The sequence below is a fragment of the Lactuca virosa genome, chromosome 1, assembly GCF_052849685.1.
Source record: "Lactuca virosa cultivar CGN04683 chromosome 1, Lactuca_virosa_CGN04683_v6, whole genome shotgun sequence".
NCBI classification, from domain to species: Eukaryota; Viridiplantae; Streptophyta; class Magnoliopsida; order Asterales; family Asteraceae; genus Lactuca; species Lactuca virosa.
Genome location: NC_136426.1, coordinates 109,351,455 through 109,423,543, shown reverse-complemented (window position 1 = coordinate 109,423,543; position 72,089 = coordinate 109,351,455). Strand labels below are relative to the sequence as shown.

Sequence of the window (72,089 nt, the reverse complement as noted above, 5' to 3'; positions counted from 1 at the left end):
AAGCCTCCATATCATTAGAATAGACTTTTGTGCACTCATTACCATGAGTGTGCGGCCGCACACTCCCTGGCCGCACACCCATGGCCGCACACTCACTCAAGTGGCCGTACACTCCCTTAAATTGAATCACATGTGATTCCAACACTTGGTCAAAGTGTTTCCTATTCCCGTAAGGTGTTTCCTTGCATTTGGTTGCTTCTAAACACTATATTTATGTCAATATATGCCATTATATGTCATTTAGGACTCGTTAAGTCTCAGGATTTCATTCGTGGAACTTCTCATCCTTACGCGCATATTCGTTTGAATCACCCACATAAGGTGAGTTCATACCCCTGAAATCAATATTTTAAGCTGTTTTAAATGCTTTTAAGGGGGGGGGGAATACAAGTTGAACACAATGATAATTGTGTAATTGTTTGTTATAAACATTTTCAAAAGACTGCTTATGTCATTTATAAGTGGTCAAAACATTTCAAAAACTCTTTTTAAGTTATGTTACTTTATAGTTTAACAAAACTCCATTTTTAAAGTACAAGCATAACTTAGTAGAAAAATGAGTCTTTTCAACAACAGTTCAAGTAAATTACTAGTAAACTATAGGGGTTATAGTTTAGAGGTTCAGTTCATACTAGATACTAGAGGATACTAAGATACTATAACAAGAGAATACTATGATACTATAACACGAGAAGATACTAAGATACTATAACGAGAAGATACTAAGATACTATAACGAGAAGATACTAAGATACTATAACAGAACGAACTTACTAAGATACTATAACTATAATTTGAGATACTACTTCATGGCGCGGCATACATTGTTGTTGCATGTTTTGTACCAGAGTCTCCTGGAGGGAGAGTGTGAATTTGTGTATAGATCTATACGGGATTGACCATCCCACACCTTGTTGCTAGCTACAGTGGGACCTGCAGGTCTACGGGTGACGAATGTCATATCATTTCGACGTCTCGAACGTCGTGTCATACTAAGTCAAATCAAGCATGGATACAATAATATCACATTTTACCTTAATTAAACTAATAAGTTAAGGGTAAACAGTACTGCAGGATGTCAGTTCATAAGACAACTGAGTACTTATTTTCCAAATACTTTCATATTGTGACAGTTCCACTTGAAAGTTAATACAAACTATTTTCGAGTCAAGATAGTTATAAACTAGGGAAAACATACATTTTATAACCGACACACAGAACAGTCGAGTCTAGTACATTCAGTAGAAGGGGGCCTATAATGCTAACTTCATGATTCCTTAGTGTATGCATTCAGGGATATATATTAATCGGATCCGACAGGTAGTAGGATGTGTGCTTTCCGCTTCATTTCATGTTCCTTGTTTGGTTGTGGGCTTAGAGCAGATACACCTAGCCTACTATCTATTCCGATCTTAGATATATATGTATATATATATATATATATATATATATATATATATATATATATATATATATATATATATATGTGTGTGTGTATATATATATATATATATATATATATATATATATATATATGTTTCCGTATACACTAAGTAATCATAAGGGGTACCAGGTATGGGCCAGGTCATAGGACACTAATTCAATGCACCGTTTTCTAGTATACAAACATACTTTTCAAACAAGAACTTTTGGTATACAAATCTAGAAACTTACCAGTAAAGGGTTTAATCCATTTTATTAAACCAGTATAACTTAAAGGACCTTGGGTGGTTAATCCTATAATACCTTAGTTTATACACCAGGGTTATATATAATTAATATCCAATAGGTAGTTGGATGTGTGTTTTCCGCCTCATTCCCTGTTCCTTGTTTGGTTGTGGGATTAGGGCAGATTCACACAATTAACTATTTGTTCGATATTAGATTATATATAGCTAGTATAAACTAAGTGATTATAGAAGGGACTACTGTAGTTACCATTTTTACTATAAGAAATAAGGGTTTTCTTAAAGGATCTTTTCATCAAACATAAAGGAACTATTACAGTTAACTCCGTGAGTACCGAGTGGATACGCCAGGGTTATATACAACGATGATCTAACAAACAATGGGATGTGTGTCTTCCGCCTCATTTCCTGTTCCTTGTTTGGTTGTGGGCTTAGGGCAGATACACACAACTGATTGTTTGTTTACTCCGAGTTTTATATATCTTGTATTCATTTAATACTCATAGAAAGGACTGTTGAGTCATTTTTACTTATCTTTCATCAAAGCAGGAAATATAGGATTTTCTGGAGGAACAGGCAAACTTTTCGAAACAGAACTTACTACAACTTACTACAACTTTCTACAACTTTCTTACTACTTACAACATCACTTAAATCTTATGAACTCACCAGCTTAAAAGCTGATCTACGCTTTCAAAATAACTTGTATTCTCAGGAGACCAGTAGATAGGTTCGCGCACTGGGATTCAGAAGATGGAGCAGTATAGCTTCATGTCTTTTTGTTATTTGCTATGTATTCTATATTGTGTGAATCATACTTTGTAAACACTTTCTTTCAAATGAAATGGTTGTTTATTACTTTGCTTACTATGATGCATGTCTTGTGATACTAAACATGACGTCCTCCACCCCAGAACGTTTCCGCCGTTCCGGTTTTGGGGTGTGACAGATATCATTATGGACTTCATTACGAAGCTTCCCAAGACCGCACGTGGAGTAGATTCGATATGGGTCATCATGGATCAGCTGACCAAGAGTGCTCATTTTATCCCGATCCAGGAGAGCATATCGGCCGAGAAGCTGGCCGAGATATACGTGCGTGATATAGTGGCATGACATGGAGTGCCTGTTTCGGTGATGTCAGACCGAGATGTCCGTTTCACTTCCAGATTTTGGAAGCAGTTTCACGACGAGATGGGTACTCGTCTCCATTTCAGAATTGCTTCCACCCTCAGACGTACGGATAGAGCGAGAGGACGATACATACTCTCAAGGGATGCTACGCACATGTGTTTTGGATTTCGGTCGCAGTTGGGATACGTATCTTCCGTTGGTGGAATATTCGTATAACAACAGATACCACCCAGCATAGACCGACCTCCCTTCGAGATGATCTACGGGAGGAAGTGTAGGACCCCAATTTATTGGGGAAAGGTTGGTCAGAGAGTCATGGGGAGTACTGAGGTAGTACTCAAGACTACAGAGCGAATCCAGCTGGTTCGGAGCAGGCTCCAGACTGCTCAGAGTTGGCAGAAGAGCTACGGTGACAAGCGGCGTTCAGACTTGGAGTTCCAGGTGGGCGATATGGTCGTCTTGAAGGTGTCATCTTGGAAAGGTGCCATTCGGTTCCGGAAGCAGGGAAAGTTGGGCCCCAGGTACATTGGTCCTTTCAGTGTTATAGCCCGGGTGGGCAAGGTGGCGTATCGATTGGATCTTCCAGCAGAGCTCAGTCAGATCCACAACACTTTCCATGTTTCCTAGTTGCGGAAGTGCTTAGTGGATGATTCAGCGATTGTGCCCTTAGAGGATATTCAGGTTGACGACAGCCTGAACTATATCGAGAGACCCATTACGATTTTAGACCGGAAGACGAAAACCTTGAGGAACAACGTGGTACAGTTAGTGAAGATGCAGTGGCAGCACTGCAAGGGTTCAGAGTGGACGTGGGAGCCCGAGGAGGAAATGAGGGAGCACTACCTGGAGTTGTTTTCAGATGCAGTAGACTTCGAGGGCTCAAGAGGGAAAGAGTAGATCTAGCAACTACACACCATTTGCTACATTTTCTAGTAATCAAGTTTCTATCTTGGCTATTAGTTCATTAGATCTCTTTATGTCTATTTTATAAGGGTTTTTGGTCCAAGAATGATAGCTTTTGGATAATGATTGACCCAAGTGGGTATTCTTTCAGATCTAGGACCTTGAAGGGCTGATATGACATAAAGGTGCAAACTTTATGCCATTGGAGCCCCCATACAAGCCATAGAGTGTCATATTGGCCTTTTTAGCCCCAAAAGGCCATACATGTGGGAAAAGGTAGGAACTTTATGTGTCCAAGTAGTGTTATGGGTTTAGATCTAAAGTTGTAAGCTTTAGTTTGGTGTATGTATGGCTTAAGGACCAAGTTCTAGGTCCCAAGGAATTAGGGTTGGAGCTAAACCCTTTAAGAAGAGGTATTAACGGGTAAAGTTGGAAACATTACCCTTAAAAGGACATTCTCAGGGTTTATGTGAAGTAGGAAGCTTTGATCTGAAGTGTTGGGGCTTAATCCGTTAAGATAGCCCAAACAGACGAGGGGAATCGGCGAGTCCAGAAGGGGACTAGACGAGTTGCGTAGGGTTTATCCTGATTGTATACAAGGTGGAACTCGACGAGTCCATGAAGGGACTCGACGAGTTAGTTTGTGTTTTCACGACTAAGATTGGCAAAGGAACTCGGCGAGTCAAGGGATTGACTCGACAAGTTGAGTCAACCCAAATGTTGACTTTGACTTGTACTGAGCGTTGACTTTGACTGGGACTATGACTTGACCAAGGTTGACCCGTGAAGGGGTCTTGACATAAGAGATGGTCATTTTACCCTTATAAGGGTTATCAGTTTTTGACTAAGTGATTATTGTGATAATGATAGTCGGGGAGTCGTTAGAGCAGCCACTAGAGATTCCTCACACGAGATTTCAGCCGCCAGTTTGAGAGGTGAGTCCTCTTCCAGTAGGAACGGGTCTAAGGCACCAAGGCCGTCCCGTTTAGTTAGTAGTAGTTCTGGATTACAGTCCGATGTCGGGCTGGGCCCGAAGTAAGTTTATATGTTTTTCCGGATTTCGATCTGATGTCGGGGCGGTCCTGAGGAATGCTTGTATGCTTGATGTCTTTGTGATTCTTGCATGTGTTTGTGCTTGTATGTTTCCGGACTCCGGTCCAATGTCGGTGCGGTCCCGAGGAATGTTAGTATGTTTCCGAATTACGGTCTGATTCCGGGCGGGGCCCGAGGAATGTTTAAATGTTAATGATATATGCTTAGGTTTATGTGTATTACTTGATTATGCTCACATGTATTCTGAGATGTGCTCGATACCGGGCAAGGCTCGATGCCGGGCGGGGCCCGATGCCGAATAGGGTTCGATGCCGGGAAAGCCAATGTCGGGCGATGACCCGATGTAGCAGGGGCGGGACCCAAGATATGTTTATGCGATATGTGTATGGTATGTGGTAGTTGGGGAGACTCACTAAGCTTCATGCTTACGGTTTTCTTCTTTGGTTTCAGGTACTTCCACTAGCAAGGGGAAGAGTTCAGGGTGACTGCATGACACACACCACAGTTTATAGTCTGGGATGTTTTAGACTCTGATGTTTTGACACATGGTTTTGAAACAGTATCTTGATGTGATGTTTTGGGAATACATGACTTATGATTTTATATTGATATTGATGAATTATGGTTTTCAAAATGATTTTAAAACGAAATTTTTGGACTATATTTTTAGGACGTTTCATTTTTTAATTTATTTTTATTTTTGAATCTATATAAATCTTAACCATCCTTATTACATAAATACTAAATTTTGGCACTATTTTTAGCAGAGAAAACTTGAAGATGTATTATATATATATATATATATATATATATATATATATATATATATATATATATATATTGCATAATATGATTATACAACACAAAATAAGAGCGATATGTGAGTATGACGAAAATGAAACCATTCTCGTAACATAATCAATAGAGTTTGGTAGCGAAGGTATACATGGAAAGAAGAGTCAAGATATTTAATAGTGAAACGCATAAAAATCATCGATTTGGTGGGACATGATTACGGAGTTCAAAACATTGATTTCAACATGGATCCTGTAAATTATTTGGAAAAAGAATTTTCGGAAAGACTTTAACATGTTTTAATTATTTATTTTTTGTATTTTTAAGTTTTTATGTTTTAATTCTTGCTATGTATATTTTATTTCAATTAATGAAATTTTAAGTTTTTATTTAAATTAATTTGCTTAAATAGTTTAAAAAATAAATATAGCATGCATTGTGATCATTCCATGTGTGGTAAGAAACCAATGAAGTTATGGTAAAATTGATATGGGGTTAATGTGACAGGGCAAAAAGGAAGGACAATCATGACACGACTCTCTTTTAACCTAAATATGGCATGAATTATATTGTCTTGGTAAATATTTGTTAGTATTAATATCATTGTTGCTCTACCCGTATAGGTTTCAATCTAATTTGATAATCAATCAATTTTGTATGCATTCTAACTCCCTAAACTTCCAATGTTGCGGTGTTAGCAGCAATGGTGTACATGTACAACAACTTCAAATTTGAAACCTTAATAATATAAGAAAATGACAAAGATATTAATGTTCATAAGCATTTTTACCAAAATTAGCTAAATTTTACATGATTTTTTACCGATAACTACCCATTTCATAGAAGGCCATGTGAAATAGGCATGTGCACTACAATATGAGCATCAACATGAGCATGGTGGGGACTCTAAAACAATAAACATCACCGTTTTTTCTCATTTTCGTAGTTGGCCCTTGTGAAATAAATATCACACTATAAAATAGAGTAGTATGGTACCCATTTCATAGAGGTCTACAAAACTGGGATGCACGATGTGAAATGAGCACAATGGCTCAAAAACATCAACTTTCTTCGTTTCACAACGGGCTCCATAAAATGTATTAGAGGGTGTTTGGGATTTCATTTTGAAATTCAAAAGGACTTTTAAATAAAATGACTTATTGACTTATGGTAATAAGAAAATGAGTTTTTTAAAAAGTGTTTAAATTAATTGTTATGGTTGGAAAAATCAATAAGTTAATAGGTTGGTTTTTTTTAATGTTTATTTTATCTTATATATATTTTAAGAGGTATTTGTCTTTTACAACCAAAGAAAAGTTATAAAGACTTTTGAAAAGTTAAAAATTTTAACTTATTGAAATCTCTTTTTTGAAGAGTTAATGAGAAGTTATTTTAAGAGTCATTCTTATATTGATGAACATTTTTTTATTTATTGACTTTTCAAAAAATCAATAAATCAATAAATTGTTTTAGATGAAATCTCAAACACTCCGTTAGTATGGTACCCATTTTGAAGTGTCCGCTGTAAAATGAAAAAATCGATAAAAACAATGACACTTTTGAGCCACACAACTCATTTGAGAGTGTGCGTCCCAATTTCGCAACCCCCACCCCCCTCCAAACTATGGAATGGATGGCTATTGTGGAAATCAGGTAATTTTTTGTAAAAGATTTACAAAAATAGCTACTTTTGTCATTTCTATAAAAAAAAATAATCATAAAACATGAGATACATCTACCATTTCACTGATTAATTCAAACTTTTGACACCGTTTAATTTATCAGACTTACCATTTTAAATAAAATAAATTAATAAACCTGTTGTCGTAAATTATTGAGTGATCACATCACACTAGATTAATAGCATGATATGTCTCTTGCAGATAACGTTGCAAACGACTTTATAATAACCAACGAAAAAATCAAATACTTCTAGAAACTAGTCGACGTTTACATCCGCCCGTTTCCAATCCTCACAAACAAACAGTAAAGAAATACGAATAAAAGATAAAGTGGGCAGTGGGCACAACGAGTTGACATCTCAATTATTCATAAATAAATTATTTTCAAAAAAAAGGTACAACATAAATTAAATAGACATAAATCCCCGCGAATCTTATCCGTATGTCTTATCCTCTATTATGTTTGAAATTTAACACCTCAAAGAGTATGTTTAACATATTAAATTATAATACAAGACAAGATTGTGTAGCTTTCTAAGTACGTATTATGAGGAATTTTATATTGCAGCATATTATTTTATTGCAATTTTTTTCGTGCCAAATATGGCCGTATGAGTGAAGAAAGCAATGCGTGAGCTAAGCTAAGACACTTTAGGCGAGCTAACGAACATAGAAGGTTTCGGAAGGTTTGGCAAAGAACCCACCAAATTTAAAAATAAATAAATAAAAGAAAACCAGTTAGCTATTTGTGAAATTAGTTTTTCGATAAAAATATATAAAAAAAACATTGTGTTTTGATTATTTTTATGTTTAAACTGTTATGTTTGTAAAAGAAAACCAGTTAGCTATTTGTGAAATTAGTTTTTCGATAAAATATATAAAAAAAACATCGTATTTTGATTATTTTTATGTTTAAACTGTTATGTTTGTAGTTTAACTTTAACTATTTGACAATTTTTCTATATCGACCGTTTACTATAATATGTCATAGCATGTTAAAATTGTTATAATAGTAACTTTTGTCAAAATTTAGTTTTAGTAGAATGTTTAATATTAAAATTTTCAATAAAACCAACAAATTTTTTTGTTATTAGGCTACTTAGCAAACTAATTGATAAAAAAAAGAAATATATATATATATATTAGTTGATAGAAATGACATTTGTTAAAACTAACGGATAAACTAGCTAAAATATATAAAATAATATAAAAAGAGAGTTTTTTTATATAATAAAAAATATATTTTGAAGAATGTTTTTTTTAAAATAAATAAGTCCGTTAAAACGCTAGTTTAGTGTGAGTAGTTCTCTAAGTTATTTTTTAGTTTGCAAAATAAAATTTTAAAAATAAGCTTTACATGTCATAACATGTAAAAATAACAATATTGTCAAACTTAATAGGCTTCTCCGGATAAAACTGAAATATAATGGTTAAATCATAAAATTATCAAAATATATATTATTGCTTTTACCAGCCTTTTTTGTGTCCTTTGAAATTAAATCTGCACTACTGAAATTAAATTAAAGCGAAGAAAAAAAAAAACTGATGTGGATATTATAGTTGTGGCACATCTTAAATGTCTTCTACAATTCCGAAGAGACAGAAATAAGTTTGAAACAAGTAAATATCTAGATGCATATCTATATTATATCAAGTTGTTCACGTAAAATCAACATCCATATTCCATAACGGAATTTGTTAATCCAGACATTAAGACTCTGTTAATTGTCAACTAATAACCTTCGGGACTCCTGGAACCATATGGAGACCTTGAATAAGACCTGTATCTGTCCCTGTAGCTTCGGTCTCGTGAGATTGACCTATCAAGTGATTAAACAGTTAACGTCAAATTGTCAATAATCACAACCATCTATTATTATACATGTTGCGTTTCAATTGGGTAGACATGTATGTATTCTGTCCTACGTGGCAGAGATTATCATTTATCACATTGTGTTCACATGCCACTACGTGACAAAAATAAAATAACATTCAAAATTAAATCTGTCCTACGTGTCAAGATCATAATACATTAAACTGCTTACCTTGAGTAATGATGACGGCGTCTAGGAGGAGAATGGTGATATGATCTGCCACGTGGCGGGGAACGAGAATAACGGTTGAAAGAAGAAGAAGAAGACACTCTACGATCATAAGATCGTCCCCTGTATTCATATTCAGACATCAATTTTCATTGCCTAAATAAATAATATTAATATTAATAATTTTATTACCTAAAACGTTCTCTTGCTCTCATGTCTGAAGGCTTCTTCCTATTTTCTTCAGCAAACACAACTGTGAGCTCCCTACCAAGAAGAATCTGACCATCCATTTGATATTTGGCTTCTGCAGCATCTTCTGGATCAAGAAATTGAACAAAACCAAATCCACGTGGCTCTCTGTAAATAAATATCATAGAATTAAAAAACATATGTAGCATCAAAAGTATAAATGGTAAAACCCCAAAATATAATGTTTTTGTTTTGTAATTCGCTCAATATCCGGCAAAAGCTTGAGCCAAATATTTTCATCAAAAACGAATGCTAACCTTACATATAGTGAAGGTTTTAATGTGAAATTGAACTTCTTCACAATGTTTTATAACCAACTTTCTTCAGTCTTCATAGTAATCTTTTTTAACTTCATTTGTCTTCAACACTTGTAATAAACAAACCAGTTTTCAGTTAAGACTATGCTCACCCTGTATAGTAGTCACGTGGCAAGTAAACGTCTTTCAGAGGGCCAAACTCTCCAAATGGCACACGAAGATCTTCTGGTCTGCAAACAATGAGTTTGTGAAATGATTGATGATCAATAGACAATATATTGAATCATCATTTGTTTATATTTCAAATGTTTATCACAAAAAAGAAAGAATGTTGGAACGAACCTACAATCAAGGCGAAGGTTGCGAACCAATAGGCTAGTAGGAAGATCTCTAGCATGACGCTTTGGGCTAGGGCTTCGATTCCTTCTGCTATGGTACCTTGGTGGTGAAGGGCTGTAGCTGTAACTTCTACCCCTCATTCTTCACCCTGTATGAAATTAAGCCAATATATGTTAAAGAATTTTGATTGTAATGAACAAAAACTACCTGATAATCCTCAATTTAGTGTTTTTCAAACACAAAAATCTAATCTGCAATGTAATGCACCTCAAACAGCAATCAAAAAGAATGAAAAGAGATCGATGCAGTTGATCTAACAAAAAGCGATGTGAACCAAACAAGAACGAATACAAGCGTAAAAATTCAGCAAACGCGAAGGCGAATAGCAAGGATGAAAAGATTGATATATATTCGAGGTAATAACTATAAGATTCAGTACGTGAAGAGAAAATAAAAATGAAAGAGGGAATAGATGCATAAATTCACGAAACGCTAAAATCAATCAATTACAAGTATGAATATATTGATGTATTTCGAGTATAAACTAGGAACAAAAATAGCGATTGATCTAACAAAAATTTTGATGAGGAACTGCAAACAAGATCCAAATCATATAAGACTAATGTACGAAGAAATCAGAGAAATACCTACAGATTATAATCACACGGCGATCACGATAACGGTTAATTAATAGAAACATTTCATCAGATTATCAGAGTATATCAACATACACAAAATTGCAATTAAATTCCAAATGTGAGAAAATACATACGCTTAAAAATAAATCACCAACTACGTACAACTATGACGAAGAAGATCAGAACAATACCTGCAGCAAAATCGATCGAGCTATATCCGTGCCTTAATCCGCAGCGATTCAACTTGATTAAATTTCACGCAACAGAGTTTTTTAGGGTCAGCTTTGTCTCCAGAAACTTCTAAGGTTCTACGTGGCTTAAACTTAGACGATATGCCTATTTTTACCCCTTTGGATATCAACTCCTGGCAGTTATAGTCCAACAAATTCTGATATCATCAATTTAGACACTCAAAAATACGCTAATGATAAATCACCCCGACTTAATCTCCGTCATTAGGCAATCTAACCACATGATCATAAATTCATAATAATAACCTAAATACCTAATAATAATACCATTGGAACAAAATGAACTTCAACATCATCCAATTAATAATATATTTTTACATTATAAATATCCACCAAAATAATATGATTTTTTGCATAGCTCAAATACTCAAACAATCTTCAAATTACATTTGTCATGTATTGGACTTTAGCTGAGACTGATGTTAATGAAACAAAAACTATAACTTTTCATCACACCCATAAAGATGGAACGACTTCTTATGTGCAAAAGACGTAAATGTTCTCATCCTCATCATCAAACATACAACCACTAGAACTCCACCTGACTTACCATGTCACAACATCTTTTGAAAGTGACAATTAAAGATCTAACCGATAAATTGTAATTAAACGGATAATGAGAAACAAAATTAGGGTTTAATAAAAATACAAACTCATGTGAAACATTTACAACCATAGAATTCTTAGGTGCTAGTTCACAAAAAAATACTCCACTTGTTGATTTGGTAGTTAAACATTCATATTTTTATTGTCCCTCCAATGTCCCAAGTGCCTCCTTGAGAAGTCTTTGTGCTTCTTCTCTCCTCCTACAAAAGTCAAACATAAAAATAAGACTATGAGAAAAAGTATCGCGACACAATATAATGGAATACTTCATATGAAAAATCATTTTATTCATACAAACACTTCTTAAACTAAGGGTCTATTTGGTTGGATGGAATGGAATGGAAGGAAAGGAATAAGCCATTCCATTCCATTCCTTCCCCGATTCCATCATACCAAACACTAAGTGTTGACATAAAATGTACAAAACATGCCTTTTGATGTCCTCCACAGCTTGCTTTCGTCTTTGTATCTGAAGTTCAAGTATGTGAATAAGTGTCGCTCTCGCCTGAAAAAGGGGTATTTTGGGTATTTAAGTAAATTGGTCTTGAAATAATAACAAATTAAGTAAATTAAAATTTTAATCAGACATAATTCTACCTGATGTGGCCTTAATGAATTGAGAAGGTGATGCAAATTCTTGAATATAAGAGAAATATCTTCCACTCTCCTTGCATATTGTGATGGCCTCTCTATCAAAACATCAGCTAACTCCAATATATGCAGCTGCAGTTCCCTATTTAGTGACCTCAATTCCTTCTTGAAATCTATAAAATTAATTAAATTAATAGAAAATGCAAATACAAATTATGGAAAAAACAGAAAGAAAATGGAATTATAACATACCAACATTTGGGCCTTTTGGGTACAGCTGGCGAACACCCTGATCCTCCAAACTTGGCAATACATCATCAGTCTACAAACAAAATTAGTATATAAAAGAATCAAATTTGACAATGTGTATGATGAAAAATATACTATTTGAGTAAGTATGTTGTTATTAAGAAGATGAGCTTACAGTGTAATTGGCACCATATAAGAGGTAAGTTCCTTGAATAGGAGGGGGAGGTTCTGGAGCAGAGGTGGGATCTTGTTCATAATCTTTGTAGAGTCTGTAATATGGTGGAGGAGGTGGATAAGTTGCTGTTGCCATTTACAATAGGTTTTCCTGAAATAAAAATGTCAATTAAAGCTTAAGAGAACCCTATAAACATCACAACAATCAATAACTCAAACATAAGCACAAGTGTACATGTCCTAAAAACAATAATTCAATCTTCTGTCAAATGATTATAGATAGACTTAAATACATTAAATGTATCCTGAATGTCAATTAAGTTGACAAGAAGATATCAGTTTCTAAAGCCTACATAAGCATCCATGATCCATCATACATACTGCATCGAATTAGCCATAAGTACATGATTCTGCAGGCATTGATGTGTCTGCTGTTCTAAATCAGATATGGGATCAAATTCTGATTAGTTGATATAGATGTTCGCCAAAGTGCAACTAATAAATATTACACAGAAACTCATGAAAAGTATCGAATTTCCTAATTACAAGCATCATATTTGAAGATCAGTTATTCAGAAATTCAACCAACTGGCTTCCATTATTGGATTATTTTTTTCTCTAACAGTTGGTGTATAGAACTGGAACAAAGCAAGACAATGTACAGATTAGGTTAAACTCGAAATCGAGGTAGTGTTGCAGATTAATCAACAAATCAGTATTAAGTTGGTGCCAAAAGACAGGAAAAGGGAAGAAATTCCGTTCGAGGTACTGTTGTAAATTAGGTCAAAATCGAAATAGAAATAGACGTACCGTCGGGACGAGGGGAAGAGATCGGCGCAGAGGAGTTGACGGCGGAGAGGCGCTGCTGGTCGACGGCGATGGTAGGTCTGATGGCCGGCTAATGGTGGAGGAAGAAGGTGTCCGTCGATGTTGAAGGAGGAGCTGGAGGCAGTTTTTATGTTCAGAGCATTTCCGATGGTTGAGTTATAAAAGAAAAATCAAAATTTCATTAATTTTAGAGTAAATTACAAGATTGGTCCCTATTGTTTAAGGTAATTTGTGTAATTGGATCCTAACATTTTTTTTAAACTGGGACAGAACCATAGTATGTTTTTGTTGTGTGGCTGATCCATGCCCTATATAAAAAGACTATTTTGTCATTGGTAATTTCTTTTTTATTTAATTTATTTCTTATAACTATTAATATTGTTATAACAATACAATGGGTCCCACCTCTGTAACAGTCCAAAACCAGAAGAAAATTTTTCATTTTTAAATAAGGTTTACAATCATAAGTTTGATTCCAAAACTTATTACATAATCATCATCATATAAAATCATTAGAGTGACAATAACAATAAATGCGGAAAACGGTGGGGAGTAAATGTTGCGCCATCAAGTCGGGTCATTCCCTTTAGAACCGGAAGCATCTGAAACCACAATACAAACTGTAACCAACAGCTTAGTGAGTTTTCCCAAAAATATCACATAGCAAACATATAACTGGGCCACGCCCTGGGGTATAATCCAACCCAAATAGCAAGTATGGGCCCCACCCTGGGGGCTCGCCTTGGGGTATATTCCAACCCGATCATGTCATAATGGGCCCCGCCCTAGGGTATATTTCAACATGTATATATCACACTAGGCCCCGTCCTGGGGTATATTTCAACCCGTCATACCATATTGGTCCTTGCCCTGGGGTATATTTCAACCCGATCATTCAGACACGATGTATATCACACAACAACTAGCATACTACATAACCGGATAGTGGGTCGGCCTTGGTGCCTTAGACCCATAGATACAGGGAGGAAACTCACCTCGGTCTGCTGATAAATACTAGATGCTCGGCTACTGATCAGGGAAATCCCGCACTGAACATAGACAAATTACCCTAATTAGGAAAGCGTTAACAATCATGATTATGGGCCTAAATTATAATCCAATTCCTAAGGTCAAGGTTCCCCTCCTTCACCTTACCCTTAATGGGCTTAATCATTCTTGGCCCAAACACAATAATCCCAAAGGCCCAACTTATAACACTTAAGGCCCACAAAAATCCGTCCAAAAACTCCCTTGGCCCAAAACAATATTCTGGTGGCCCAAAATACAACCTTAAACTCCTATGGTCCAAGATGGATCCCAATACCGCAAGGCCCAATCAACTGCAGCCTACTGCTGAGTACACAGGGCATACTAAGCGTACACGCTTAAGGGCTTGTACGCCCAACGTACTCACCCTGTTTGGCCAACTTCATTTTTCTGCTCTTAATCGGTCAAGACACTAGCCCAAAACTCATATCTGACCTGTTTGAGGTGGGTTATCACGTAAATTTGCCAACTTTACGTGTATGCATGGCTTAATGAGGTCCTAGAGCTCAAAAGAGCTTAATGAATGACTTAATACTTGCATGGGGGTCACAAAGACCAAAAAGTTTGCACCTTTAAGCTTAAGAAACCCACCAATCGACCAGATCTACAAGATTTAGCATCTCAAACGGTCTTAACTCTTCAAGACCAACCAAAAGGGACCAAAAGGACCATAACAAGCTAAAGACGTAGATCTAAGCAAAACATAGGCAAGGTATGAACTTTATACCTCCAAAAGCTTCCTAATATGAAGTAGATTCAGGATCTTGAAGCCCAACCACGTCCAAGGCTTGCACACCAAGTTCTTCTTCTTGCAAACACACCAAAAAGGCAACCAAAGTCACTTTAAAGCTCAAAAATCACACTCACTAGCAATATAGGGTTTGAGGGACGATATCAAGCAGTGGAGGCTGATAAGGGTGAGGGTCCAAGAGTCATAAGTGAGCTTAAATAGGGCTCATTGATGTGTGTGAAATGCACTAGTTTTAATCCTACTAATTTAAACACAAAATAAACACACGAAAGGCAGTGTACCTATCGATTAGCAATATAGTTCAAGCAAGTAGGGTATCGAACACAGGGAACGGTAACAATTAAGATTAACTACTAGAATTACCTAAATAAAAACAAATAATAAAAGATGGGTTTCTCTAGTTTTGCAAGACTAGAAACTTAAATAAGCAAATAACACTTAAACAAAATAATTAACAACTAAAGAAAATAGAATGTAACTAGATTCAATAATAAAAGAGACTTCTGTTCAAATTCGACTCATTTATTCATATGGTTGATTTAATGGCAAGTGCAATGGATTAATATATCATTGGCTACCGATTTCAAATGTGATTAGGTTCATGTTCACTATTACTAATCCTTAGCAAACAGGTTAATTCAAACAGTGACCAATTAATTAAACTAACAAGTTTCCTAGTGTTCAGTTCGGATCAAGTAAGACTTGTAATATTAGCTAACTAAATTTGTCAATTCAATTAACTCATGTATGGTTGTCCATCACACATGCTTACACATCAATTTACTTATTTTCTAATTAACCCTAGGTTCATATTCACTAATACTAGGCATACAATATTGTTTTCACAAAACTATATGATTCAAGCAATTAAGAAGATGTTCATGCAACTCAATAACTTGATTATTAACAAAAAAAATCATTATCACTAACACGCAAGGGTCTTTAACAAGCTTAACAAGACAATTCACCAAATCAAATTAATCCAAGCCATAAAATCACACCATATTCATAAATCCATCTACTATAAACAGAAGTTAAAAAGCTTTTAGCTTATATCTACAACAAATAACAAACTAAAATCGAAATCTAATGATTCAAACATGGTTTATGCAAAAGATTAAGAAAACAAATAGTATTTACTGCCTTTGATCTCTTCTAACTTGACTTCTAAGTTGAATTCTCGAAAACCAGAGCTTCAAGAACCCTTATGATCGTCAATGAGTCGCCAAAAGTCTCCAACCTTCTTTCTGGGTTTCGGGAATAACCGATATATATATATATATATATATATATATATATATATATATATATATATATATACTAGTAGCATACCCGCGCGATGCGGCGGTGACCATTTGTTTCATTCTGGCGATTAATTTCCAAACAAAAGTTTGTGTCATTTCAAGTTGTTTCTTTTCGATTTGTTTCATTCTGACGATTTGTTCCTTTTGGCGATCAGTTGTCTCTAAACGGGCGGCGAATAGTAATTTGCCTTTGTTACTCTTTGTCTGGCAGCGGACGGCGATTAGTTTTATTTAACGAATAATGTTAAGATGATAAATTTTCATTTTATTTGTTCAATTTCGAATTAAAAATGTAAAATATGTTATATTATATATACTAATATTGAACTATGTTTAGTTTCTTCAACATATTGCTTACTTTGGACAAATAATTTCATTGTGTTGATTAGTTCATTTTTTTGACTTATTTTTCGTTAAAGGATATAGTAAATTTCTTACTATGTTATTTTTTAAATATATAAATACTTTGCTTTTCTTGTGAAAAATAAAGATATTTTTATTTTTTATTTTGAAAAATAAATACTTTGTTGTTATTTGTTAAAAATAAATTAATATTGTTGTTTTATTGGAAATAAGATTAGGTTGGTAGATGCTCCCTCAAAAGGTTGGGGTTATATTGATTAATAATAAATACAAAATAAGAGAAAACTAATATTTTTGACTTTTGGTATTAAATTAATGGAGCTAAAGTGACAATATTAAAAGTTACAAAATTTATGATGATGCCTATGAATAAAAACTTTTTTCTAAAAAATTAAGAAAATATCAATATGAAAATTCATGTACGTCAAATCTGTTTGTTCTGGAATAATGTGTTTTTCAAGGAAATTAATACTATTATATCGGTATATAATGAATTAAAACCGGAATCATTATCTAGGAATAGATTATATTAGCTTAATTTTATATTTAAATTGTTGAGAAAAGTAAATCGTCACATTTTATAGTGTTTGAATATTATAAAATTTTAGTTTTTATCAAACATTGCTTATTAATATCTATTATAAAAATATAAAATATATAACTGGCTTATTTTTCTTTTTTTGCTATTTTTTGTTTGGTTTTTATTTTTCGTTTTCGGGTAGGAAAAGTTTACCAGTATATCATACTATCGTAGTAGGTAAGGAATAGTTGTGTTTCAAAGAAAGAAAACATTATTTAAACCATAAAATAAACTACTTATTTTTAAACCATAAAATAAACTATTTATTTTTGTAGCTCGTAGTAATTTGATTATTTATATACTTCATCAAGATGAGATTTTTATTCATAGATGTGAATTTCAACCACACAAACTCCCCGTAATTCTTATTTTTTATTCTTTTAAATCCGATTGCCCTTTTAATCCTGTTATCAAACAACCATTCTTTTTGAACAAAATATTTTCTATAGGCAAGTTATTGCTTCTTACCTTAGGACCAATCTTATGACATTCTTGCATCATGTTGTTTGAAACATAAAGGTTTCGAACAAAAGACTATTTTGAGATATTAAATAACATATTACTAATATAATAGTACTATTTTAAAAAACTAAAATATGCAAGAGTGGAAAATATATGCTAGAGAAATAGAGTAATAGATTCCTCCCTAACATCTTTTCTAATATATCTCATAGTTTTTTCCTAAAGTCCTCCTATAGTCTCGTTATTCAATGGCTCTAAGACTCTCTCATTATTCATCATCATTTCAATGGCTCTAAGACTCTCTCATTATTCATCATCATTTCAATGTCTCTAAGACTCTCTCTCTCAGGTCTATCTTATCATCTAAAAACAAACAAATCTTTTTATTAATAATAATTTTAATAAAAAATAAGATTGAGTGTAAATGTATACTTTCTAATTTTTATTATTTGATTACCCAATTTCAATTTTAACACGTATAGTATTTCATGTGTATAATTGTATGTAATTATTTTGAGCTATAAAAATTTCGTTCATAAGAAAACATGGTTTAATCCAAAAACATATATTTTATTCATATAGTAATTAAGAATATTAATAAATAAAAAACTAAGTTAAACACTTGAAATATTTACTTGAAATATTTTTATAAGATACTTACATGGATATGGTTAAAAACATCCGAATAATGTGAATACTTTATAATATGAATAATTTAAACTGACCATATCATACATATGTAAAACAATATTTGAATAATTTAGAACACATAAGAAATATATATATAGAAATTGAAAAAACATCTCAAACAGTATGCTTACATAAAGCAAAAAAAATGCAAAGCCAATAAAAAAACATTTTTCTCATTCCAGATACAAAAAAAAACAACTCAATAAATATTACAAATTATTCATCAATTTCCACAGATATATTTCATATGATACTTTCTGGAAAATATTTACAACCATTAATCAAATATATAATTAAAACTATTCATCAATTTCCAAACGTAAAGATGAGTTCTTCCCTTCCACAGTTGAAGACCACAGTAAATGCCAAACCAATCTGGGATTTCTGAAAATATGAACAAACATTAGAAAATCAAAAACATAATCAATAAAAGTGGGTCATGCTCATTTTATAAAGAAATATTGGGAAAGAATGTATACCTAAACAAGAGATGACAACGGAAAATGATGTTGAGAAAAAACCAACACCACCGGAGGTGGTAATACTGTTTAGGATGAAGGCCGTCGGTGAGAGAAAGCAGAAATGGAGATCCGATTCAAACCAAACACAGTAAACAAATAAAATTTGAAGAAAAACATATCATCTACATACAGATCTGGATACAAACCTATGAAATCGATTGAAAGGGTGCATTTTTGGTCGCGATTCTACATCTGGGTTTGGTAGAAGGCCAACGTACGGTAGCCGGAGGTGACGAAGTTTATGATGCACCGACGTATGTGGCGTTGCTGTCAATGGCTACAGTGACGGAGATGAGTGGCTGTTGGTTTTCTATGGTGAATCGGAGGAATATAAGCGGTGATTCCGATTTCACAGTTGACGGCCAAATGTTGGTTTCACAAAAAAGGGTTTCAACAATATAAAGGCTCTGTGAATTTAGGTGTGAATTCAAGTAAACGGTGTCCTGTTTTATATCGATTCAAAATTGGTATTTCCTTTAAAACTTGTTTTTGATTGGTTAGTTTTAGTTTACAAGGATTGCAACTGTATACCATTAGATATATTAGATGTAAAATTAAAGGGCTAAGATTTAAGCTCCTTGTTTTAAGACTTTGGTCTTAAAAAACCTTTGGATTTTATTATGTATGTATTATAAAGTAGTATAGATATAAGAATTTTCAAAATTACGCACCAACTCGTCGAGTTATTAGACCTAACTCGACGAGTTCTTCACTTAAAACGCGTGTACGACAAGACATTGCTGGTTCACGAAGATTCCATCCTACTCGTCGGGTTGATGGCCAACTCGCCGAGTTTTTCTTCTTTTAAACTTTATGTCTTCAAACTTTAATTCTCAAGCTTCCAATTGCTAATTATGCTTCCTTTTTCACTCGAGCATGTCTTTAAGGCTGAAAACATAATTTTAACATAATTAAGTACCTTTTGTTCATAAATCGAGACATAATAGCCAAAAAAGTATTAAGATATTATATAAAATAAATGATTAAATATGCACGTATCAAAATACCCAACACTTGACTTTTGCTTGCCCCAAAACAAAAAGTGAATTTTAGCACACTAGCATCACATAAGATAATCTCAATCAAACCCAGCCATTATGCCAAGACCACAATGCATGCATTTGTGTCTAAAATTTTTCCTAAGGACCCCACCAATCCTAAATACTTACAATCCTCATAAACACTCGCCCACTTCTTTTGAACAATGCTCATTTTATGCATCCATTTGAATCCATCCGCATAAAACTTTTTTAACTTCAAGTCATTTTTGGTTAAACCCCCAAGCACACATACGATAAAACAACATATAAAAGAAAATTACAATGAAAATAAAAATACTTTATACTTTGAATCTTCAATAATGTGTAGCTTTTCTTCTTGATATTTCTTCTTTGTCTTTATAGCTTTGTAGATTCTTTATTCCAACATTGCATCACTCTTTTTTTTTCTTTTTCAATTTTTTTTCACACTCACTTTTTTCTCTCAAAACTAAAAACCTATAAAAACATATGCTTACGCAAGGGGATTTAACTTCATCCTTTATTGGTTAAAGGAATTAGTCTCATGTGCAATGACTACTTAAGCTTTTCTAGATACATTTCTGGTACACGGTGCTAAACATATTGCATCCCTCAAACTAAGCAAGGTTATGTTTTTGTCCCATGATTTCACTAGAATAAAGGGGGCCATAAAATGCATTATAACGTATATTGGCTCAGCTAAACATTTGAGTCCTCATAAAATCATCAACCTCAATACTAGCATGAAATCCTAATTGTTTTTACCGAAATTTTCTAAGTTAAGTCGTAGCAATTTTATGCAAAAAATTTTAAAATTATACCTAGGATTAGGATTCTAATTTAACTAATGTAACTAACCCCCTACCCCACACTTAATTCATGCAATGTCCCCATTGAATGTTATGCATGATAAAGAAAACATAAAAGTAAAGAGAGAATTGGAACAAACTCCCCTGGGATAGTAGTTATGAGGTTAATCTTCTTCTTGTTAAGCTTCATTTTCAATTGACTTTAGGCATGGGAACAACTCATTCATGCCTTGGGTGTCAAAATCTCGTGTGGCACAGCTCCAAATATAGATGAAAAAGCTCTTGGAAATGCTTAGAAAAATAGTCTTCAAAGAATATAACCAATGCCCGCGTCGAATGGAATCAAATCATAGACCTGAAAATAAGAGAATGAGCAACTCGTTGAGTTCGGATGGAGACTCGCCGAGTTACCGCTATACTGTCAGAAAAGTCGCGTTTTTACGCTTGGACTCGTGGAGTTCAGGTATGGACTCGACGAGTTTTCTTCACTGTATGGTCAAAATCTTATTTTCTGCTTCAGGTCCTTTTTAGAATTTTAGGATAGTATTAAAGCAATACCCCCTTGTTTTTCTTCAGTAAAAAGATACTTTTTAACTGCTTTAATTGTCGGACTCGTAATCGGACTCAAAACTCCTATCTTCTTGTCTAGACTAGACTTATCACGTTTATTCCTCACGCTCTATTCATGCATTCAATCCCTCACCCTAATTCTGAAAAGATCAAAAACAAAATCATGTAATAAAAAAAGGAAAAGAAATTAAAGACCATACTTACTTCCTAATTAACTAATAGTTTAAACATCAACCAACCAAACAAAAATATAAACACACCAAACAAAATAAAAATTGTTTTAACAAGCCACACAATTAAAAAAATAAAAGGATAATTAATCTTCATCTTCCTCCTCGGCTCCTTCAAATCCGCTTCCACCCGCTCCGCTTCTTCTTGCATTCAATCTCTCCTCCTAACTTTTGACATAAGGATAATCGGGGGCATCCATCCGTGGAATGTTCAAGTGGCTCATCATGTGGGCGAGGGTCATATGATTGTAGTTCATGTTACGCCCTAAATCATCTTGGTATTGCCTTGACTCCATGCTAACCCAATCTATAGGCAACTCATCGTCAACCGGGATTACAAGTGGTCCTTCATGTACATGCCTTTGCCTTGGTCTTACCCTTCTTCCCGGTTGCTCGGGTGCCACCACTTCATCCTCATCCGGGACAGCAAAGTTACCCCCACCATAATCTTCAACTATTGTAACATCCCAAAATTACAGTCCAAAAATTTCGTTTTAATTCATAAATAAAAACCATAAGTATCATACATCATATAAAAATCATAAACCGTGTACCTCATAAATGTTATAATAAAGTGTCAATATATCAAAATCATGTCAAAACATCAGATTAAATCATCCCATGCTAAAAGCTGTGGTGTGTGACATGCAGTCATCCCGAGCTCTTCCCCTTGCTAGTGGAAGTACCTGAAACCAAAACTGAAAATTATAACCACGAAGCTTAGTGAGTCTCCCCAAACTACCACATACCATACAAATAATCATATAATAGCATACATGGGCCTTTCCCACTACATCGGGCCCCGCCCGGCATCGGTCCGAAGTCAGGTATACATATAACATATCAACAAGCATATAACATAAACACATAACATAAACATATAAACATTCATCGGGTTTGCCCCGGCATCGGACCGAAGTCCGGAACATATAACACATAACATATAAGCTAAATATTCCTCGGGCTTGCCCCGGCATCGGACCGAAGTTCGGAACACACAACACATAACATATAAGCTAAACATTCCTCGGGCTTGCCCCGGCATCGGACCGAAGTCCGGAACACATAACACATAACATATAAGCTAAACATTCCTCGGGCTTGCCCCGACATCGGACTGAAGTCCGGAACACATAAACAAACACATGCAATAATCACGAAGACATCAAGCATCCAAACATTCCTCGGGATTGCCCCGGCATCGGACCGAAGTCCGAAAACATATAATCTACATCGGGATAACCCCGACATCGGACCTAAGTCCGACATATGCTAACATACATAAACATGGCGGCATTGGTGCCTTCGACCCGTTCCTACTGGAGGAAAGCTCACTTCACACTGTTGTAGCCCCGCAGACAAAACTCTAGCTGCTGGATGACAGATTCCTGAACTGTCAACATCAAAATGACACCCAATTAATAATTGGGTTCCAATACATAACCATAAGTCCATGTTTGGGGTAAAATACTACTTTACCCCCATCTTAGCTTGATTCAAGTTCAAGGCCCAATCCAAAGGCCCAAAAGTCAAACTATGAACCAAAGCCCAACATATGGCCCCAATTTTCCAAATTGGGCCCAAACCTCTACATGGTCTCACCTTAAGGCCCAACCATTTATTCTTGGTCCAACACTTGGCATTCTGATGGTCCAATATCTCATAATCATCAAGGCCCAATTATGGCCCATCTATGGCCAAATTTTCCAAATTGGGCGTAAACCCCTCACATGGGTTTTACCTTAAAGCCCATCCAAATATTCTAGTCCATATGCTTTTTCTTGGATGGCCCATCAGTAGCCCAATCACCAAAGCCCAATAGAAAGGCCCAACTCAAGGCCCAAGCCAAATTAGGGTTTTCTAAACCCTAATTAGGGTTTCCAACCCAATCATATTCCAATTAATCCATTTGTTAAGTTTTTAGATTAATTAATTATTAATTAAGTTGGGCACCATCCACTACCACCTCGGGTAGTGGTGGTCAGTGGCGGCTCACGGCGGCGGCCACCACCTCACGGTAGTGGTTATGATTCTAAACTAAAACTTGATCAAACATCCAAAATAGTAATCTAATCATACAAATGCACACCGCCACCCAACACGGCGGCTGGTGGCGGCAGAGGGCGACAGCCACCACCTCACGGTGGTGGTGGTGGGTTTTCTTCGGGTTTTCCGTCCAAATAATACAGTATACATCATAATATCCCAAATAACACATACACACCCAAAATAACACACACATACACTCATGCACAGCCACCCTTGTGGTGGTGGTGGGTTTTCTTGTGGTGTATAGAACTGGAACAAAGCAAGACAATGTACAGATTAGGTTAAACTCGAAATTGAGGTAGTGTTGCAGATTAATCAACACATCAGTATAAGGTGGTGCCAAAATACATGAAAAGGGAAGAACCCACGTCCGAGGTACTGTTGTAGATTAGGTCAAAATCGAAATCGAAATAGAAATAGACGTATCGTCGGGGACGAGGGGAAGAGATCGGCGCAGAGGAGTTGACGGCGGAGAGGTGCTTCTGGTCGACGGCGATGGTAGGTCTGATGGCCGGCTAATGGTGGAGGAAGAAGGTGTCCGTCGATGTTGAAGGAGGACCTGGAGGCAGTTTTTATGTTCAGATAATTTCCGATGGTTGAGTTATAAAAGAAAAATCAAAATTTCATTAATTTTAGAGTAAATTACAAGATTGGTCCTTATTGTTTAAGGTAATTTGCGTAATTGGATCCTAACATTTTTTTTTAAACTGACAGACCCCATAGTATGTTTTTATTGTGTGGTTGGTCCATGCCCTATATAAAAAGACTATTTTGTCATTGGTAATATCTTTTTTATTAAATTATTTCTTATAACTATTAATATTGTTATAACAATACAATGGGTCCCACCTCTATAACAGCCCAAAACCAGAAGAAAAATTTTCATTTTTAATTAAGGTTTACAATCATAAGTTCGGTTCCAAAATTCATTACATAATCATCATCATATAAAATCATTAGAGTGACAATAACAATAAATGCGGAAAATGGTGGGGAGTGAATGTTGCGCCATCAAGTCGGGTCATTCCCTTTAGAATCGGAAGTATCTGAAACCACAATACAAACTGTAAGCAACAGCTTGGTGAGTTTTCCCATAAATATCACATAGCAAACATACAACTGGGCCACGCTCTGGGGTATAATCCAACCCAAATAGCAAGTATGGGCCCCACCCTGGGGCCTTGCCTTGGGGTATAGTTAGAGAAACATAGATCCAAAGCATTTAGGGTTGTATGTGAACCAGAGGATGTTGTAGTATACTAAAACCCTTCAGTGGTATCAGAGCATAGGGTTGTTTTCTATTATACTTGATGCTTATTGTTTTTTAAAGGTTAAAAATTTGCAAATTTCGTTTCTGCATGCCCACCACGACGTGGCAATATTTACCACGACGTGGTGATGCATTGTGTGCAGAATTTCGAGTTTTTTTGGCCAAATTGGATTAGGATCATTACCCCAAAGTGTTTTTTGAACCATGAAATTTGTTTTTTGATATGATAATGATCATGCTTGTCCAATTAAAAGATAATTGTCAAAGTTTCATGACTTGCATTAGTTTATATGATTAGGCTAATTTCTTGAAATTTGTTTGATATGAATTATCTTAATTTATGAGTTTAATTATATCATAGACAAATTGTTTGATTTTGTTAGTTACAATTTTTGATCTAAATGTTTTTGATGAAATCCATAACTTGTCCTCAAGTTATGGAAAGTGAAAAGTCTCATATTTAAATATCATCATAAAATGGTTTTAAGTCTTCCATAACTTGTCCTCAAGTTATGGAACTTGAAGAGTCTTTTGCATAAATGTTTTTATGAACTCCATAACTTGTCTTCAAGTTATGGAATGTCAAAAGTCTTTTCATAAAACATATATTAAACTCATAAGTTTTGGATTCCAAAAGTTTTTGAATAGCTCAAAACTTGCCCTCGAGTTTTGGAATTTGTAAATGCAAAGTCTCACTTTGAAACATTTAGTTCCAAACCCTAGAATTTTAAAAGTTTAAAATTTAATGATTTTATTATTATAATATTATAGGTTTAATATTTATATATATGTATAAGAGTAAAGCGAGTCTTACCGTTAGTAGGCCTCATTTACGAAGCCGGTTTATAAGGGGGGTATAAGGTTACTGCCTATAAAATGGCAGTTTAATGGGTGTCCACTCTCACCCACCGCTTCCTTGACTGGTGGAGAGTCGTTAGCCGAACGGGTTTGATAGGACATTTAAATTCTCATTAAAAGTATAATGAAATACTAAGTAACTAAACGCTTATAAATTCGCAATCTTAGTTACTTAGGAAAATGTGAATATGGTGCTAACCCATGAAATTGCACTTTGCACATTGTTAAGTTGTTAGTGGAGCGTGTGTGGTTAACCGGCACACTAATATGGGACTGACGGTGCGTGGCAAAGGGTAGATTGATGTTAATCATAGATCAATAGAACGTGTGTGGTTAACCGGCACATTTATTAGGTGGTTGTAACATTAGGTGTACCAATCTAATTTGCATGGTTATTCACACATTGTTTTTGATCCTCGGCATCCCAATCACAAACTTGAAGGGCACAATCGAGATTTAAACATACCACTGAAAAAAATTCAATGAATCTCAAAGGATCTATGAATTTCAATCCATTTAAAACTTAATAAACAATTTCGTTTTTCTTGGTGGAAATTGGTAAATCGTCATTTACCTACATTCAAATATTTTGAAATTTGGATTACGGCATCCCTCTTCCGAATTGTAAAATATTGTGTTGGGTCCTAGCCTTAATATTTCATGTTGGGTGTTATATTAAGGACTAAAATCAACTAAACTTGAATTTCTCCCATTATAGATGTCTAGTTCATACAACTATGGTCTTCCCGAATATTTTGGAAAAAAACTTTCTTTATAAAGATGATTTTCCTCAAGGCGATCAAGGTGAAAGATTAATCCCTTCTTCGTGATGTAGTGGAACTTCACTTCCTCCACCTCCTCCAATAATTCTCCCTAACCCACAAGTTCAAGGTCACTCAAAGCCCTATTGGCAGGAAGGAAAGTATGTATGTGCTCACGTCTTGGAGATGAAGTTACATATTGACAAGATGGGAGAGTTGGGTGTCGAAGTCTCAAGGAAGTTGGTTGTTGACTGGGTTCTTCAGTCACTTCCTAAGTCATATAACGGGTTCCCTTAAGGACTACTATATGGGAGATCATGGCATGACCCTTATTGATCTTAACATATTTGCTTGTTGCTGCTGAATCAGCAATGATTTGGCGCACAGGTAAAGCAATTTGATTGGAAGATCTACTCTCCAAACTTCCATGGACATTGACAATGGTAACATTGGAAGTCCAGAAAAGCTTTCTCTTCCCAATGGAAAGGGATCGGCCATGATCATGTCGTTTGACCAAATGGTAAAGACAACGGCTAAGTCTGAGATAATCTTGTGTACCATTCCCAAAGAGTCCATATGTTTCTATTTCCAAGAGAAGGGGCATTGGTTGCGAAGCTGCCATATATACCTGAAAGATCGCAAGGATGGTAAAGTCAAAAATTTTGACTCTACTTCAGGTAAGTCTACTGTCTAACGCTATTAAGTTCCTAATTGTTGATTCTTAATACATGGTGTGACAAGGTTACATTTTGATGTTTTGAAGAATCGAAGAAATGAAAGGAAGCTTAAAGGAAGAGTATGCTTAATCTGGACGCGAAGATGGGTTTCAATCGCATGGTTCGATGATCAGATTTGTGAGCCGCTGCTTAAGAGTTATGATAGATTGATTAGGAATAGATAACAACATAGTTTTCACTTGTATTTGCATTGTAAGGACAAGTTTTCCGCACTTTTATAAATAAAGAAAAAAATTTTGATTTTTTTTATCTTATTTTAAATTTCCCTACAATGGCATTTGTGAAAAGTTGTTGCTTATATGTTTCCATTGATAGCAATATTGGAAAATGGATTTGATTCTATCGTCTGTGGAAGTGTCAGAATTTGCCAAATAAGGAAAGATTCTCATCACCCAAGTTTCAGTTGGATAGAAACTTGGAATCATGCAACTTGTATTGTGTGATGAATGAGAACCTTCATATTTGGGAAATTAAGACTAATTCCTTGTTCGCATGTATATGTGAGTCAAGTAAAGGACTAGGGGATTGGGTACACTGGGTTTGCGCTGGTCAGGTCCACCACAAAGAACGATAAGACTATTTGTCATGATTTACTAAAGTTTAGTAAATATGGTTATGCTTACAAGTTTAAGTATAATTCTGAACATTGGAAAAGTTTCAATGTATGGCAGAACGAATGAGAAGAATCAAATTAGGCAGAAAGATAAAAGTTTCTCCAATATGAAAAGATGGGAGAGTACTTTAGTATAATGTTTTATGATCGTCTTAATGATTCTGAAAACCATATCACAATTGATCCTCTAAAGTCATCTTAGTGCATTTCTATGGCTAAAAAGAGCAATCGTGAATTGTTAGAATGGTTAAATCAAAAAGGTGAATCATACTTCATTCCAAATCGAGTCTTAGAGTCATACTCCAAGATTGAGCCTTGAGGGACATAATCTTAAGAAAGGTTTGTAACACTTATCAAATGTAGAGTAAAATATTTTCTACTCTTGCACATTTGAAATTGGTAAGTTGTGATGTTTTGGATAAAACAAATACCAACTAAGGCCAATTGTGTGAAGTGTTGGTCTTGATTAGAATCCGCACTAACTCTTGAATATTTGTTTATCAAGGAATGGTCCTTGACAAAGAGAATCTTATATGTCAAGATGTCAGTGGGAGTCTTAAAGATCTTGGCAAGTTTCAAGAACTAATAAAAAATAAACCTATTGTTAAACACTAGCACACGACTTGAGGTTTGTGACCTATCGTGTTGACATATTCTTGTTTCTGTGCCATTCCAGTTGGTTGACTATGTATGTGAGTTCTATGAGTTCTCAGTTGTTTGCATAACAACTTGGAAGCAATGGTTGACCCTTGAGCTGCCAAGTGGAAAGAAATTAAGATTGAACAAGTTCAGTCCATATGAGTTTGGATTTGTCACTAACCTTGTCTTGTGATTATGGTTATGACAAATTCACATGGATATGAACACATACACCATAAAATCTAAGTGTCATAAGGTTTCTCTCCAATTCATGAAAATGATTGTGAGGAAACGCTTTCACTAAGTATATTTTAAGGAGATAGCAATTGTGATATTTGCATTCTCAAATTCGATTATGATTACGACATCCCTCTTCATAGTTCGAATTGTGAGAAATGGCAAAGGTCTAAACATTTGAGACTTATTGCTGTAAGTTCTAAAATTGTTTAGACACACATGTGAGCTATCTAAGGAAAGGTGTATGAGTTTGATAAGCCTAGATAAAGTCTTATCGAAGCATCTCGTATCAGAAATTTGAACTTTGGAAAGAAAGTCAATAAGTATTGATTTCTAGAAGTCCAGATGATTTCTGAATACATGTCAAAGCTAGTGGGAGCATAAGTGTTATGCTAGTAAGATAATAATTATTATGCTAGTGTGAGCATAATTATTATGGAAAGTATTGCAAGTCAGCAATGTTAATTATAGAAAAACAAAGTTTCAATTTGCAAAAATGCAGGGTTTGAAAAGTTGTTTTGCTATAATTAAGGGAGAGGAATTCATACTTCATTTCAAAATCTAAAAGCTTAGATTGAGTTTTTAATCAAATTTAGTCAAATATATATGAATGTTATGTTGGAATGGTTCAACATAAGGAAATTCTATATATGGAAATGTTAATTGCGTCCTCAAAATTCAATTATGATTACGACATCCCTCTTCATAATTCGAATTGTGAGAACATGGCAAATAGAAATATTATAGCAAAAGACTGATCAAGTATCATGTCTTTATGTTAGACGTTATGAATCGTGTCCCATATGCTTCGGGTATAGGATCGATTGCATATGTTATAATATTATCGTGTTCTAATTTTCCAAATGCCTAGGGCATTAAAAGGGAAAAAGGAATAGAACCAAATATGACTAAAGTGGTTAAACAATTGTTAAGGATAATCTAAGGTTCGCCAATGATTGGTCGCTTAAGGACAGTGGGAAGTATTGTAATGGATGGACCATGTTGACATTATTATGAATAGACAGGAGTCTATTAATAATGATTTGTCGTATGGCAAATGTGGAATGTTTCCATATTGGGGGTTGAAGAATATATGAGAAGGTTAGAAACTTTTATGCAAGAAGGATGTTCAAAGGAATGTACTTTGAATTTGAGACTTCATTTCCATGGAATTGTCCTGTAACAATCTCCAAAGGAATATTTTGTAATATCATTGGTCAAGTCACTGTGACTTTTGGTACCTAGACATTACAAAATAATCATTGCATATAAGTTTAGAATCTAACAAATTACAGTAAATGGCAAGAATATGATATTCTTACATTTACGGAAGGATTTGGAATTGTGAAATGAGCATCATTGAAATGTTGTCATTTGATCTATCTCACAAAGTAAGGATCATAGATAACATAATGTGCATGCTTGGAGCATGGGACAACTATTGTTTTAATTCAACTATTAAGTTGATTATTCGAAACATTATACAATGAATAATGAGTAATCAATATGACACTCAAAAGTTTTGGAGCCATATAAGATTAGTATTATTCTTGTGTTTCACTTTGCATGTTTTGACTTCCCGAATAATTGGGTTATTCAAACCATCCACAGTCGATCATACTTTGGAAGTATGTATTGAGGCAAGACTGTCATGAATGGTTTGTCTAGGTGTTTTAGACATAGTTGCAGTGTTCATGTGTACTCCTGAATAAGATTCGAGTATTGGATTCAACTCACGCTCATCTGAATCACTTCATGGATTTTATCACAAGTGATTGTGAGACGATAATATCTTATATTCTTGAAACGGAGACACGTGAGTTGTAGTTGCAAGTCGGTTGCTCATTGACATATGTAAACATACCAGTAACTTGATGTTATAAAACATAGCGTTGTGTATAATTTGATGAGTAAGTACAAGCCAGCATTTGTTGGATTAGTGTCTAAGTCCGTAACTATATTTGGTATGTACTTGACCCGAGTGTGCATGGTCCTTTTGGGTTGCCTTCACCAAAGCAACTTGACAAGGTAATTTGATATGAGAGAGAAGATATTATGGTTTATTAATATATTATAAGAATAATATATTAAAGGAGAAATCATATTTATTTAATTAGTATTAGTCATAAATTAATTAGGAATTAATTTGGTGACTAAAAGAGATTAATTAAATAAAGGGGTATAAACTGTCAAATGTGTGATAGTTGAGTTTTGGGCTGAGAAACCTTATGGACTAAGGGGGAACGAAATTATGATGAGGGATCATCATATTTTCGTCCAAGGGCCTCATTCCAGAAGGTTCCTTGGGCTGCTTGGTGGCTAAGCTATCCATTAGGGTTTAGACTGAAACCCTAGCACCCTACAGTATAAATAGATGCCCTATGCTTCAATTTTAGGCCACTTGATTCCAAGGGAAACCCTAGGGCCGAAATTAGCATCCTTCCCCTCTCTCTCTCTTAATTGCCTTCTTGCTTCAAGGTGTTTGTGAGCCATTAGAGGCACTACAATTGTGGTGCTTGCTTTCAAGAGTTCAAGAGATCAAGGAAACTAGTTGTTATTGCAATATAACAACAAAGGTATGTCTTCTACACTTCTATATGATTTTCGAAAATTATAGAAGCATGCTAGGGTTTATTTTGTGTTCATATAGTTGTATGTCTTATAGTGAAAACATAGATCCAATTAGGGTTGCATGCACACATAGGATTGTTTGTATAAAACCTATCAGTGGTATCAGAGCCTTTGGTTTTTGTTTTCAATTTGATTTGATACATATTATGAATTTGACAAATTAGGGTTTATGGCAAGTAAACCCTAAGGCTTGGTGGTTTTCGAAAATAGGGTTAAGAAACCCTAGTTGGCGATTTTTGTAGGGTTCTTAAACTTTTTTGCCTAGCCTCCAAATTTCGAAATTAGGGTTATGAAACCCTAGGGATTTCGAAAATCCCTTGCCCCCCAAGACAAGATCCCAAAATTTTAGGGATTTGGATAATGCCATCTTTGTGATTATCAACTTAATTGTTTAAACTAGATAATTGAAGATCTTGAATTATCCTTTCCATAAATTTCGAAATCTAGGGGATAAAAAGGATTAGGATAAATTAATTGTTTAATTTTATGATAATCCTTCATGATTTAATAATTTAAATTAATTGTTTAATTTTGATAATTATTAAATCAAAGATTTTTGGTGTTTAAAATTTTAAATTAAATTGTCTAATTTTCGAAAATTTTAAATGCAACAAAGACACTAGTATTTTAAAATGTTTTAAAATACACCCTTATACAATTATGATATTATAAGATTAATTATTATATATATGTATAAGAATAAGCTAGTCTTATCGCTAGTAGGCCTCATTCACGAAGCCAGTCTATAAGGTGGGTATAAGGTTGCTGCCTATAAAATGGCGCTTAATGGATGTACACTCACATCTACCGCTTGCTTGACTGGTGGAGGGTCGTTAGCCGAACGGATAGGATAGGGCACTTAATTCCTCATTATAAGTATAATGGAAATATTAAAGTAACTACATTGTTTTACAAATTCCCACTCTTAGTTACTTTAGGGTAAAATGTGAAAATGATGCTATTCCATGGAATTACACTTTGTACCCCTGTCAAACGTTAGTGGAGCGTGCGTGGTTAACCAGCACACTAATTTGGGATTGACATTGGTGACAAAGGGTGGCTCGATGTCTTATCATAGATCAATGGAGCGTGCGTGGCTAACCAGCACATTGATTAGGTGATGAAGACATTGAGTGCACCATGATGATTCGCATGGTTATTCACAAACTTGTTTGCGATCCTCGGCATCCCAGTCGCAAATTTGAAGTGCATATCGAGATTTAAACATGCCATTGAAATGTTCAATGAATCTCAAAAGAAATCTAGGAATTTTCAAATACATTTAAAACTTAACCTCTTTCGTTTTTCATGGTGAAAATTAGTGAATCGTCATTCACTTACCTTCAAATTATTTACTTTTAGATTACGGCATCCCTTTTCTAAGTTGTAAATAATGTTGTTGGATCCTAGCCCTAATTTCTCATGTGGGTGTTTAATTAGGGATTCATTCTAATCAAACTTTGTTCCTTTCTATTTCAGATGTCAAACGCAAACGCAAACAACAACACTTCTGGGTCATTCTCGTTGATGAACCTGTGTCAAAAAGTGACATTTGATGGCTCGAACTTCAACGAGTGGATGAGATACATTCGCATGATAACTCGTTATGAGGACAAAGAATATGTCCTAGACGAGAAGCTTGAAAGGATCAACCCAGAAGAAGCTACTCCTGAAGAGATGGCCGCCTTTGAGGCCCACGAGCGTGATGCAACGAAAGTTCATTGTATCATGTTGGCCACCATGAACCTCGAACTCCAAAAGTCCTATGAGGACATGTATCCATATGAGATGCATCAAGATTTGCTGGACAGGTACCACCAGAGCGCGAGGCAAGAGCGCTATGAGATCATCACCAACATGATCACCGCTAAGATGGGGAATGGAGAATCCCTAACTGCTCATTTGCAAAGAATGCAAAGATATGTTGATCGTCTTCTCAAACTTAATGTTAAGTTTGATGAGGATTTGGCTATCGACATCATCCTCCACTCCTTGCCTTCCTGCTACAGCCAGTTCAGAATGACCTACCACATGAATAAGGAAGAGGTCACCCTAAGTAAGCTTCAAGGGCTCCTGAGGACAGCTGAGAGCAACCTCAAGGACAAATCTGTTGCATCATCCTCTACTGTAGCTGCTCCTGTGTTGGCAATTGGCCAAGGAAAGGGAAAGAAGAGGAAGGCTCCTTGCAAGAGCCACCATAAGGGTAAGACCCAAGATGGTTCCTCTTCTAGTGGGACCAAAGCAGGTTCTATTAAGCCCTCTTCTGACCCCAAGGAAGCAGAGTGCTTCTACTGCCACCAGAAGGGCCACTGGAAACGAAGCTGCCCTAAATATTTGCAAGATATTAAGGATGGGAAGATAAAGCCCACCTTTGCAGGTATGTATTTAATTAAATCTAATAACTCATCATTTGCTACTTCATGGGTTCTTGATACAGGGTGTGGTTACCACATTTGTTCTGATATGCAGGGCCTAAAAAGAAGTAGGGAAGTGGAGCATGGAAGGATAAGCTTGATCATGGGAAACAAGAAGTCTTCACCAGTAACCAAGATCGGAGTTTATTCCTTAGTGTTGAGTAATGGGTTAGGACTAGATTTAAATAATTGTTGCTATTCGCCAGATATGGCAAGGAACATCATTTCTTTTCATGGTTTGTTTAGACAAGGTTTCAGATATTCATTTGATAATAGTAATGGTTCTATTAATGCTTATTTGAATGGTGTCTTTTATTTCAATGCATTACCTTGTAATGGGATTTATGAATCTGTGTTAGTTATTGACAATTTAGGAAATGATGTTTTGAATATTGATTCGTCCACAAGTTTGGACAAAGCATGCTTGTGGCATTGTCGCCTTGGCCATGTGAACAAGAAACGCATAGCCCAACTCCAAAAGGATGGAGTCTTGGAGTCTTTCGACCTTAGGGACGATGACGTGTGTGAGTCTTGTTTACTTGGGAAGATGACCAAGTCACCCTTTACTGGCACATGTGAAAGGGGTGAGGGTGTATTGGATCTCATACACACAGATGTATGTGGACCCTTTAGATCCACCACAAGGGACGCTTGTCGCTTCTACGTGACTTTTACAGATGATTATAGCAGATATGGATATATCTACTTAATCAAGCAGAAGTCAGAAACCTTTGAAAAGTTCAAAGAGTTCAAGAATGAAGTAGAGAATCAGTTGGGCAGGAAAATCAAGATGCTTTGATCTGATCGAGGGGGAGAGTACCTAAGTCTTGAGTTTCACGACTATCTGAAAGAGTGTGGAATAGTTTCACAATTGACGCCTCCTAGAACGCCACAATTGAATGGTGTGGCTGAGAGACGTAATCGAACCTTGTTGGACATGGTTCGCTCTATGATGAGTCATGCTTCGTTACCAATCTCATTCTGGGGGTATGCCTTGGAGACTGCCGCCCATATCCTTAACTTAGTTCCCACCAAGAAGGTTACCAAAACACCTCACGAGATGTGGACAGGGAAAGCTCCCTCGTTAGCACATATCAAGGTTTGGGGTTGTGAAGCTTTCGTAAGACGAGAGACTCACGACAAGCTAGAACCTCGTAGTGAGAAGTGTTATTTCATCGGCTATCCACAGAAGTCTTTTGGTTATCTCTTCTATAGACCAAATGACAATGTTGTCTTTGTTGCTAGGAGAGGGGTTTTCAGAGAAAGAGAACTCATAAGCCAAGAAGACAGTGGGAGTCAAATTGACCTTGAAGAGCTTCAAGAGTCAGGAGAAGAAGGAACCTCTGACACTGGCATGCAACCTGAGGAGGAAACTCCTGTTGAACCTATTGACCAGTCCTTACCTCTTAGACGTTCAAGTAGAGTTATTGTTCCACCCCAGTTTTATGGTTTCCATATTACTACTGACGGGAATACGTTTATTAGTGATAGTACACTAGTGAATCTGGACGAACCTAACAGCTACAAGGAAGCCATGGCAGGCCCAGAGTCTGCTAAATGGAAAGAGGCAATGGACAGCGAGATTCAGTCCATGTATGACAACCAAGTTTGGAATTTGGTTGATAATGTACCAGGTCGTAAGACAGTCGGGTGCAAGTGGATCTTCAAGAAGAAGACAGACATGGATGGGAAAGTGCACACTTATAAAGCGCGATTGGTCGCGAAGGGATTTACTCAAACTCCTGGAGTTGACTATGATGAGACCTTCTCACCAGTTGCGAAAATAAAGTCTATTAGGGTAATGCTTGCAATAGCTGCGTTTCATGATTATGAAATCTGGCAGATGGACGTAAAAACCGCTTTCCTAAATGGGAAGCTGGCTGAGGATGTTTACATGAATCAGCCAGAGGGTTTTGTCAATGCGAAGCATCCAAATAGAGTGTGCAAGCTTGAGAAATCCATTTATGGATTAAAGCAAGCATCTCGCAGGTGGAATCTTTGTTTTGACGAGAAGGTCAAAGAGTTTGGTTTTCTGCGAAATGAAGATGAGTCATGTGTATATGTCAAGGCCAGTGGGAGTATAGTGAGCTTCCTCGTATTGTATGTCGATGACATACTACTCATAGGAAACGACATCCCAACATTGCAGGAGGTCAAGTCCTGGCTTGGGAAGTGTTTCGCTATGAAGGACCTCGGAGAGGCTGCATATATTCTGGGAATAAGGATAGTGAGAGACAGAAGCAAGAGACTGATAGGACTCAGTCAGGATACATACTTGGAAAAGGTACTAAAACGTTTTAGTATGGAAAATTCCAAGAAAGGGGAGTTACCAATCCAATGCAATACCAAACTGAGTAAGACTCAGAGCCCGAGTACAGAGGCAGAGATAGCTGATATGAGCCGAGTACCTTACGCTTCCGCAGTTGGCTCGATTATGTACGCTATGACTTGTACTCGCCCTGATGTGGCTTTCGCTTTGAGCATGGTCAACAGATATCAAGGGAACCCTGGTAGGGCACATTGGATTGCTGTCAAGAATATTCTTAAGTACCTACGAAGGACCAAGGAATGGTTTCTAGTCCTCGGTGGGAGTGATGACTTAAGGGTGCGAGGGTACAGTGACGCTAGTTTCCAGACAGATCGGGATAATTACCGATCACAGTCGGGCTGGGTCTTTACCCTGAATGGAGGAGCAGTGACTTGGAAAAGTTCCAAGCAAGAAACTGTAGCTGATTCAACGTGCGAATCAGAATACATTGCGGCGAGCGAGGCGTCAAAGGAGGCTATATGGTTGAAGAACTTCATTGGAGACCTTGGAGTTGTGCCATCCATAAAGGAGCCCATGGAAATTTTCTGTGATAATGAAGGAGCGGTTGCCTTAACCAAGGAACCAAGGGATCATGGCAGATCTCGACATATCGACAGGAAATACCATTTTATTAGACATCGGGTAGAAGAGGGACTCCTCGTTGTGAAGAGGGTATCGTCAGAAGATAACCCAGCAGATTCCCTCACGAAGGGACTGAGTAGGGTTAAACATTTGCAGCACGCTAGGAGCGTAGGGCTGAAGGACGATATTAGTTTAGATTAGATAGGTAGGAAACTTGTAATGGATGATCATGTATTCAACATTTGATGATTAAATAAAGGTGTGTTATTTATAAGAAAGCTTCTATCTTGTGTTGATTATTTATCTATTGTTTCAATTTTGCATGTTTTGACTTCCTGAATAATAAGATTATTCGAACAGTCCACAATCGTTCATATGTTGGAAGTAGATATGAAGGAAGATTGTCATAAATTTGTTTGTAGATTGTCTGAAAAGTTTTAGACATAGCAAAGGTTTGCTGCAAAGTTTATGAGTGCTTATGAAATTTGTATTGAGCATTGGAATAGACCCACACTTGCTGGTATCACTTCATGAATGTTATCACAAGTGATCGCAAGATGATAATATCATATAATCTTTAAACCTAGAGATATGGTTATTGTTCGCTGGTTGATTATACATTGATAATGCGAAAACGCATCAGTAACTTGATGTTATAAAACGCATTATTGTGTGTGGTTTAACTAGTAAATGATAAAGGCATATTAGTCGACGTTTTTCTGTTCCTTTTATTCTATGAGAATAAAAGCGATATCTTGGCCACTTGATGATTTGGTTTGACTTATGTGCCGGGCCCGGTCAGGATGAAGTTGATGTGTTCAACTGAGTTCTATGTCGAACAAATCAGAGATCAAGAAATAAAATGCTAAACAATAAGTATTGTTAGCATGATATCTAGAACAGAGGATTATACGATCCCTTATCTGAAGGACAGATTATTGGTCAGAGTTGACAGCGGCTATTGAAAGCTACGATTGCTAATCGGATACGGAAGTCATATGTGAGATGTGGTTACTAGACTTATCCAAGTGGGAGACTGTTGGATTAGTGTCTAAGTCCGTAACTATATTTGGTATGTACTTGACCCGAGTGTGCATGGTCCTTTTGGGTTGCCTTCACCAAAGCAACTTGACAAGGTAATTTGATATGAGAGAGAAGATATTATGGTTTATTAATATATTATAAGAATAATATATTAAAGGAGAAATCATATTTATTTAATTAGTATTAGTCATAAATTAATTAGGAATTAATTTGGTGACTAAAAGAGATTAATTAAATAAAGGGGTATAAACTGTCAAATGTGTGATAGTTGAGTTTTGGGCTGAGAAACCTTATGGACTAAGGGGGAACGAAATTATGATGAGGGATCATCATATTTTCGTCCAAGGGCCTCATTCCAGAAGGTTCCTTGGGCTGCTTGGTGGCTAAGCTATCCATTAGGGTTTAGACTGAAACCCTAGCACCCTACAGTATAAATAGATGCCCTATGCTTCAATTTTAGGCCACTTGATTCCAAGGGAAACCCTAGGGCCGAAATTAGCATCCTTCCCCTCTCTCTCTCTTAATTGCCTTCTTGCTTCAAGGTGTTTGTGAGCCATTAGAGGCACTACAATTGTGGTGCTTGCTTTCAAGAGTTCAAGAGATCAAGGAAACTAGTTGTTATTGCAATATAACAACAAAGGTATGTCTTCTACACTTCTATATGATTTTCGAAAATTATAGAAGCATGCTAGGGTTTATTTTGTGTTCATATAGTTGTATGTCTTATAGTGAAAACATAGATCCAATTAAGGTTGCATGCACACATAGGATTGTTTGTATAAAACCTATCAGCATTTGGGTCGAAGTTTATCCGTTCCTTTTACCCCATGCGGATAAAAGCAATATCTGTGGGCCCCTCAATGATTTAGTGCTGACACCCCTAAGTGCTTGGCCAAGCCTGGACTGATTTGATTTGTTCAATTAGTCGGTCATCATAAATCGGAAATCCGAAAACAGCAGATGGACAGAGAGAATTATTATAATCCATGTCTCAGTCCATATGATATCTAGAATGAAGGAATATATGATCCCTTATCTAATGGACGCGTCATTGACTAGGTCAGAGTTCGACAACAACTTTTAAGAACTACGATTGCTAGTCGGGTTGTGGAGTCGTACTTGCAATAATAGTTATTAGATTTATCCAAGTGGGAGACTGTTGGATTGGGTGTCTAAGCCCATAACTATAATTGGTATGTACTTGACCCGAGAGTAGCATGGTCCATTTGGGTTGCATGACACTGGAACAATTTGTAAGGATGGACTTTTGAGAAGAGGATATTCATGATTTATTAATATATTATAAGTTATAATATATTAATATGAAATCATATTATTTAATTAATATTGAACAAGAATTAATTTGGAATTAATTTTGTGATCAAAAGAGACTAATTAAATATAAGGGGCTGATTTGGTAAAATCATTCATTCTTATGGTGTGGGCCAATGATCCATGATTCCTTAGGTTGGGCTAAACCCATGTGACAACCCATGGATGATCCATGGAGGTTTAAACCCATGGAGCCTAAGATATATGGAAGGTCATGCACATTAGGGTTTACATGGTGTATCCCTAGTTTTGCCACACTATATAAGAAACCCATTAACTCCTAAAATTGGCACCCTAGTGTTCTTGGAATAGCTATAGTCGATTTTAGAGTACAAGTATTCTCTCTCAAGTCCTCCATTGTTGGTGGTGTTGTGTGATTCCATTTAAGGTGCAACACTTGGGGCACTAAGTTCTTAAAGGCCAAACTCAAGAAGTTCTACAAGCTACAACAAAGAGGTAATTCTATAACTCTCTTTTATGTTGATTATGTCATTTCTATGCTGGTTGTAGGCTTAATGCTTTGGAAACAATATTGCATGTATAATTAGAGAAAACATAGATCCAAAGCATTTAGGGTTGTATGTGGACCATAGGATGTTGTAGTATACTAAAACCCTTCAAAAAATCCGTCCAAAAACTCCCTTAGCCAACAACAATATTCTGGTGGCCCAAAATACAGCCTTAAACTCCTAGGGTCCAAGATGGATCCCAATACCGAAAGGCCCAATCAACCGCAACCCACTGCTGAGTACGCATGGCGTACTAAGCGTACACGCTTAAGGGCTTGTACGCCTAGCGTACTCACCCCGTTTGGCCAACTTCATTTTTCCGCTCTTAATCGGTTAAAACACTAGCCTAAAACTCAGATCTGACCTGTTTGAGGTGGGTTATCACGTAAAGTTGCCAACTTTACGTGCATGCATGGCTTAATGAGGTCCTAGAGCTCAAAAGAGCTTAATGAATGACTTAATACTTGCATGGGGGTCACAAACACCAAAAAGTTTGCACCTTTAAGCTTAAGGAACCCACCAATCGACCAGATCTACAAGATTTAGCATCTCAAATGGTCTTAACTCTTCAAGACCAACCAAAAGGACCATACCAAGCTAAAGACGTAGATCTAAGTAAAACATAGGCAATGTATGAACTTTATACCTCCAAAAGCTTCCTAAGATGAAGTAGATTCAGGATCTTGAAGCTCAACCACGTCCAAGGCTTGCACACCAAGTTCTTCTTCTTGCAAACACACCAAAAGGCCACCAAAGTCATTTTAAAGCTAAAAAAATCACACTCACTAGCAATCTAGGGTTTGAGGGACGATAACAAGCAGTGGAGGCTGATAAGGGTGAGGGTCCAAGAGTCATAAGTGAGCTTAAATAAGGCCCATGCCCTAAAATTAGGGATTTGCTTCTGGCCACGTACGCCCCGCGTACGTGGTTCAAGTCCGCGATCACATCCACCCTTGTATGCTAATTGTACATATATATACGACCAGCATACATAGGAACTTATCACCCAACATATAATTTTGTTACAAGGGCTTTAAAAGAATACCTACATTCGAGTGTTACAACTATCCCCCACTTGAATCAGACTCCGTCCTCGAAGTTTGCTGATGCGAATAAATCTGGGTAGTGCTCTATCATCTCGTCCTCCGGCTCCAATGTCCAGTCAGAGCCCCTACGGTGCTGCCATTATACCTTCACTAGATTCACCACCTTGTTACAAAGAGTTTTAGTTTTCCTGTCTAAAACTGCAATGGGCTTCTCCACATAGTTCAGACGGTCATCCACCTGAATATCATCTAACGAGATCACTACCGAATCATCGACAACACATTTCCGCAACTGAGACACGTGGAAAATGTTATGGATCTGACTGATCTCATCAGGAAGATCCAGTCGGTATGCAACCTTGCCAACACGGGCATAAAATCTTGAATGGACCGATAAATTGGGGACCCAGCTTGCCCCTCTTTCGGAATCAGATGACACCTTTCCAAGGTGACACCTCCAGCAACACATAGTCTCCCACCTGAAACTCGAGGTTTGAACAACGTCGGTCAGTGTAACTTTTTGGCGACTCTGCGCGACCCGCAACCTGTCACATACCTGCTGAATCAACTCGGTGGTCTTAAGCACTACCCCATCGCTTCTCATTACCCGATGTCCGATCTCTCCCCAACAAATCAAGGTCCTACACCTCCTTCCACACAACATCTCGAATGGTGGTCGATCAATACTAGCATGATAACTGTTGTTGTAGGAGAACTCTACCAGTGGGAGGTAAGTATCCGAACTCCCTCCAAAATCCAGCACACAAACCCTAAGCATATCCTAAAGTGTCTGAATCGGCGATTAATTGTGGATTAATCACTTGACGTTCTCCAACCGTCGAGGGTTAGGGTATTAATCGGAAATTTAGGATTAATCGGGGTTGGCAAGATTAATCGGTCTTGACGAGATTAATCGGTCAACAAAAGTCAAAAAATCGAAAAAATTCAAAAAAAGTCAAAAAAGGCCAAAAAAATTTAAAAAAATCAACTTTTTTTTTCTCCAAAATTTCCAAATTTTCAAAATTTCAAATATTATACCAAAATGTTTATATTTTCGTATTTTCAAATTTTCAAATTACAAATTCTCTTATTTTCTAATTTTGAATTATCTGTTTTTCTTAAGATATATTTGATTAATATTGATATTTTATTAATAATCTATGGTCCGATTAATCCCTTAACACCGTCGAATAATTTTTACAACCTTGAGAGTAATACAGGCCAACTTAAAAAATAATCTAAACCGGTTTATTTAGATATCGTTATTTAGATATCGGACGGTGTCCTATCGAGATTACCACCATACTTGAATCACCATAAAACTAGTTTAATTTTTTGTGCAAGCCCAAATTCTTTTAGTAAAGCGTGCGGAAATTAAACTCTACTACTACTATATGGAATGCTCTATTGATCTCCAACTAAAAAGGCCACGTGATTGGGCCTACAAGTCAAGCCCAATAATCAAGCCTTCACGGACCATAGGCATACTATATACAACCAATTAGGGTTTTATCTCCCCTTTTGTCGTCTGAAGCGGAGCTTAGGTTAGAACCAGCAGCTTTGTTCCTCACACCCGGAGTCTAGGTTTGCTAACTCTTTCCCTTCGATCTGTTTAATCCATGTACCTACGAGAACACGTTTCACCAAATTTGTTCCATTTTTATCGAGTTAATTCAGTATTTTTCGTGTTCATGTTAACACACTAATCACGAAGGCTTTTGCTTTACAGTTTGAGTAAGAATCGTAAGCAATGGAGGTCGTCGCACCTATTGTTGAAGACGGGAAGGCTCGCAGCGAGGTCCTGCTCTTTAACCGCTGGACTTACGACGACGTTCAGGTTATCTTCTTAACCGATTAAGCCAAATTCACCTGTTTCAGTAGATATTCGTGTGTGTAAACTGCTTAAGTATCATCGATTCATGTTAATTTTTTCACCGGTTGTGTCATGTTAAGCTCATCGTGTTGTACTTTGAGCTCATGAATTTCAATCTCGATCTGGTTGGTTTAGAAATCTTATGCGAGTTAACTATGTCATGTGAGCAGGTTCCTGATCTTTCTGTGGAGGATTACATCACTGCTACCGCATCAAAGCACCCAATTTACATGCCTCACACAGCTGGAAGGTACCAAGCAAGGAGGTTCAGGAAGGCTCAATGCCCAATCGTTGAACGATTAACCAACTCTCTCATGATGCACGGGAGAAACAATGGTAAAAAGCTCATGGCTGTTCGCATTGTCAAACACGCAATGGAAATCATCCATCTGTTAACCGATGCTAATCCCATTCAAATCATCGTTGATGCTGTCATCAACAGGTACACAATCAATCACCTTCTACTGTTTCACTCTACTTCTTTTCAACCGTTTTTACATTTCAATGGTTTCTGATTCATTGGAGATGATGATTTTCAGTGGACCAAGAGAAGATGCAACAAGAATCGGTTCTGCTGGTGTTGTAAGGCGTCAAGCTGTTGATATCTCACCTCTAAGACGTGTCAACCAAGCTATCTATCTTCTCACTACTGGTGCACGTGAGAGTGCTTTCAGAAATGTCAAGACCATTGCTGAGTGTCTTGCTGATGAGCTCATCAATGCTGCTAAGGGATCTTCAAACAGGTATGTATTGAATATTTGAATCCCCCAAACAATAACAATTATTTTTAGTTATTTCATCTTATTTTATGTATTTGTTGATTATCTTTTCTTGTTGTAGCTATGCGATTAAGAAGAAAGATGAGATTGAGAGAGTTGCTAAGGCCAATCGTTGAGGAAGTATTATCATCATCATCATACTCTTTCTGGTTAGTGTTATTTGCATTTTTATCAGGGAAAAAACTATGAAAACAAGTGTTTAATCAAGGATCTTGCATTAGATTTTATGTATTTTTTTTTGCTTCATGCGTAATCAATTACTATATGTTAGAGATTTTGCTTCTTTTATGTTGCATAATTTTGTTATGTTGTTTAAAATATTATTTCACACCAAAGTTTGGGCTGTTTCTTTGACTTTACCTGTTTGGCAACCTGAATGATTGATTATGTGGCATGAATATAAGGCTCTGAATGAACGAAAACATGTTTTGTTGGGTCCTTTGATTGTTTTGATGATAAACATAACCATTTTACCCTTTTAAACTAGTTTCTGCTGAAAGAAATGTTTCATTTTGATAAAATTCCCCCACCAATTTGCTGAATAATTTTAAAATTACTAGATTTTATAATTTGTTTATCCATTTTCACATGTTCCATGTATAATATCAACAAAGTGTGCTTAAAAAAACAATCTACTCTTAGTTGGCAATCATACTAAACATAACAAAAAGACACATTATCATCCAATTCCTCAACTACAATAGTCATGCAAAAGGAAAGTTCATTAAAAGTGTATCGTGTGCTGGACTTTGAACATTCAATAACACCATACACATAGATACGAATGAGCAGCTGGTTCAGCTTTGATACCCTGTGTAATGGGCCTTGTAACTCAATTAATACGTAACCACACAAGGTGTTTTTTTTATAGTCTAAAATGAAATACCAACATTAAACTACATTTTTGAATAAAAAACTCATGTGATGTTGACTTTATGAAGGAGTTATTTTAGTTTAAAAAAGATGACATATTAAAGTTTGATTCCCAAACTAAGAACTATGCAGGCCATGTTATTTCGGAGACCCTGTTAGTAAAAAAGTAGGCCCTAGATTTTATAAATTATAAAAATATAAAAATAATTTTCTAGTTTTTTTATTTCTTATCGTAATATACTTTTATGACAATTTCACTCAAAATTATACAAAATATATACTTAAAAAAAAATAAAAAATTCAGGAGGCATGTGAATTGCTAATTGCTAAATATTGCAAATTCTTAATGTAAAGTAGATTTCTGCTCTTGAGTCTTGAGTAACAAGCCATAAATGTAAAAATCTTCATTAGAGAGAAATACTTTAGAAAGTAGTAGATTTTAATTTAGACCTTTTTTTTTTTTATATATATATATAACTCACTTTTTTCTCTCAAAACCTACATAAGCTAGGAATGGGAAGCCACAAATATACTATAACATATGTTGGCTCAATTAAACATTTGAGCTCCCATCGGATCATCCATGCAACACTAGCAACTTAAGTTTAAACTAGTATTACTAGAATTAAATTTAAGATTATTATTCCAAATCTATCTCTAAAAGTTTTTAAAATTTTAAATTTTCTAGCAATTTACTTTTTCGATCCCCTACTCTACACTTATTACATACAATGCCCTCACTGTACACATAAAATAAATTAAGAACAAGAAAATGGAGAAAAAAGGAACAGTTGCGAGATCAAATTCTAACGTGTGGATAACTTGTACATCTTGATTATGAACTTCTAATATGGAACTTGGATCTTCAATAAGTGAGATATGTGAATGTGCCGACAAAAATTGGAACCGAGACTTCAATCTTCAATAGATGTGGTGTTGAAAAATCTTCAAAGTATAATAGGACAATGTGGGAAAGCGTACGCCACATTGCATGGTCGAGAAAATGAGTCATTAACAGCTTCATGATATTTCCACTAAGGGCAATAGTGACCCATGAAAGAAATATGCAATAAAGGTCTTCTATATCATTGCAATTATGGACTCACGACGTGAGGTTTAGGGATCATGACGTGAGATCGATTGAAATCGAATTCTGTAAATCATTGACAACGGGCTCACGACGTGAGGAATAAGTGCTCCCGTCGTGAGGACTGGGTGTACAGAAAACAGTTTCTTCAATTCTTCTTTCAATTTGTGTCTTAATAGATTAAGACCCTTCTTAACCTCTATATCTTGTGACTCTTCTCTAACTTGCTTCTCTTTCGATCAACCCTACACTTATCTAAGATTGTGGGTCTCGACTCTCGACTCTAAATATCCGACTAAACATGAATACGCACTCATATCTCTAATAATCCTTCCTGCGTTTCCTCTCACAAAATTTTGAAAATAAACAACCGAAGGAGGTGAAAAAGAAACATAAAAATCTTAAAGTTTACAACCAAATTAAACTAAATCAAAACAAACTAACCAAAAATAAACTAAAAGAAACCCAAATAAAATTAAATTAAAGGATAAAACTAATCATCATCTTCCTCGTCATGTGCTCCGCTAGTTCCACTCCATCTTCTCTTGACATCCACAATTCCTCCCATGTCGGAATGTACGGGCATTGGGGAAGTATCGTAGGAGGTCGCACCACATTCATATGTGCAAACATAGTTTCGAGAATTTAGGTGTTATAATTCACTTTCCCACGCAGATTGTCCAAATATGTACCCACCCGACTCTGAAACGGGTCGGTAGGTACTCCTCCCTCAAATTGTGGGAGTGGATGTTGTGGTTGCCCTCTTTCCCCACGAGCTCTCACATTCCTTCTCCCTCGTTGCCACGGCTGGTGTTCGGGTTCTTCTTGTGGTTGCTCAACATCCTCATCATCACTATGTGGGATGCTCCAATGTGTACCCATATTGACCACTACCCGCATGGTCTCCCAATAACCCAAAGAAAATTCATTCCCCTCCTTACAAGTAAGTGTCCTTGTAATCCCGGGAACGATTACTCCATATGATCGTACTAAACGGGTGACAAAATGGCCACCACAAATCGGGCTCCCGGGACTGGAACTAACCGCGTGCTCGACTAAGTATCTTGCCAAAAAGTAGGGAATGTTGCAACAAATTCCCGGTTGCAAAATGGTCCATAAAAAGAACAAATTGATTTTGGTAACCTTATCCCCATGCTTTTTGTGATGAATAGAGAATGTGATGAGGCGATGAATCAAACGATGGATCTCCATCGGGGATTTTATGTTGCTTTCCGGAGAAACACCCAAGTTAAATATTCCTGAAGCAATGTGACCCCAAAACTCATGTCCCAACATACCCCTAGAATACGTCCGCGCAGCTTCCCGCAAAAATGCAGATAATACCAGAGTCATTGCTTCATGGGCCTCATGTAAACCCATTCTCCATGTAAATTCAACCAAACTGCATTCCCGATATTCCCCTCCTAACCGAAAGACTAAAGCGTGAGGGAAATTGGGGTCTTCCACATTATCCTGAAAAACCACCGTGGAGAAAAATTCAACACATAGTTCCTTGTAAACCCTTTCTTGTATCGCAAACAAATTGTTCCACCCTTTGCATGTAAATGTAATTCCATTCCCCACAAAAATTTTAGTGAGAAATGGGTTCAAACGGTCAAGAAGTCCCAACCCCCTAAGCTTGTTCCAATTGATTGTGGGAGACACTGCAAACTCTCTATTATGGAGCCATCCCAATCGATTGTTATACCGGTTAAGCACCTCCCGGGATATGTTGGTTGGGAAGGTATAAAATGGGTGTAAGTTGGCAACTCCACCTTGAGCTTCATTAATATCCCTTCTAGGACCCATATGCCTGCAAGAAAATAACAGAAAAACAAAACACAAAGCATAACAACCATTAAACATTAACCAGAAAATGTAAATTCTTGGAAGTCCAGTATTCACGTCGTGAGAAGCAGCCTCACATCGTGAGTTTAGCGCGAAGGCAGTTAGTCCTATCCTCAAAATCGAACCAAATTCCAAGCAAACTAAGTGTAAATATCGCATAGGGTTTTGTCAAGTAGCAATTTTAAGCACATATTAGGGACATGCAAGATGAATTTCGAACATAAACATAGGTAATTGCAAATTTTTTAACCTATTAACACAAACCCTAACCCCTAAATCTAGTAGATCATAGAATCAAGAATATAGTTGTTACCTTAAAATGGAGTATCACGTAAGCAAGAAGGTAGATGTGAGAAGAAAAGGCCGAAATCGAGTGTGGGGGACCAAGGATGCAAGTTCACTTCGTGGGAACTGAAAAGTGGTAGTCAAACGATTTTCTGATTACTTAAATCTGTGGTCCCGTGAATTTTAAAGTTCATGTCGTGAGCTTTAGGACTCACGTCGTGAATCTTGTATGGGCTAAAAAAATTTGTTTGTTTTGATTTAGTTAAATTTGGTTGTAAAATTTAAGATTGTTATGTTTCTTTTTCACCTCATTTGGTTGTTTATTTTCAGAATTTGTTAGAAAAAACGTAGGAATGAATATTAGAGATATGAGTGCGTAATCACGTTTAGCCGATCGTTTAGAGATGAGAGACGAGACCCACAATCAAAAATAAGTGTGGGGTTGATCGAGAGAGAAGCGAATTAGAGAAGAGTCACGAAATATATTGTTAAGAAGGGTCTTAATTTGTTAAGACACAATTTTGCATTGCACTTTTTGAATGAAGAATTGGTGATACTACATTCTGTGAACCCAGTTCTCACGACGTGAGCACCTATAACTTACGTCGTGAGCTCGTTTGCGACAATTTCCGAAAACTGATTTTTCACGATGTCACGCCGTGAAAACTATCACTCACGACGTGAAGACCCACATTTCTCAATTTGGAAGCATTTTACTCCATATTTATTTCATGGGTCACTATTACCCTCATTGGAAATATCATGAAGCTGCTTATGACTCATTTTCTCAACTATGCATTATGGTGTATGGTTTCCCACATTGTTCTATTATACTTTGGAGACTTTTCTACACCATGTTTATTGAAGATTGAAGTCTCAGTTCTATATTTTTATCGGCACATTTACATCTCTCATTTGTTAAAGATCCAAGTTCCATATTAGAAGAGTCCATAATCAAGATGTTCAAGTTATCCACACGTGAAGAATTTGAGCTCGCCACTACTACCCCAGTGGAATTTGTTCATTTTTCTCCTTTTTTATTGCTTTTATATTATTTTATGCATATAATGAGAGCATTGTATGTAATAAGTATGGGGTAGAGGGTCGAAAAAGTAAATTGCTAGGAAATTTAAAAATTTAAAAATTTTTAGACATAGATTTGGAATAATAATTTAAAATTTAATTCTAGTAATAATAGTTTAAACTTAAGGTGTTAGTGTTGCGTGGAATGATCCGATGAGAGCTCAAATGTTTAATTGAGCCAACATATGTTATAGTATATTTGTGGCTTCCCATTCCTAGTGAAAAGTCATGAGTTATGAAAAGGTAATCTGGTAGTTTATATGACATAATAAATTTTGCAGCCTGTACCTGAAATCTATCCAGGAGAGCTTATGTAGTCATTGCACTTAGACTAATATCTCTAGCCAATAAAGGTTGAAGTTAAGCTCCCTTGCTTAAGCATGTAGGTTTTGAGAGAAAAAAGTGAGTTATATATATAAGAAAAAAAAAGAGAAATTACCGAAAAGTTGAATTTTGGAGCTATCAAGTATGAAGATCAAAAGATCAAAATTCCAAAGAATCAAAAGTTGAAGATACCAAAAATCAAACAAAAAGGTGGTGAATTCAAAAAAATCAAAGATCAAATATCAAAGAAATGAAGAATTCCAAAAGCTCCATTGTGGTATCTAAAGTTGTAATTTCTAGATTATGTATGCTTGGGGAGCTTAACCAAAAATACCTTGAGGTTAAGTAAGATTTCTGGGGATTGATTCGGAGGGTTGCAGAAATGAGTATCATATAAGCTAATGGGTGAATGTTCATAAGGATTGTGAGTATTTAGGATTAGGAAAGTTATTAGGACCTTAGACACAAATATGCACATTGAGGTCTTGGTATAATGGTTGAGTTCGAAATAGATTGTTCTTTGTGATGCTAGTGATGAAGGTTTAAATTAAAAATAATTAGTTTTGCTTGAGGGCAAGCAAAAGATAAGTGTGGGGTATTTGATATTGCCATATTTATAGATATTTTTAGGCAATATTCGAATACATTTTGATTAATATTTTAGTTATTTGCAATTAAATTCGAGAAAAATAGAAAGTTAGAATAGAAACATACCTATTTAGTGATTTAAAAAGACTATTGAGTTGAACTTTGATTAATATTAAAGAAGATTAAAAGAGTCAAAGATAAAAGCAAAGCAGATGATTGTGACATTTTAAGGCTGAAGAGTAAAGACAATTGCTCATCAAGAAACTCAAGAGACATTCCTGCTTTCCAATTTCAAGATTAACCTAAAGTGACTTAGGCCTAGGCATGCACAAACCGGTTTTTTTTTTCTGAACCGGACCGGTTCAGAAAACCGGTTCGGTTCTGGTCAACTAAGTCAAAACCGGTTCACCCGAAACCGGTTCGGTTCCAAAGGCAAACACACCTTCTAAACTCCCCTTGGGTTGGTATCAAAGTGGATAAACATGTTGGGCCCTAAAGAAGAACGAGCCATGTTCAAAGGCAAGCGCACCTTCTAAACTCCCCTTGGGCTGGCTTGCTAAGAACCTAACTATTGTAAGAACTAGATAAATGATAAGATTTGCAGCAGTACATTATAACATATAATTAAAACAAGAAGAGTTATGAAGCATTCCAAAAACCAAAAACTTGTGATTGTTGATTCAAATTTAACAAACCATACATATTCGAGGCCAAACTCAACAAACGGTGAGAAATGGAGATATCTACCGAAAATCACCACCAAAACTATCAGTAAAAGGGTTTAAAGAAAAGAAATTGGAACATTCGGGGGTGATTGATTGAGCATAATGAGAATTGGAAACTTGAATCAATCAAAACTTGAAGACGAAGATGGTGATGGTTGGTTAGAGAGGCACATCCATGGTTGCAAAGGAGGGGTCGATGATAATGTCACACAAAGACACCGACGATGGTGACGAGGGATGACACCAACAAATGATAACTCAATACTTCATAGTGGGAAGGGCTCATACTTCTGTTTTTGTTGAATGATGATTAAGAGCCTTTAGCCTCTCTTTAAGACGAATCACACCTACACTTTGCCTATTTGTACTTTTTTTTTCTTCAGAAAATAAATATATTAAGTCTAAAAAAACAATGGATTTTATGTATACAACATGATATGGAGACAAACATCATTACTCATCAGCCACATTACACTTGGGAAAAAAGAATACAATGTTAGAACTTGATTTATATTTTGTGCATATTTGAACTCTAAAATATAAAATTTAATCAACAAATAAAATATATATAGTTTTGAAAGGTGGGGGCCACATGGGATGATTACTCCTCTTCTTCCTCTCCTCCTTCCTCCTCCGCATCTTGACCAACTTCTTCATAATCTTTCTCAAGAGCAGCAAGATCCTCACGTGCTTCTGAAAACTCACCTTCTTCCATGCCTTCACCCACATACCAATGCACAAAAGCTCTTTTTGCAAACATAAGGTCAAACTTATGGTCAATCCGGTTGAACACTTCAGCCACTGCCGTGTTGTTGCTTATCATGGCCACTGCCCGCCTTGTCTTTGCAAGATCACCGCCAGGAACCACTGTCGGTGCCTGGTAGTTGATTCCACACTTGAAACCCGTTGGGCACCTTAAAAAAATAATAAAATAATCACAATTTACGTATAGAAATAGAAATCAATAATATTTTTATATTGTTTAGTTTTTTCATTTAATGCACTTGCTTTTGGCTTTAAATAGTTAATAGTTAATACGAAAAAAAAAGCTTACCAGTCTACAAACTGAACAGTACGTTTGTTCTTAATGGACCCCACAGCAGTGTTAACATCTTTCGGGACCACTTCACCACGATACATCAAACAACATGCCATATATTTCCCATGTCTTGGGTCACATTTAGCCATCATATTCGACGGCTCAAACACCGCAGTCGTGATCTCAGACACTGTGTTATGCTCATGGTGGGCTCTGACAGTTGAGATCACGGGTGCATATGAAGAAAGCATAAAATGTATCCTAGGATACGGAACCAGATTCGTTTGAAACTCTGTAATATCAACATTAATTGCACCATCGAACCTTAATGAAGTAGTCAATGATGAAATTATTTGAGAAATCAAACGATTTAAATTCGTGTAAGATGGCCTTTCGATGTCCAATGCTCGCCTACAAATATCATATATTGCTTCATTGTCAAGTAATGCAACAACGTCTGTGTGTTCGAGTAGTGAGTGAGTTGATAACACACTGTTAAAAGGCTCGACAACTGCAGTTGAAACTTGGGGAGATGGAAAGATTGAGAAACCGAGTTTGGGCTTTTTGCCGTATTCAACGGATAGACGTTCTAGAAGTAATGACCCCAAACCTGAACCAGTCCCACCACCTACCGCATTGAAAACCATAAATCCTTGCAGACCGGTGCAGTTGTCTGCTAACTTTCGAACTCGATCGAGACATAGATCAACAAGTTCTTTTCCCACTGCACATAAATTTGTTTTCACATTGATCAATTATGTCATAATTGTGATTAATTTGAACACTTTTCATATTGATTCAATTTCTTCTTGGTTGGATGGATTTGAATTACAAATGATTGAAATCAATGCTTACATTAGTTGGCCATAAAAATGTAACAATGTAACGAGTGTTCATAAATTTTTTTGTATGGAATAAATTACATTTTGGTATTAGAATACAATTGATTTTTATAAATCTAGTCATCTTTTGAGATTTTTGTAACGTGTTTAGATAATGATTATTTTTGGTCCCTTATGTATGATCTTTGTAATTTTGGTCGAAAAATGTAGTTTTTGTTGGAACATGTACAATTTTTTTTATGACAAAAGTCGATGAAATTTTAAAAGAAAATCAAACTACAAGAGACAGCTTTTTATGACGGGAAAAAAAAAATCAATAAATCAACAATAAGCTCACACATCCAAAATCCAAATAAGTTATAATAAAACAATATTTTTAGTTACTTATAAAAATAAAAATCCACTTCAATTAAAATAATGAATCTTTAAATTTTGTTGTATCATTAAAGTCACATAAATAAAAAAGTTTTTTCTTCCATGACAAAATAGAAAACCAATACAAAAAGGCTAAAACGTATATTTGAAATAGAAGGAACCAATAAAGAGTTACCTGTATAATGTCCTCTGGCGAAATTATTAGCGGCGTCCTCCTTGCCGGTAATAAGTTGTTCAGGGTGGAAGAGTTGCCGGTAGCTACCGGAGCGGATTTCATCAATCACAGTCGGTTCCAGATCCACAAATACAGCTCTCGGAACGTTTTTTCCAGAACTTGTTTCGCTGAAGAACGTGTTGAACGAATCGTCGCCTGTGCTATGCTGCGACTCGCCGCTGCCAACAAATCTCACAAAAAATTCAGTAACAAACCCTAATTTTAAACACAAATTAACATATGATATCCCTGGATTTCAAGGATACGTTCATCGATTTAGAAAAGAAATAACAAATCGAATCAATCTATACAAATACAATAAGAAATCCTGGAAATCGGTGATTTTAGTTTCTGTGTATCAACAGATTTGATGATTTTGAAGAAAAACGAGAAACCTGGTCATGAAGCCATCGGGTTGAATCTCGTGTTCGAGGCAATAAAGCTCCCAGCAGGAATTGCCGACCTGAATTCCGGCTTGGCCGATGTGTATGCTTACAATCTCTCTCATATTTTCTGGAAATTCGTTAGATTATGTTGTGAATGGAAGGATTGATAAAAGAAGAAATGAAGAACATTTATTAGATTTGAGATGATTAATTTAGGAAAATGGTAAGTGTAAATATGAATTGAGAATTGAAATTTGTTTGGGCTAGAGATTCTTGCGGGATCATCATCCATCCTTTGGTTAGTTTCTAATTTTAGATCGTGAGTCTAAGGTCTATGATTCATAATGATTGGAATTTGGAACACAACACATTCATAAATTCATAAATTATAAATATAAATACAACATTTTCATTATAAGTAAGTATTGGATATTAAATTCTGAAAATGTTTTTTTTTCTTTGTTAATGTACATATATAACAAGTTTAAATTTTGAACAATGTTTGTGATTCATTTGATGTTCCATTCAAAATAGAATATTTCTCAAGTTCAATCCTATCAAAGCTTTTGGTCTTAACAAAGTAAATTTTGAGTCAAAATTTCAAATTCCGTACATATATTATGAGTAACACTAACTAACTGCTTTAGTTATCACTTTTCTGTAGTTTCAGTCCAAAAAAAAATATGAATTTACATAGTAATACAAAATTAGATACAATGGTTTTGGTGCCGCACTTGAAAAGAATATTATATCATTTAATTTAATTCTTTACATGTATTATAGATTTTTTTATCCCTAATAACAAAATTTTTTTTTTGAACGACAAGACAAAAATATAGTAAAAAGTAAAACCAATAAAAAAAATTAGAAAATTGGGATAATGACTTAGGAGGGTAATTAGGTTTCTAGTTTGTCCGTATTAGGTCACTAAGGTTTTTTTTGTGCGTATTAGACCAATATGGTTGTTATTACCGTTTAGAAATAGTCATTTTTACCTGTTAAACTGGAAGAAACCGGTAAAAATGACTATTTCTAAACGGTAATAACAACCATATTGGTCTAATACGCATAAAAAAACCTTAGTGACCTAATACGGACAAACTAGAAACCTAATTACCCTCCTAAGTCATTATCCCTTAGAAAATTACAAAGTTTTACAAACTAGAGCACGGTTTTGCAACCAAGAACCCCAATGCACTTTTTTTTTCTTCCTATTAGAAAAAAAAAAAAAAAAAAAAAAAAAAAAAAAAAAAAAAAAAAAAAAACTATGTAGCTACATTGACATTGTCATTAAAAATGTGAGAGTTTTGTTGGATGCCCACCAAAGAAGACAAATATTCCATCGAATAAACGTATCCACCGAACAAACTAAAAACTCAAGTTCCTAAAGGCTTTCAAAACCTCGAAACACACCCATTGTCATTCTACGTTTTGGATATTTTTTTAATTGTTCATTTTATCATTATTCATAATAAATACAACTCAAATTGATCTATTTTATTTTAAATAGATCGATCAAACTTGTCACGACAATTTGATCCCTAACTTTTCAGTAGAATCAATCGAAACAACCACAAATCTTTTAAGACTTAACATGCATAACTAATTTTTATTCATAGCAATCGAATATACCAACATAATAAGCTTCAAAAATTATGAACAAATCCATTGACACTTGCACGTTTGAGCATCCGAACATGTTCCCCATGAGTATTTCTTCCTCCAGAAATGACAATAATTGTTGCATTTTTCTTTCCAACAACCGGTTGTCCATGTCAGATTCACATCACATAACTGGACTACCATCTTCGTCTCTTTTTTCCCATCATCTAAACCAAGTGACAACATATATTACATAACTTATGTTATAAAAAAATACATTCAAGCAAAACAAAATTATATATGTAAATTACTTGTTGATGTCGTTGTTGCAGTTGATGTTGTGATAAGTAATAGAACTGTAGCATAACCATATACGTTAAAAAGCTTCATTGCTTTGCTCGTATTTTATCTTCAAGACTTCAACAATGAGTTGGAACAAGATTTATAGGTGACTACCTAAGATATTCGATCATAAATTAACAAAAATATATGTTAACAAATGTTTGTTTTAAATGCCATTAGTGCAATTAAATACATCAAAGATTACTTTTTCTTTATTCATTACTACATTAATCATATTAGTATTAATTGGAAACTCTTTATTGAAAGAACATTTTGTTGACACCAATTGTTTATTTTCATTTATTTTAACCATTGAAATTATCTTACACATTAATTACATTATACATGGTCGCTATTAATTCATGTATTATTATTTTTAATTAATTAAAATGTCAAGTAAAAGCTATGTGTAAAAGAATGGATAAAAACAGCCCTATAAATGATGGAAAAATTGTATGGTTACAAGAGGTTCCTTTTGAAGTCACGACGTTCATATGGAGGGCAAAATTGGAACGTATCCCAAATTGGGGAAACCGCCCACAAAAAAAAAAAAGAGATTACTGAGAATCTATTATGGCGTGCTGTAAAGTATTTGCAAGACGAGAAATGAAAGAGTATTCAACAATAAAAGATTGAACCCTTTTAAAGTTGCTATATTATCATGTCAACAACTTATTTAGGAGGAGAAACAATGGTGTTTTTAATTGGGTAGATTGGAGCATTTGTCTCTAATATGTCTTTTTTCTTTATCATGTGTGTTTTTGTTTCTTGTTGTTTCTCATCTTCTCCTCCCTAGCACCTTGCTAGGTTTGGCTTTTAATATCATATTTGTTGGTTAAAAAAAATCAATTAAAAAGTTTTCTAATATATCTTTAACAACACCTTTTATATTTTATGTTTCAGTTTTCAGTAATATTTATTTAAAGTATTGTTGTAAAAGTTGTGTTATAGTTAACTATTTTATTTTTGTAACTTTTATAGTCTTTATCTTAAACTAAAACAGATATTAAGTAAAAAGTTATCTAGAAAATATTATATAATAATTACTAAATAAAATACTTAAAAAATTAAAAGAAAACGATATAAGTGCAGGGGATAGTAATCATAATATAGTATTAGACAATTTCCAACTCATTTTTAATTTATCCCAAAAATAGTGTAAAATTATATTTATTATTTTATCCCAAAAATAGTGTAAAAAAACAAGGTAAATAATGTTTCATCTTCATCTCTATTTTATTTTATTTCAAAAATATATTTCTATCATATTTTATTTTTGTAACTTACATAGATTGTCAATCATATTTTTACTAATTAGCTTTTAATATATATATATATATATATATATATATATATATATATATATATATATATATATATATATATATATATATTCTATTTTTTTCTCATTGTAATAATATTATAAGTTATGTTATTATAAAACTGTGACAAAATAACTTGTTTGTATATAATGAATTTGTATAAAAACTATTTATTGAAAAAAATTATTAAATAAATAAGATTATATTTATAATACACTTTTAAATAATCATTATACATGCATTTTATAGAAATATTACACTTACATTTGAAAAAACTAGTACATATTTATAATTTATACGTCGAAATAATTTCTTATAAATGATCAAGTTATGCATTTTGTAGACTAAAACTGAAGTGAGTTTCTTTATCTTTAATACATTTATACCATAACAAGAAATTGTTGGAATTAGCTGTCTTTATCCATCATCGTTTCAATCTCTATCAATATCACTTTTTTTGCAACTTCAACTGGTGTGTCAAGATAATGTTCATCCTCGAACGTATTGTCGTATTTGTAAGATATACCTTGTTTTGCAACTTCTTTTGGAATTAATGTTTCAAATTTTTAGTATGTATTTAATTTTCTATATGAATTCGATGCATATATAAAACTTTATATTTGTGATTAATTAATATAATTTATTTTTTAACAATGTAATACCAATATTAAATATTATATTGGAATTATAATGAGTAGATAAAAATAAACTAGAAATATGTAAAATAAAATATCAATTAAAATTGACAATTAAAACTTCAACTCTGTTTTTTTTAGAAATGAATAGTATTGTTTTATATTTGGGGGAATATTATTCATCTCTCTAAAAATATGATAGAAATAAGGTAAGATTGAATGAGAATGACCAAAAAAATAGAATAAATTAGAATTTAGATGTGGATTGAAGATGCTTAAAACACGAAATGTATTTCTAGTCGTCACTAAAATAAAATAAAATTATTTAAAATTAACTTTTATTATTTTTACGGCCGTGTACCGTTTACGGTTCACTGTTTTACATATTATTCCAAACATTATTCTTCTTCTTCTTTTTTTTTTCTTCTGAAACGGCAAACTATTTAAACCTACTCCTAAATACCACCTATGTCTCATAAGAGACTTGAACCCATGACCTCTCATTTGAAAGGATCACTTTTTACCGCTAGGCCAAAAGCCTTTTGGTACATCATGCATTCTTGTGTTTGCTTTATGTTAGGGGTGACAATTGATGACACGTCACGACAAAAATACACAGAGCGAAATAAAATTGGGACGAAACTAAAATTTGAATTCGTGTCAAGTGTCAAGTGTAAAAAACGTGTTCGTATTCGAAATCCGACATAAAATTGACACGATTTAACATTTGTCTGTCGTGTTTTTCGTGTTATATATGATTTAATACTAATTAAATAAACTAATTTTTATTTTATTTTATCTTTGTCGTGTCATGTTTGTCATTTTTTTAATCGATTCGTTTTCGTTTTTGTTAAAAAAAACATGACATCATGTCGTGTCGTGTTACATAAAACCTAGTTGTGGCGTGTCAGAAAAACACAACACGATGACCCGATTTATCACCCCCTACTTTAGGTTATGTAACCCAATAATGTAAAAATGGTTTTTGGGACATTTTAAAGCACTTTTCATTTCGACATTTTTTTAATCATTTTCTTATGTAGACATCTTACTTTGTCAAAATATGTTTTCTAAATGTTTGGCTTACTAGCTGAAAAGTAGTTGTTAAATAAAAAGTTAGTTGATAGTTGAAAACCTAGTTAATAAAAAATATCGTTTGGTAAACTAGCTGAAAATATAAAATAATTTAAAATGACATTTTAAAAAATATGTTTCTATAATTAATTAAAAGGTATATTTGAAATTTTTTTAAAAAAGCTAGTCTAAATAGCTTTTTAAAAAACTATATTTTAGCTTGCCAAACATAACAACTAAAAAAATCATAAGCTAACTTATCAACAATGCCGGATCAGTCTTAACACGTTTTCAAAACAATAGATATATTTTATTGTCATTTTGTCATTTCGATAATTTTATTTCTTTTCTATTTTTCTCTAACCAAAACTTGTAATATTTTGTTTAAAACTTATATCTCATATTTTATTAATTTATTCTAAGTTAATTCTATTCTAACTTGTTAAAAAATCTCAAATTGTCAAATAGTCAACAAAATGGAACTGATTGTTTTTTGACAGCACCAAAAGTTAGCATCATAGCATGTAGCCAACTTTAATCTATCACAACCTTTTTGCATGGTCTTGAATGAGTTGAATCAGCTTGCTGCAAGTTCCTCACATTTTCGGCTTCATTTTTGGCTTAATAATGAATTGAATTGAATATGTAAAGCTCATCTTATGCAGCCCTAAGGATGACATCTAAATACTTTTAAATTTCCAAACTTAGAAACTTTTCTACATTCAAGCTTTGTACTGAATTTTTACTCAACTTTGACCAAGCATATCTCTATCATACAAAGTGGGATTAGTTCGATTCTTATTTATTTGTGTTCTTTGTTGTCGGATTATCTACTAACTTACTGTATTTAGAGTTTCATTCCAATAATAGATTAAGTGGCTTAAACAATTGCATATATTCTAAACTTGTCTATGTCATATAGTAGTTGTTGAAGTTCTAATATCTTTTTCATAGGTAAAAATCAAGTTTTTAATATTAAACCTTTGAAGAATGGAATTCATCATGTAATGTATGATTGAATGTAGGTTGATGGAACAACGTTTACAAAATAAACAAAGTTCCATAACATCAAACTTAATTCAGAAGATCAAAAAGCATCAAATCTGAATAACAAGCTCGAAACCATTGTTGTATGCCCCTGTCTGAACCGAACGAAATTGAATTAAACATCCGATTATTCGAGGGCAATTTCAAAAACAAAAACAAAGCATAGACATTTTTTAATCGAAAATTATCCGAGACTGCTTGGAAGAACATTGATGGTAACACATATGATCGATCCAAATTGCCCCGGTGGTTTAAATATTCAAATTAAAAAGTCAATCGATGAAGATAAAACCTTTTAATCTGTAAATAAACGTATTTGATATAAGCCTCTTAACTAAGCTCGATATGAAATCTGAATGTATTCATACGGCTACTCTTTAGAGGCGTTGATTCGAAAAAAAAAAACACCAGCAAACTGTTAAACGTTACGAGCTTACGATTCACATGATTGAGATGCATTGAATTGAAATCGGAGCACATTCAATCCAAATTACGAAGCAAACGAGCTCTGTTTTCATCTCCGTAATTCGATGTGATGCTAACAGAGGATAACTACTATGATAGAAGTAAATCAAGATTGAAAGAAAGTTTGTAGATTTACACAGACATCCGATGCTGAAATAGATGAAGAACTTAGGTTGAGCTCCAATGGATATGGGGTTTTGAGGAGGAGGCTAGTGATTTTAGGGTTACTTTGCAACAGCGATTTTTATTTTTTGGACTCTTGAAGCCCAAAGTAAAGAGGCTCACCCACCATGTTCCTTTTTTTTAGGCCCATCACCCATGTCATGGTATTAGTTAAATTAGAATAAACGAGTCATAAAAATAAATCATATTTTAAAATATACTTTAATTGAGTTGCTTTGATATTTTCTACTCAACTTATAGTCTAGTTTTCACTTTTCAAGGTGTGTACCAATGGAATGGTAGATTTTGGATGTATAGAAATTCTTTTCGTAAACTCTTCTATAATTCTTTTATTCCTCGAGGTGAACTTTCAATTTTTATGTTTAAGAAACTATAATTGTACTTTCCATATTTAACCAGTATGGTTTAAAAAGAGATGGACGGATAGGTTGAATAACAAGTGATTTATTAAATGTGATCTAAATAGATTCAGTGGATACATCAAAACTATTTTGTTTGATTTCTTATTTCTATGTAATATCAACGAAAAAATTATACTTAAAAAATAACTATACTTAAAAAATATTAATTTAAATAACATGATTTATACTTATTTACCTTTTATATATATATATATATATATATATATATATATATATATATATATATATATATAAGATTGGGGCCACAACAACCACTCATACCACACCCACCCCCTCCCTATATAGGTTTCGATTTCTAGAGGATTGTGATGCTAGTATGGTGGTGGTGTCATGTACTGATGTTGTAACACAAACTGATGTTACGAGTGCTACCAATGATTATGTCGTCGTTGTTGACCTTCGATCTCCTTAAGATGAAAGTTCTGGACAATTATTGGTGATACATTTAAGCCTCCCGACCTACTTGTCGCATGAACCCCAACGTGATTGAAGTCGGTTGAGTCCCAACACCCAAGGATGTTGATGTTATCTAGATCAGATAGTTGAATCTCTTATATACCAAATAATGAAATTTTATGTTGGACCTTTAATCTTTTAACCCAAGTCACCTTGTGATCTTCTCGAATTTCCTTTGATGTATAGTGATATACAATTCATTGGGTCGTGTTAATTCCCCCAACCTCACCCATGACTTCTTCGAAGATTAGGTTCCTAACTTCAATTTCAAACCCTAATTGTTAGCCAACCTTGGTTGTTTATATCAATTCCCTTGTGGAAGAGTTGAAATCGTTGGACAGGTATCGACTTCATGGTCAAATAGCCCAGAGTCTATCACAACAACCCTACCCAACGTAGCGAGTCTATATACCAACTCAGTGTTATAGTTGGTATTAATTGATGGGTTTTACATGCAATAACGTTGATAAATCCTTATACACTCAAGGGTGCATGCAACATATTATATCTAATCATAACACTATTGTAGTAACATTCTATTGAACAACAACAACCCTATAACCCCAACTAATTTCGAAATCCATACAAGATGTTACATACCTTTTAGTTATTGTAGTAAATAACTAATCAAATCCTTCTTCAAAACTCTTGGAAGCTAGCACCAGAAATCTCATGCCTCTGATGGTTCACACTCAAACCCTAACAACTAGGAAACTTGAAGAGGTATGAGAAAAGAGGGCAAATTTCGGCTATGCTCTTAGCAAATGGAGTTTGCCGAAATTTAGAGGATTTAAGTCCCTATTTATAGCTGATAATAAAACCCTAGACAACTCTTACTTGATTAAATAATAATATATCAAATCAGGTAATTATCTGGTTTCCTAATTATCTTCAATGGATATTCTAGAAGCCTATAACCACCCTCCAAACCGTCCACCCTATGGGAAAGGTTCTAGAAGTATTTTGTTCAACTATTGAACAATTACAGCTTAGGTCATTGCACTATTAATTAATTCAATTAATCCCAAAATTAATTCTAATTAATTTCTGATTAATGAAATTTTAATATAACGCTTACATAAACCGTGAAATTTTAATGTATGTTGAAGCTTAATGAAATTTTAGTTTTAAAAGAGTTTGGTTAAATTGATTATTTTTAATATAAATTAATTTTAGAAAAAAAAAAAAAAAAAAAATATGACAACTCAGACCATGTAAATGACAAATTTTTGCTGCAGTGTGACAAATCTGATATGACGCTTACATAAACTGTAATAAATTTGACACCACTTCTTCCAACCTTACGAAACTTTTTAATCGGTTCTACAGTTCTACTCCACTCTACAACCACAATAGGAAAGATGTTCTTTAATGCCACATAACCACATATGGATACCTTCACACCCATACCTAACCTAACAATAGGGATGATGTTTTCTAATGCTACATCAACCACGTATGGATACCTTCACACCCATACCTAACCTTAACATTTTCCTTGTTTGTCCATCTCTTAAATTGTCCTTGGATCGTGTTTTTTTCATTCTTTACTTGACTGTCAAATCACTATGTAATATTTTAATTATTGTTTTTTTTTTTGATTCTTTACTTGACTGTGAAATCACCATGTAATATTTTAATTATTGTTATTTTTATTCAACTTTGATCGTATTCATAGTATATAAATCATTAATAACAACGATTCAATTTCACCTCATCTATCAAGTTTATTCTAATACTCATCGTAGTGCATATGTAGCTAACAATGTTAGGTAATTTAATTTAATAAAATATGTATTCGAATTCACATGATTATAAAGCTACACACAATCATTGATGAAGTTTTTTTTTTAAATATATATATGAAAAAAAAGGTTTTTGTTCATATACATGAAACAATAATGCGACCAAAGGCGTGGCCCTTTCCAACTGTTACACAATCAGAAAGAGCATGTGGCAGACAACATAATATCTTACTTTCAATATGCGCCTCATAACCTCATTCACACATTCACAATTGTATGGATGAAAACAAAATCACAAATTCTCATTCAAGATATCACATGAAAGAATTTTTATGAAATCAAAGTTATTCAATGAAAAAAAAACAGAAATTCAATCAATAATCAATTTGAACAAATGAAAATTTGGATCGAAACACGAGAACTAAGGATCTGAAAACCATACATACATTCAACAAAAGAATGAATTCACATACAAAAATTTCAAGAACAAATGCGGATATAAGCAGAACAAATCATCTCAATACAAAACAAAAATAATTTCTCCAAATCGAGGTAGAGAGAAATGGATGAAATCGATTTAGAATAAAAGCCCAAAGGAAAGAGAAATAAGGGAAATAAGGGCGGCCGGAACGTAAACGCTGGCGGCGGAAGCCGGACCCGGCGCCGGGGCGGGAGCTTCCTGAGCTGCGACATTACTGACGGCAGCTACGGCCATCAACATAACAACAACGGCGGCGAAGAGCTTCATCTTCATTGATTCCATTGATGTTTTAGTTTGAATTTGAAATTCAAGCGGAATCTAAGAACAGATTAGTTTGGTTAATTGCAGGGTGTTGAAACTTGAAAGTGGTGGTGGTGTTGGAGGTGATGGGGGGTTAATATATATAGGGGTGTGTGAAAGGGGAGGGGACACTTTAGTGGCATGAGCTGACCAAACTGCCCGACTGTTGACAGGGTGTTTATGTGGGGTTGCCCAACAGCTGTGGCCAACGGTTGTATCGCCGTTTTCGTGGGCTCCACCCATTTGTTTCGATTGCCTTTTCTTAGAAAAAAGAAAAGAAACTGAATTGTGTGCCAAACTGAATTGTGTGGTTTCCATGGAAACCTATCATTTAGGCTGTGTTTAGCGTGCCACAGGTAGCTGATAAGGTAGCTTATTTTTCGAGCTTTTTTATGTTGTCGTGTTTGGCAAGCCAAAAAGTAGCTTATAAGTTAGCTTTTTGAAAAGCTACTTAGACTAACTTTTTAGGAGTTTTTTTAAAATTTTCCAAATACACCCCTTAATTAATTATAGAAACACATACTCCTACATGTCATTTTATGTAATTTTATATATTTCAGCTAGTTTTACCAAACGTTATTTTTTATCAGCTAGCTTTTTATTTAACAGCTAGCTTTTCAACTATCAGCTAGCTTTTCAGCTAGTACGCCAAACATAGCCTTAAATTTAAAATTTTTGCCTTCCGATTTAAGACTAAACAGTCTCCAAAACTTTTTTTCTCGTGTCGGATGCGTTGAAGCTTCTTAATAGAGTACAACGGATCATGTATAGCAATGTTATATCCCTTAAATCTATGAATGTAGTCTTAAAAAAATTAGTTCTACCATACAAAAAGACGTAACAGCACAACTTGTTGTCCGTTTGTCATCTCATTCGTTGTACGATGATAATTAAATTAATGAAAATGTCATATTGCCATATAGATTGAAAAAAACATTTTTACAAATTTTGCATTTTTAAAATTGATAATGATGCGGTAATTTAGATTGGTGCGGGTAAAACCCATACATAACCCACATGAACGTGATTTTTGCCACAGATTAACTTCCACCGCCGGCATACCAATCTACTACTCCTACAATCGATTTCTTGTAGAAAAACGGTCTTACACAAGTGGGCCATCTAACACTGTAAGTAACCAAGTATGTAAATTTATTGTATCTTTCATTGATTCCTTTATATACACTCTATGAAACACAAGTTGATTATGATGGACATGAATGTGACGCTATTAGCATCGTAAAGGTAAACAGGTTGCTTGCAATAGGACTGCATATGGCAATGATGAATTAACAAACGATTATGAAAAAATGTTTGTGTTGATTGATGATTTAATATTACTTCCACACGGATCACCGGTGGAAAGTCGTGAAGCTAGATCGGATTATGATGAAATTCAATATGATAATGATAACGCTAAGTCCAAGCAATATGATAAGGATGACTATGAGTTCTTTTATTAGTATGAAGAAACTAAAACTACTTTATGAAGATTACATTATACCATTGTTCAAACTCTCAACCCACAAACATAAACTTATCTTAAAGAGTCAATTTTTAAAAACAAATAAGATATATGTAACATCCGACTTTTTAATGCAATGTACACAAAAAAAAATTCACTTTTTAAATTTACAAGTAAAGGGTACACATCTATTAACAATCCAATATAAGTAGTTCTCAACATGATTACATCAAAGAAATAAAATACATTGATCTAAGTCGGGCATCACAACCTCTTTTTTACAATTTTAGGGATGACAAAAAACCCATACCAGATGAAGAACACGAAACTCGCATTCGTTTTGACCGGAGTATCCCTAAGTTAACTATTGATGGGGACGGGGATGGGGAATCCCCGAATAAAAAAGTGAGGATGGGGATATCCCTAGACCCCGATCCTAGACCCGGCCCTGATATATATATATATATATATATATATATATATATATATATATATATATATATATATATATATATATATATATATATATATATCTCAAAGTTTATCCAGGTAACCAAACTTATTAGTCATTACTTGGTTGAAATTGTATTTTCCTAATTCTTTTATCTAATTTAACCTTGTGTGTAATTTTTTTCTCATTGGTTTATCTATTTTACCTTAAATACCACTTTGGTAATTTTTTTCTACTTGATTTTTCATAGTATGTATTTAAATTAGGTAGAAAATTTGTTTATAGTTTTTATGCAATGTATGAATATTTTATATTTTTTTAAAATCTTTAAACTTATGTTGGTAAAATTGAAATTTAAAGTTTTTCTTTACGTAAAAGTGTAACGTCCCATTTTCAAAACAAATTTTTTATTTTTAAATAAGGATAAATCATTGTTTTTCTAAAACCAAGTCAAGGAACATAAGTATCAAAATACAATCATCCCAAAAATATCAGAGTATAAAACTTGCGGATTCACATAAGTTGCAGGCGGATGTGTACAATCAAGCATTCGCCTTCCTGCGATCATCTGAAGTACCTGAAACACAATAAATCAACATCTGTAAGCACGAAGCTTAGGGAGTTTTCCCCCAAAATACCACACACACATACACACACACACACACACACATATATATATATATATATATATATATATATATATATATATATATATATATGACAACACATAGCTGTATCGTGTGTGTAACAATCCCGAGTCCGTAACAACCCCGAGTCCATAATGACTCCGAGTAAAGATCGACTACATCGGGTTCGTCTCAACCCCGAGTCCATAATGACTCCGAGCCTTGATCGGATCCATGCATACAATATACAATTATACCAACCATAGTCGCATAGACACATGCATCTTACATACACAATTCAGTGGGCCGACATTGGTGCCTTCGACCCACGAGTACATTGAGAAGACTCACCTCGTAGATAGCAGCTAAGACACAACGACTCTCCCACAAGAAGACCGGTACTATGAAACATATATTCAACAATAAGGAAATACTCATTCAGTCTACATTCTTTAACCCCCCGAATTAACTAAAAGTCAACCATGGTCAAAAGTTGACGGTCAAAGTCAAATTTGACAGGTCTCCATGTTGTGGCCACCTACGGCCACGTCGTGGCCATTCCAAGAAAAACGGTCGGTAATCAATCGATTCCGATGTCGAGGCCACTGGGAGCCACACCGTGGGCACTAGGCACCAACAACTTAATTGATTAAGCAGTTATGCCTCAGTCCCAACAGCTCAAACATTCAGATCCTGACCTCCTCATGGTCTTGATGGATAAAGTTTTCAAATTTATCCATTAAGATGTCATATTAAGACAATATCTCAAATTCTAAGTTCTTAATGATAACACCAAGGCTTGGGTTAACTCAACAAGCCATGCAAGCCAACTTTCCAACCAACCCCAAGGTCCAAAAGCTAAAAAATTCACTCAAAGGTTCTAGAGTTCACTCAAACTCCAAGAACACGAATATTTGGGACTAAAAGCTCATAAAATGACCTAGAAGTAGATATAGAGAACTAGTGATCAAGGTAGAGACTTTATACCTCCAATGATATAGAAATGAGATGAAAATGATGGATCTAAGCTGGAACCACAGTCACAAGCAACACCAAGAGCTCCTTATTCCTTCAACCTTCACAAAAATGGAGTTCAAGCACTCAAAACACAAATGGAGGCTATAGTTTGAATGGGGGTCATTTTCAGAGGGTGGAGGCTGCCAAATGAGGCAACCCTAGGATTTAGTGTCCTTAAATAGGGCATTAATCCCAAAATTAGGGGTTTAGGCCCAGACGGATGTCACGTTGTGGCGAACATAACGCCACGTCGTGGCCAAAAGCGGATACACGTTTATTCATTAATCGAGTGTCGCGCCGTGGCACTCCAGTTCCACGTCGTGGCCAGACCAATAAGACAAAAATAAATAGCTAACACTTTCAAAGAAAAGAATTCCTGGAAAGAGGATGTTACAATTCTCCCCCACTTGAATCAAATTTTGTCCTCGAAATTCTCTACAGTAAAAAAATCAAGGTAGTGGGTACGCATCTCCTCTACGGGTTCCCAATTCCACTTAGAGCCCTTCCGGTGATGCCACTGCACTTTCACTAATTCCACTACCTTGTTACGCATGGTCTTCGTCTTCATGACAAGAATCGTTATCGGTCGCTCGATATAATTCAGGCGGTCATCGACCTGAATATAATCCAAAGGTACTATCACTGTCTTGTCGGTCATACACTTCCACAACAGGGATACATGAAAGGTGATATGAATCTGACTAGCTTCTCTGGCAAGTCCAACCGGTAGGCCACCTTTCTTACATTGGCCAAAATTATGAAAGGACCGATAAACCTGAGGCCCAACTTTCCCCACTTCCTGAATCGGATAACACCCTTCCAAGGCGACACCTTCAGGAGTACCATATCCCCGACCCGAAACTCTAACTTGGAACGAAGCTGATCTGCGTAACTCTTCTGATGGCTCTGGGTCATCAGTAACCTTTTTCTGACCTTATGTATAATCTTTGTCATCTTGAGCACTATCTTTATGCTCCCCATGACTCTCTGCCCAACCTCTCCTCAACATATAGGGGTCCGACACTTCCTCCTGTAGAGAAGCTCAAAGGGAGGCATACCAATGCTGGCATGGTGGCTGTTGTGGATGATAAACAATACTAAAATGCAACATATTGGTCTCAAATTAGTAGGCTTGAATTGCTTGGTTGGAATGGTCTGCTTAACATATCCTCGAGCGTCGGGATGGTCTGCTCGCTCTACCCATCTGTCTGTGGATGATAAGCAGTACTAAAATGCAACCGGGTACCCAAATCCTCATGGAACCTCTTCCAAAATCTGGAAGTGAAACGAACATCCCAGTCTGAAACGATAGAGTTGGGTACGCCGTGTCGAGCAACCACCTCTCGAACATAGATCTCTGCCAACTTTTCAGATGAAGAGCTCTCACAAATGGCCAGAAAGTGAGCACTCTTAGTCAAACTATCCACAATCACCCATATGGAATCGAAAACCTTTGAAGTCTTTAGTAAGTTCGTGATAAAATCCATGGTGATCTGCTCCCATTTCCATAATGGGACCACTATGGGCTGCAATTTGCTGTGAGGGCGCTGATGCTCGGCCTTGACCTTCCGGAATGTCAAGCATCGCACCATGAACTAAGCTATATCTCTCTTCATACATGGCCACCAATAACTATGTCTCAAATCGTGATACATATTCGTCGTGCCCGATGGTATAGAAAATCTCGATTTGTGTGCCTTGTCTATCAAAATTTATCGGGTCCCACCCGAATAAGGCACCCAAATCCTACCATGTAGCGTCAACAATCCCCAACTATCATGATCAAAAGCTGACATCTGACCGACCACCCGCCCACGCTTCCGATTCTCTTCCTTGATGGCCTCTAACTGTGCAACCCTAATCATCTCCAAAACTGGAGTCACAAACCGTCATCCTCAAACATACATCCTGAATCAGAGTACTAACCACCCTGCAACTCAGCGCATCGTCCACCATGTTGGCCTTACCCGAATGGTACAAAATCTCATAGTCGTAGTCCTTTACTACGTCAAACCACCTCGGCTGCCTCATATTCAAGTTGGGCTGATCCATCAGATATCTCTGACTCTTGTGGTCTGTGTAAATAGTACACCAAACACTATACATGTAGTGGAGCTAGATCTTGAGGGTGAAAACCATCGCTCCCAACTCCAGATCATGAGTCGGATAATTCGCCTCGTGAGAGTTCACCTACCTCGAAGCGTAAGTGATCACATACCCCCTATGCATCAGTATTGAACCCAAACCCATGATCGATGCGTCATAATAAACAACGAAATCGTCAAATCTTTTGGGGAGGGTAAGCACCGACGCCTCACAAAGCTTCTGCTAAAGAGTCTCAAACGCTGCTTGTTGCTTAGCCCCCAACGGAAGGTGACATCCTTCCTAGTCAGTCTAGTGAGAGCAACCGCAATCTTGGAGAAGTCGATGATGAATCTCAGATAATAACCTGTCAACCCGAGGAAACTCTGAATCTCAGATGGAGACCTCAGAACTTCCCACCGCATAACTGCGTCAATCTTGACTAGGTCGACCAATATACTGTCCTGATTGATGAGGCGCCCCAGAAACTGGACCTCACGCAACCAAAACTCACACTTGGAGAACTTGGCGTACAACCTCTCCACCCGAAGAACTCCAAGAAGCTCACCAATATGCTCATCATGCTGCTTTTTGGTCTTGGAATAGACCAGGATATCATCGATGAAAACAATCACAGATCGGTCTAACATAGGTCTGCACACCCGGTTATCCATGAATGTTGTCGGTGCATTAGTGAGGCCGAAAGGCATCACCACGAACTCGTAATGTCCGTATCGAGTTCGAAAGGCCGTCTTCTGTATATCATCCTCTTAACCCTCATTTGATGGTAATCAGACCTCAAATCGATTTTGGAAAACCAAGATGCTCCATACAACTTATCAAAGAGATCATAAATCCTCGGCTGCGGGTAACAGTTCTTCACCATCAACTTGTTTGACTCCCGATAATCAATGTACATCTGGTGTGAACCATTCTTCTTCTTGACAAAAAGGATTGGTGCTACCCACGGTGAGATACCCGGCCATATAAACTCCTTCCCCAACAACTCCTGAAGCTGTGAGGATAAATCTTGTATCTCAGGCGGTGCAAGGCGATAAGGCGCTTTTTCTATTGGGGCAACACCAAGGATCAAATTGATCCTGAACTCAACATGCCTCTATGGAGGAACACCAGGTAGATCATCTGGAAACTCCCTCATAACCGGAACATCAAAGATTGACTTCTTCCCTTTGACCCGTGTGTTGACCACATACGCAAGATAACCTAGACACCCATGTTGAAGACACTGTCTTGCCCTGGAGGGAGAACAAAAAGTAGAATCCACTCTAGTACCCTCACCATATATGGTCAATACTCCCCCACTTGGGTCTCGAACCGTCACCAACTGATGCTCATAATCAATCAACCCTCTATGCGGACTCAACCAATCCATACCCACAATAACACATACACCCCCATCGAGATATGAATAAGATCTATAGGGAACTCAACACCAGAAATCTACAGTACACAATCCCGGTAAAAATCAAAAGCCGAATCGTGTTCTTATCTGGAATAGCTACTCTCTAAGGTCGATCCAAAGGCTCGCGAGGAACACTAAATCCCCTACTGAACGATGTCAACACAAACGATCGACTCGCACCTGAGTCGAATAGAACTAAACCAGGCACAAAATTCACAAGAAATGTACCTAACAAAATCATAATCATAAGTATGCATAAAGTAAGATAACATACATATAAAGGAACACATACCAGCAACGACGTTCGGTGTTGCCTTGGCCTCCTCTGGTTTCAACTGAAAAGCTCTCTCTCGGGCCCTAGGGGCCTCAACATTCCCTTGTCGACCATCAGTAATGCGTAGGGTTGCAGGAGCAAGAGTCTGAACTGACCTGGATGTAAGTAATGGACAATCAACCTTCATATGACCCGTCTAGTTGCAGCTGTAGCAGACTCGAAGATCCAACGGACAATCCCTCGCAAAGTGTCCATCATTGCCACATTTGTAGCATATCATCCCTGCCCGGTAGGGAACCTCATGAACCTTACCACACTTGTTGCAAGTTCGGCCCCTATGACCTCTCGGTCTCGAATAAGAAGGCTTGAACCGCTTAGTCTTTTGCTGCAATGACACTGGCCTCCTATCTCTCCGTTGTGTCTCCACCTCAGCCTCTCTCACCTATGTCTCCAGCTCAAGCTCTCTCCTCCCGAAATTTGTATGCAACTCAGCCAATGTCCAATACCGGGTGTTCGTCATGAACTCTTGGATATCCTTCTTTATTATGCTCAAGAATCGGGTCATCCACACCTGCTCAGAGGATGTGTAATTAGGACAGAACACAGCCCTCTCGTGAAACATCCTGGTGATCTCAGTCACTGTCTCTGTTGTCTGCCTGAGCGACAGAACTCCTAGGCCAACCTCTCCTTCTCCACCAATGGCACAAACTCAACACGAAACATCTCAATAAACTGACCCCAAGTCACAGCGGAAAGCTTCGCTGGAGAATAATCTGATGTTACAAACTTCCACCAGTCCTTCGCTCCCAGGAAAAGAAGGTTCGGATGGAAACGAACCTTCAGGTTCTCCGGAAATGAACAAGTGTAGAAACATCCCTCAACATTTTAGACCCATATCATAGAGGAAACCAGGTCCTTGAACCCATCGAACTCATGAGGATTTGTGTTGTTGAACTCCCGGTACAACATCGAATCACCCCCATATGGTCTAGCAGCAACAACAGTTGTAGTGGTTGTGGCAGTAGCAACCTCAGTGACGGCTGCATACCGCTCGTCAAACAAATCAATCATAGAGGTCCTGATAGACCCAAACATCTATGGAATAGTCTCACTGCGCTGCAACCACCTCTGCAGCAATGATCCAACAAATCTCCTCATCACTGGTACCCGACCTATCTAGGTCGCCAGAGCCTTAACCTCGGGTCTTCATCACCATTCTGAAACACACAAGGAAAAGGTCAAAACCAGACTAAATCGTACACATGCATAATACACTCCTACAAGTTCCTTATTACCACAGGGTTCTTCCTGAATCGCATACATATTATGTACTTTCACTAGTATTGTCCCATACTACCTTCCACACCTATCCTTAGTTGATTCAGGTTGTCCTCCCAAAGCCCTAAGCTGTTAGCCTACTACTCACTAAAAGCTCGGTGTATCCACACACGCATACCTAAGTATCATAACTAAGAACCTAGATACTCATTCTAGGTTCCCT

The 72,089-nt window shown here is 35.7% G+C and overlaps 5 protein-coding genes across 7 annotated transcripts; 1 reads left to right on the top strand and 4 right to left on the bottom strand.

Moving 5' to 3' along the window:
* Positions 1-8,789: 8,789 nt before the first annotated feature.
* Positions 8,790-11,104, bottom strand: LOC145156354 (serine/arginine-rich SC35-like splicing factor SCL30A). 2 transcript variants are annotated; one of them, XM_079075767.1, is made up of 6 exons: positions 10,972-11,104; positions 10,146-10,290; positions 9,956-10,033; positions 9,490-9,654; positions 9,301-9,420; positions 8,790-9,075 (listed from the first exon to the last, which is right to left on the bottom strand). In XM_079075767.1, the coding sequence occupies exons 2-6, from the start codon at positions 10,280-10,282 to the stop codon at positions 8,988-8,990; spliced, it is 588 nt and encodes a 195-aa protein (XP_078931893.1). In that variant the 5' UTR covers positions 10,283-10,290; positions 10,972-11,104; the 3' UTR covers positions 8,790-8,987. The 2 variants fall into 2 exon arrangements, with proteins under 2 accessions (XP_078931893.1, XP_078931896.1); XM_079075770.1 differs by having other exon boundaries at positions 10,915-10,978.
* A 500-nt stretch (positions 11,105-11,604) lies between these two features.
* Positions 11,605-13,618, bottom strand: LOC145156371 (mediator of RNA polymerase II transcription subunit 7a-like). The gene is made up of 6 exons (XM_079075777.1): positions 13,462-13,618; positions 12,653-12,802; positions 12,481-12,550; positions 12,235-12,401; positions 12,069-12,142; positions 11,605-11,837 (listed from the first exon to the last, which is right to left on the bottom strand). The coding sequence occupies exons 2-6, from the start codon at positions 12,785-12,787 to the stop codon at positions 11,777-11,779; spliced, it is 507 nt and encodes a 168-aa protein (XP_078931903.1). The 5' UTR covers positions 12,788-12,802; positions 13,462-13,618; the 3' UTR covers positions 11,605-11,776.
* A 28,727-nt stretch (positions 13,619-42,345) lies between these two features.
* On the top strand, positions 42,346-43,790 carry LOC145156345 (small ribosomal subunit protein uS7). Its single transcript, XM_079075760.1, has 5 exons — positions 42,346-42,439; positions 42,585-42,692; positions 42,899-43,170; positions 43,268-43,471; positions 43,569-43,790. The coding sequence occupies exons 2-5, from the start codon at positions 42,606-42,608 to the stop codon at positions 43,621-43,623; spliced, it is 618 nt and encodes a 205-aa protein (XP_078931886.1). The 5' UTR covers positions 42,346-42,439; positions 42,585-42,605; the 3' UTR covers positions 43,624-43,790.
* A 6,932-nt stretch (positions 43,791-50,722) lies between these two features.
* On the bottom strand, positions 50,723-53,516 carry LOC145156324 (tubulin alpha-5 chain-like). 2 transcript variants are annotated; one of them, XM_079075752.1, is made up of 5 exons: positions 53,186-53,516; positions 52,752-52,969; positions 51,375-52,083; positions 51,114-51,234; positions 50,723-51,028 (listed from the first exon to the last, which is right to left on the bottom strand). In XM_079075752.1, the coding sequence occupies exons 1-5, from the start codon at positions 53,296-53,298 to the stop codon at positions 50,867-50,869; spliced, it is 1,323 nt and encodes a 440-aa protein (XP_078931878.1). In that variant the 5' UTR covers positions 53,299-53,516; the 3' UTR covers positions 50,723-50,866. The 2 variants fall into 2 exon arrangements, with proteins under 2 accessions (XP_078931878.1, XP_078931874.1); XM_079075748.1 differs by having other exon boundaries at positions 50,723-51,234.
* Positions 53,517-62,891: 9,375 nt separating this feature from the next.
* LOC145106152 (uncharacterized) lies at positions 62,892-63,335 on the bottom strand. The gene has a single exon (XM_079043179.1). It carries the CDS (start codon positions 63,230-63,232, stop codon positions 63,047-63,049), a length of 186 nt encoding a protein of 61 aa, XP_078899305.1. The 5' UTR covers positions 63,233-63,335; the 3' UTR covers positions 62,892-63,046.
* Between the last annotated feature and the right edge of the window lie 8,754 nt (positions 63,336-72,089).

Coding starts and splice junctions, on each gene's coding strand:
- LOC145156354 (XM_079075767.1), bottom strand. CDS start 10,282: ATGAGGGGTAGAAGTTACAGCTACAGCCCTTCACCACCAAGGTACCAT. Junction 10,034..10,145: donor AACCTTCGCCTTGATTGTAG/GTTCGTTCCAAC, acceptor CATTGTTTGCAG/ACCAGAAGATCTTCGTGTGC. Junction 9,076..9,300: donor CGCCGTCATCATTACTCAAG/GTAAGCAGTTTA, acceptor ATCACTTGATAG/GTCAATCTCACGAGACCGAA.
- LOC145156345 (XM_079075760.1), top strand. CDS start 42,606: ATGGAGGTCGTCGCACCTATTGTTGAAGACGGGAAGGCTCGCAGCGAG. Junction 42,693..42,898: donor GGACTTACGACGACGTTCAG/GTTATCTTCTTA, acceptor TCATGTGAGCAG/GTTCCTGATCTTTCTGTGGA. Junction 43,472..43,568: donor GCTAAGGGATCTTCAAACAG/GTATGTATTGAA, acceptor TTCTTGTTGTAG/CTATGCGATTAAGAAGAAAG.
- LOC145106152 (XM_079043179.1), bottom strand. CDS start 63,232: ATGGAATCAATGAAGATGAAGCTCTTCGCCGCCGTTGTTGTTATGTTG.
- LOC145156371 (XM_079075777.1), bottom strand. CDS start 12,787: ATGGCAACAGCAACTTATCCACCTCCTCCACCATATTACAGACTCTAC. Junction 12,551..12,652: donor TATATGGTGCCAATTACACT/GTAAGCTCATCT, acceptor TTTTGTTTGTAG/ACTGATGATGTATTGCCAAG. Junction 12,402..12,480: donor CCCAAAAGGCCCAAATGTTG/GTATGTTATAAT, acceptor TTAATTTTATAG/ATTTCAAGAAGGAATTGAGG.
- LOC145156324 (XM_079075748.1), bottom strand. CDS start 53,298: ATGAGAGAGATTGTAAGCATACACATCGGCCAAGCCGGAATTCAGGTC. Junction 52,970..53,185: donor CCCGATGGCTTCATGACCAG/GTTTCTCGTTTT, acceptor ATTTGTTGGCAG/CGGCGAGTCGCAGCATAGCA. Junction 51,235..51,374: donor ACTGTTCAGTTTGTAGACTG/GTAAGCTTTTTT, acceptor TATTTTTTTAAG/GTGCCCAACGGGTTTCAAGT.